Source organism: Centrocercus urophasianus, unplaced genomic scaffold (genome assembly GCF_019232065.1).
Source record: "Centrocercus urophasianus isolate 14NV4802_14NV808 unplaced genomic scaffold, USGS_Curo_1.0 seq_14, whole genome shotgun sequence".
NCBI classification, from domain to species: domain Eukaryota; kingdom Metazoa; phylum Chordata; class Aves; order Galliformes; family Phasianidae; genus Centrocercus; species Centrocercus urophasianus.
The window spans coordinates 29,251,000-29,311,947 of NW_024884586.1; the positions used below are offsets into that span (position 1 = coordinate 29,251,000).

A 60,948-nucleotide genomic window follows, 5' to 3' on the forward strand; every position below is an offset into this window, starting at 1 on the left:
GGTATTTAGGCTGCTAACCTTATACAAGTGAGGAGGAACTCTGACCTCATCTACTGTGCAGCAGTGACCATGTATCATTGGCCTCTGACTTGATTACAAAATGATAAAATCACATTGTGAAACCACTTTTCATTTCCTAATAGTGTCTCTGAAACCAGCTTAAATTCAGAAAGGATTGGTACTGCATTTTCTTAGTTACAGTTATAATGCACAGGATACAGAGTATTGATGCTACTGTAATTTCCTGACACTAATGCTGGATTTCTCATTGCCAACCAGTATTTAGAATGACCAATGACTGATTAGTGACTCTGAATAAAAGATGGGTGGACTTGCTACCTTCTTCTATATATGTATGTTCTCCCAGAGCGATGTACGGCACTTTAGAATAAACACTGTGCATCAAACTGTTTGAGACCCAGGTCCAAATCAACAAGATATTCTTCATGTGGTCAAATCTGAGAGTAAAAAATCTAGAACTGCACAATACTAACTTACCATTTACTAAACTTGCATTGACTTTATTGTAATTAATTATATTGAACAGCTCTCTGTCAGCTGATGAGTGGATCCTACAGTATGAAGGATGTCGCTATACTTTATGTCTTTTCTATATAACAGCTGCAACATTTTTTTTGCAGTAATACTAAGATTAACCAAATCTGTTTGCTTGTGGAAAGAGATCCATGCATTGTAGTTGCTGCTTAGTAGCACTTGAAGAAAGTTGGCCCAGTCCCTAGTCTGGGACATTTAGTCCAGGATAACAGGAATGAGTTCTGCCCAAATACACACCATGATGGGTCTTCATTGAGCTATTTGTTTGACAAATGTAATGACTCATGATCATCACTGATATTCTGACTTATCCATGTGATACAAGGCTGCTTTGGCACCCAACTTATTTTCCTGTCTTGCTGCTCATTTCTCACAGAGGGCTGCAGGAAGGCTGAAGCACAGAGATTAACCATTTAGGCACCATTCTGACCATAGATGCCAAGCAGAAGTGGTGTGAAAGAAGCCAGCAGATACTTGAGCCTCATCCTGCCTGGTAGTGCCCCAATGCCTCCCCACATGGCATCACACAGGCTGGTCCTGCCATGGAACGGCCCCAACACAGCACTTATGCACAGGAACTGCTTCAGCTCAGGTAGATGAGGGCAAACATAAAGCAGTGTCTTGTCCTGGGTGCACAACAGCCTGCAGTTTGATTTCAGCCTCTTAGTTTCCCCTGAAGGGCTTGTATTAGCAGGGTGCTGGCAGAAGCACCCAGACCTGATGCACTGAGTCCTAACACAGGAGGGGAGGTCACCATCACAAAATATTGTTTAGGGGAATGCTACATGCAAAGGGCATCCTCTGGAAAGGAGAGCTCCTTTGACACAGACCCACAGTGACCTTCCCTCCTCCCATAGCTCTGGGGACAGGCATGTGTTAGATGTACACCACTGTCACACTGCCCCTGCTGGGGCCTCACGCTCTAAGGAAATTGAGATACTGATGGGATTTTTACATTTCTTAAATCCAGGCACTTGAAAGTATGTTTATTTTATACAAAACATGCAGAGAAAACAACTTGAAAGTGATAAATCCAGTGCTTGCTTTGGTCTTGCTGGCTGTGGAAGGCTCAGGATTCACAGCAATTTAGTAAGACTGCTACTGTGCCATTATACTGATGAGCATAAACAACAAGAAAAAAAATACACATTTTCTTTTGTTGTTAGTACCAATTCAGCACAAGCACTGATAGAACGAAATTGCTAAAGATTCAGTAATCTGTGAGTTAGGAATTAAAAATTATTTCAGTCACAATTTTCAGTCATCCAGAAAGTTCCTATACAAAAAGCAAAGACGATTTCGTGATCCTAAACCACGTTCAGAGATGAAAGTTGTACTCATCTAGTACAACTCCACAGTGTGGACACAGGTATAATGTAATAATGATTCTATCTGAAAAGTTTATTTTCTGTAAGAACACCTTCTAGGGGTTCAACATATCTTTATGCATCTGTAGATGGACCCAAGTGTAAGGCCGAATTGAGGTAGTTGTGAGATGCTGTGAGTTGGTGCACTGCACATCTGTGACAAAACTAATGGCTCAGGGAGAGAACTTCCTGCTCTGGAGGTACAGTTATACAAATGCAAGGCATATGTATGACCTCAACTCTCAACGTCTTGCCTGTTATGCAACTGGGAATTTATCCAGTATGTGTGCACATCGCATGTATGCATGCTTGGGTAAAAACACCTCACAGCTGGCATAAGTTGAAATAAAACAATTTTTTTTTATTTTTCTATTTACCAGCGATACTTCACAGTATTAAGGAAGCTTCTGGCAGAAGGACAACTTGTAAAAATCAGGAAGATTGGAAAAGGTACACCAGGAAACAACGCTCCGTTTTATGTCAGTGGTGACGTTCTCAGTGAGATCTACAACCGCAGACCTCATAACCGATTTTTGTAGCCGAGAGATATGCAATATTTCTGTGCTCAAATAAAACGTCGTTATGAAAGTTGTAACTTTTTACAGAGTTTGCAAAAGCGAATAGGAACGGCGCTGTCCCAGCCCGCAGCACCGCCGAGCAGGGAACCGCATGGCAGCGCTGCCTCCGAGCGGCCCCCGCCCCGCGCTACCGGTCCCGCAGCTGCGGGATGGGGAAAGCAGCGACGCGCGAGAACTCCTCTACTTGCCTCCGCGGCCACGAGCAGCTCCGCATCGCTACTAACCAGCGGGACTTTAACACCCGAGGTGTCACCGCGGTGCCTACATTCCGGCGGCTCCCTCCCGGCGGGGCAGGGACGGACATTTTCTCGCCCCCGCTGCCGCCCTGCTCTGCCGGGGGAACGGACGTACATCCACCAGACCGAAAGAACTCCCCCGTCAGCCCCCGAGCCGCTAGCCCGACGCAGCGCCCGCCTTCACTCCGCAGCCCCCGGCGGCAATCCGGGTCCCGCGGGGTCAGTGCCCACTCCGGCCCGCCGGCTGCAGAGCTGCGCGGGGCAGGCGGGCGACCTGACTGTGGCGCCCCCTGGCGGCAGCGGCGGCATGGGAGCGCCGGGCGGACCCAGGCGAGGAGGGGATCGCGGCGTGCTGCTGCCGCGCACCCCAGTGCATCGCGGTCCCTCCGTGCGGGAACTAAAGGATTCGCAGCCAGCCTGAGGAGCGGCCCCCCCGCCGGCTGCGCGCTGCCTCCGCCTGGCAGCGTGCGTGGTCCGTATCGATAAGGCTTGGTTAAAGCTTAACCCGGGCAGGCCGAGGGGCGAGCGCCGGCGGCGGGCAGGAAGCGTTTCGCAGCAGTACCCCGCCGGGAGCTGCGCCCGGGGCAGAACCGCCTTCGCCTCGTCCTCGGGGTCCGCTTCGCTCCCCTCCAAATGGCGGCGTGGCGCTGCACGTTTGCCGTCCGACCCGGCTTTCTCTCGCGTTCTGCTGCACCCGCCTCGCAGCGGGCCTCCCGGCGCCCAGGCAGGGTGCACCGACCGCGTGGTGCTGCTGGGGGATTGGAGGTGGGGGTCTGCGTTACACCGGAGCTGAGCGTCTGTACACTACCCGACTGCCCTGTATCGCATAGGTACGCCTGTCCTGTCTTACTCTCGATTTTATGGTCCTTCACTTCTAAGCGTTCGGAGTAGGATACAAGCTCCTGCAAACTGTTTTGGTTTTGCAGCAGTAGGGAATGCAGAAGGGAAGTTTTCCAACTCCTCTTTAACATAACCTTCTCAGATCCCACTCTTGGTCTTGCTGTGAGCTCTGAAAACAGCCATCAGCCACACAGTTCAACACACGTATGTTTAACCCTTGCACAAGCATGTTCCAGAGCCTTTGCAAAAGCCCTTGTTGAAGAGAAACTCATTTTGAACTTTTAAAGAACACAAAGGTATAGCAAACAATAGGAAAAAAGTACAAGTAGGGAATATCACACTTGTAAGTTCAAGCCTATTAAATTACTTTTTGGTTCATGATGAAACCTGGGTGATTTTGTACTAAAAAAATATTATGGGCTAAGGTCAGAGGTTTTACATCGGGGTGAATATAATCTACAGTTTCTCGAAAGGAGAAGGTGAACATCACCCCAACCTCTGCAAGCAAGGCTCTGCAGACTGTAGAGGTCAGAATCCCAGCTGTAAGGCCAGGCCCAAAAGTCTACAGGTGAGGATGCAGATTTTAGGGAGGGCATTTAAGGTAAGGCGACAAATACCGACATGGGTCCTTGTAGCTGCTATATAGGTAATCCTATCTGAACTTAACAACTGTACTAAAAAAATAAGAATAATAATAATCGAGCCTTGCAGGTTACTTCTGCTTATGCAACTTGAAAACAAAATCTATCAGTTGAGCCAGATCCTTGGCACAGCTCCAGCAGCTCAAAACAGCTCCAGAGCCAGCAGCTTAACTGCCCCAGCCATAAACGTGTTCCCATCACCAGGAACAACTCAGCAGGGCACAGACCCACTGAAACAGCCCACACTTGTCCATTTCTCAGCTCTGATGCCCAGAACAAATGGCACGGGGTGTATGTACCCATTCTGCTGTGGGTCTGCCTCAGGAGCACCCCAGAGCTAAGGGTCATGAAGTAATTCTCCAAACTGCAGAATGACATAAAACATGCAACCCTTCAAACAAAAAAACAAAAACAACAACAACAACAACAACAACAACAAACAAAAACACAACTCTCTTTGATTTTAAAGCCATCTTTGGATGAGGAAGGATCAGCTCAGCAATAAGAAACTATTACTTTTCATGCCAACCAATAGGATTCAGTACTTTTACTTTTCTTTGGTCTCCAGTGAATCAGCCCAGGTACTGGTTTTTTTTGACTTCCTGTTGCTTACTTTATGCAATCTTGCTCTCAAGCTTCTGGTGAGAAAATGATGAAGTTTGACGCAGTAATAGAAAAGTCAACATTTTACAATGCTGAAAACTATTTATAGCAACATCAACAGGTTGTAATCCATTGACAGTCATACGTTTGATTTATTAGCTTGGGCTAAATGTGGGGTGCCCTGGGACACATGCATCTTTGGACAGCAATAGCTCTGGAAGCAGCAGCTATCCAAGGCAATGGGTTGAATATGAAGACCTGAGCAAGAAGTAACCCTATGTGATTTTCCCAGATAGATGAGAATGCATTAAGAGCAAAGGAACTACCTCCTTCGGGAAAAAAAGCCCAAACAAGACAGAACAAAAACCCAACCTTCTGTCTAGCAGTTGCCTGGAGCAAAGGCACAGAATTTTTTTTGTGTGTGTTCCTGTTGCCTAGAGTCACGTGGAACCTTTGCCCTTTTAGAATTAGCTACAAATCTTGGGCCTGACTGGATATTGCACTTTGTGAGAAACAACAAGAAAGAAAAGAGGGAAATAGTCATTGAATAGATCCGAGAGCCAAGCACAGGATTTAAGAAAAATGAATTGCTTACTGCCTACTTACGTGGACTACAGAGAAAGGGATGGAGTTGGTATTATCCCTTTGTCCTTCCAATAGATGTGCTAATTCAAAGACTCAAATAATTACTTCTTAAAAAAAAAAAAAAAGAAAAAACATTATTCGCAAATTTTACAACAATCAGATGTTTATTTGGAGCAACTCTCAGTGTACATCTAAGAGACAGGCAGTGCCAGTTACCAGGAAAAGGGAACACTGCGCCTCAAACTAAGCTAGCTAGCTTGCTGCTGCAATGAAGCGGCCTACAGAGTGCAGTTTATAATTACTTGAAGTGAACTAGGTAACACACCACAAAATCTAGAAATAGCATAAACTTACTGGGTTTCCTTGGGAAAATGAAATAGCAGCAAAGATTTTCCAAATGCAGGCTCTTCCATGTTTAACTGAGAAAAGAACAAACACACCTGAAAGAGATGCTGATTTTAAACGGTTTGCAGCTGCTTCACTGGTGTAAGTGATGATGATGACCCCTGTTCTTGCAGGTGCATGAAACCCTGTTTGCAAAGATTTTTGTTGGTACCATGTTTTGAATGGCAAGGCTGTAACAAAGATGAAAATATGACAGCCAAAAAATTAGAAGGCAGCAGAGATTCCTGACTGAAAGTACTCTTTTGATCATTTCAGAACTCACCTTCTGATTTGCTCTATCTCCTTATCTCTCTGTGTGAACTTTGTCTCATGGAAAGATAATAAAAACGTTGCGCAAATGGTTCAGTTGAGTCTCTCTTCTGACAGTCTGCAAGGAAAGTGAGTGGTATATAAATATTAACTATACAGGGAGAAATTCACCTTGTTTGTCAAAGCCCAACTTTAAAAACATAGAATAAAAAATATAGAATATTCTACAAGATACTCTATGCTAGATTTATAACATCTGTTAGCAATTTCCTTTACAGTTTTCTCTTCTTTTTAATATTTATTTACATCTTTGAACACATCAGTTTCTTAGAATTCCTAGTTCTGGAATAATTCAGAATTTAGATTATTACAAGAAAAAAAGAATTGCTGTATTACTTAAAGTGCATTCTTATCAGTCAGAAACACAACTGAGCACTGGACTGTCATATCCAGTTTTACAGCAGTAGCGTACATCAAAAGTTAGCTTGCTCTGATGTTATAAAAACTTTTCAAGAGAGACAGAAGTCAGAGTTCATTGCAATATTTATAGTATTTAAGAATGCTTTCAAGTATCTTGTAATGGCAGATGCCATCAAGTACTGTCATAAGTGGTTTTCTTATTCTAAACATTATGGTGCATTATGGTACGTTTCAAGCAAGGCACACATTATCATGTTGGGAAAAACAAAGATCATATCTGTATTACTTTGTGAATTCTGTTTGGATTCTGTTAATGACACATTGTATTTTGCTTTTTGTTTTGAATACAGCTCTCTTGTGTTTTTAGCCATCAATTTGGTAGTCTAAGGTATGATGGATTTAATAGCCCATGTCTAAGAAAATCCAACACAAGTATCGAAGGTACATAGAATGGTGTTACTTTGGGGTGGAAAGCAGATTTTTTTTACAATAGGACTAACCTTTGAAAGGCTTGGACAAGAAGTCCATGAAATGAGATTCCTGCTCTTGCAAAGGTTGGCCACTTTATCCTCCCACCTCTGTTATTCAGCCTGTCCCCAGGAGTGTTTTCTCCTCTCCCAGGGTGTGTTCTTGTGCCATTCTGCCTCAGCACATGGGGAGATGCTACAGGCTATCCTGCCTTGGGTTAGAGCATCAAGAGAGAACAGGAGGACTGCTAGGAGTGCTGGGAGACCAGCTGTAGGATCTAATCAAACTGTGCTGTGCAGTACCACGACTCCAGAAGGATCCCAGATGTAGAGCAAACATCTGGCATGACACGGTAAAGACATCGAAGAGTTACCAATCTTTAAGTGATAGGATCAAACGTAACACAGTGAGCCTTCCTAGAATGAGATCAAGACACAATCTAACAAAGAATTCCAAATATGACCAGACTTAAAGTTTCACTCCTGTTTCTCCAAGCTAGAAAGCTCCACTCCCTTGGGAATTATGGTGGATCAACACTATGTGCACAAGGCTCCCAGCACTCCAAGAAGCTTGTACCTTCTTTTAGACGAGACATTTCGGTATGCTTTTCGGTATGACGTTTCGGACCCACTCACTGTCTCTGGCCTTACCTTTGCTGCCAGACTTGATCCCTTCAAACGGCTGTTCTTAATCATCCAGTCATAAACATCCCTTTTAACACATAGTCACAGCTATCAACTTGTTTTTCTTCTTCCAGAGTGGCTGTGGTCACTGATTATCCAAAGTTAAACTGTAATTGGCAAGTAACAAGTGATTTCACAGCTGTTTAAAAATATCCAAGATAATAGTCAGAACTTAGGGGGCATGTAGAAGAAAATAGTTTAAATAGGTTAGAAAGTAGGTCATTCTTCTGTTATTATTATTATTTCTTCTTTTTCCTCTGCAATTTAATGTAACATGTAGGGATTTTCCTTTTGTGAGTCTTAACCTGCACTTCTCACCCTTGTCATAAAAACCAAAGAAACTGCACTGGGAACTTCTAACACGCTCTTAGTTCAAGCCTATGGTCCAAATTCCATCTGGAGCGCTGTCAGTATGAGTTCCACTGGAAAGATTTCCTTGTTTTTCTTTTTGTTTGAATGCTTTCATGTAGAACTATATATATTTTTTTAACTGGAAAACATCTATATAAACAAGCCAAGTACACTTAAAAATGTTATTTAAAATGAATAAATGAAAAGTAAGTCTCCATGTGGTGTGCCTTGATAGGCTGCTTGAGTCACTCTGCCTACGTGGAAGGTCTGAATTAACAGCACCCCGGCTCACTGTTCCCACCCCAGCTGCCCTAGCACAGTGCTCCCACAGCCTCTGAGCTCAGCAGTCTGCCCCTTTGCCTGTCAACAGCATTTCTGTAAAGAGTGCTGTTGAATAAATACGTACCTGTAGAGAGCATGAGACTACAATTCCATGTGAATCTTCTTAAAAAGTCAGTCATTATCTAAGGTATTGAGAATTTGAGGAATTCTGCATTATAAATACTCAGATGTTTACAGTACATATATGGCTGACCTGTAGACAAATCCAGCACCCAGAAGACTTCAACATATAGAGAGAAATATAAACAGGGAATGTTTAATTCTGTCTTAGTGAATTATGTACCAGGCACAGAGACTGTGGATTGTTAGGATTATATCTGAAAAGTCAAGTGTTCAAATCCCATAGCATTCTTGAATGTTCTAAGCAAAGGACGGGCTGAACAAAAGAAATGCCGGGTTCTGGAGGCAAACTAAATCTTTACATTGCTGGTAGTCTACAGTTTTTAGTTATTGTCTGTAGTTATTCCTGAATTGTATCATGCTAGGAATAGCTTCTTCAGGTGCTTCTCAAGGGCCGTGGGTGTTTGAGCAAAATTGTAAGGATTATTGAAAGAGTGGCTTCCAGGAAGTAATACTTCAGTACAGAAACATAGATTTCATTCAGAGGAAACTATTTTTTAGATGTGTCATCACAGACAAACCAGACTTTGGTTGGCATAAACTAGTTATTAATGGCTTTCTGATGTTAGGCATGGTATAGGTCTGAATGTGATTAAGTTAGCAGGAATTCTGCCACCCTTCAGTGACAGTGACGTTGAGCCCTGAATTGGAAAACAGGAACATCTTTAACAAGGGAGTAGCTGTTCTGGATAATTCAGCTAAAACATTAGAAAATTTCAGAGTAAATGGAAAGAGCTGACCTCAGCATTAGTGATTAAAAAGAACTATTGTTGTTAAAACCTAATTATTATGCAAAGAATGGGAAGCTCAAAAAATCCTTATATTGCATTTACCACTATCAGCTTTTTGAGTACCTTACTTCTAGATGGTGGCATGATTAACATCTAACTATGAAGGCAGATCTAATCCCTGGCAGTACTGCATTAGATGTTAGTAGCACTATCAGCCATAGTAGAATCCTAAACCTAGTTTTCAGCACATTAATACAGGAATAATTTGTTACTCAACGATTATTTTGAAACCTATTGATTTTTCAGCCTACACACGTTTTTACTTGTTTGTGATCTTATCTTACTCACATTTCAGAGCCACACAATTCACCGCGAAGACATAAAATGCAAAATTCTCCACCCAGCTTGGCTTCAAACAAACAAATGCAACTCCATACAAACAAAGAAAGCTGTATCTAAGCATTATTTGCCTGTGTTCTTAATATTTCAGTACTCTGTGAAAGAAATCAAGTTGGGTAACAAGCTGTTTTGACTTCATATCCAGTACACTTTCAGGTTTCCCTAGTCTGTAAGGCCAACAATCCAGTCTAAAGATGCCACAAAGCTCCAGCACACTTAAGGCAAGGCAGTGGGGCAGTGCCATGCTTTTTTTTTTTTTCAGTCTTTGTTGCCATACTTAGGAAAAATATAAAAGTTTTGCTACAGATAAAAACGAAGACAAGTCTGAGACATTACCTAAATCTTTTGTGCCTATTCTATATGACTTGGAGGAAGGAAGCTGGGGTTGTAGCTGGTTAGATTTTCATTTTCTGCTGAAACAAGCTCAGAGCTGGAAGCATTTCATTGGAAACACCCTGCTTTGATGAGCTTTTGGCAGTCAATGCTGAAGCAAGGCTCTGTGGAACAGGGCACCGCATTGATCTGGGCTCCCATCTCCAACCTGCAGGCAAATGGTTTGTGGGGACTCAGCCTCCAACTCATCCATCTCGATAGTGGCTGACATCACTTCCTCAAAGAACAACTGGTGACTTCCCCAGGAAAAGTTCAAGCCCTATGATCGTGGGCACTGCCATATTGCTATTGCTCTTGCTGTCATGTAGGAAAGGGGATCAGCTTTGTAGAGGGCTTTCCTGGGCTATTAAACTTGCAGCTTGAAAGCAAGCCTCCTCCAGACCCTGACATCTCCTCCTGAGAGTCAGCAAGCTTCAACCACTGCCCTGTCAATGACTGCACTTCCTAGGGAAGCAAAACTCTGCTCGATTCCTTGTGCAGCTTCAATTGGGAAGGACTTGTTTGCCCCTATCAGCACCAGGGAGGACAGGACCTGGCATTTCAAATAACTTTTGTTTATCCCCAGCAGGACTTGATGCTTCTTGCCCAAGTTATGCAAGGTTGTCGTACCCTATGTGTGACAGAACTACTTGGCAAGATCTACCATTGTCTTCCTTTACAGACTGGGCTACTCTTTTAGTCCCGACTGACTGGAAAGTGTTTGCCAGTTTGTATGTGCTTTATTTTACTTTCCTCTGCCCAGATCTGGAGAGTGGATGCCTATAAATATCTGCTTTAGCGGTACTTGGGGAACTACTCTTTTCTCCAGGGACTAGATTGTATTTTCAAGTCCTATCTTGCCATGGAAACAGACGGCTAATGAAGAATCTGAATTGGATTTTTCTGCATCCATACATCCATGTCTTCGTCATTCATTCAACCAGGTGACAAATCCTCACTACAAAAAAGAGGTTACAGTAAAAGTAGGACCCCAAAAGCAGAGGTCTCCCAGGTTAATAGAAATAAGCAATCTGTGAGATCTTTTCCAAATCAAAACAATATGAAAATAGTGCAGTGGTGCCTTCCAAATGTGATGAGGAAATTTTCAAGTCTTACCACAAGAAGCTTTACGATCAAATCTGAATGCATTTCAGACTTGCCTATGAATTAAAAATTGGATACTAAAACAGGGACCAGAATATACAACTAAATTCTGAATCAATCTTTGCAACTAAATTTCAGACATTATAGAATGATTTTGAAGATGTTATGCAAAGCAATGGAATGTGCATTTTAAAGTGAGCTTTTCCTTGTCCAAATTTTGCACAAATTTTTTGGAAATATACACTCCTGCAATTTTTTATTGCACCTTAACATGTTAAAGTACACAATAAAGCTGTTGGAAATTACAGGCTACGAACCTACAAAGAAACAGCATCATTAACTTTCACAGAACTACCAGCATGCTATTAGCTGCTGATAATTACCAAGGATTAATCAATGTAAGTTTTATTAATATTATATCAATAATAAATATAATAATAAACAATAAATAATTATATATTATATAAAGGCCATTGCTGAACGAAGACAAAGCTATGTTGACATTAACAATAAATGTTCAGATTTTTCAGGATGCTTTTGAAATTGTCATGAACTGCTGAACATACAAATCAATCAAAACAATCAGACAAAAAGTTGACAGTTTTGAGAAAGACCACACTGCAATGCATACAGCTCCCACAACGGATGTAAAAGATTTGCCATAGAGCATCTCTATAACTTATACTCTTGATCAGAACAAGAGACAGAGCATTCCCAAAAGATCCACGATGTGTTTAACAGCCTGCAGTGAAGACTGAAGAGAGATTTCAGAAACCTCATGTTGTCCAAGCAGAGCACGCAGTTTCTATCAGCTGCAGTAAACCTTGTACATCTTGTATACTTTAAAGATGACTTAAAGGAAGTTAATCTATAATAGTAGTTTACAACGCTGTCATTCCTGGATAATACTAATTGCTTGGTAATGCTAATATATGTCAGCTAGCTAGAGAATGTTGTGGGGACCAGAGAGAAAGCCAATAGAGAAAACAATTGTCTTATCTTTTGCTTTACTTACCTCTTTTCCCTCTTCTGTGTGAAAGAATAGTGGCAGAATGTCATTTCTTCTCCTCGTTACTCTGTAAAAATACTAATTTATGTCTGACTCTCATTGAGCACAGTTTGTACTTCTCTGATGATGCTGGCCCAGTAAAAGTGCGATGGGAGCATTGTGGCAGAAGGTGGGGGAAAATATCTGTAGGACTGTCTAAGTGAAAATGTTTGAAAGTTGAGGGCACACGTTGAGTTCACAAAAGGAAATGCTGGTTTCTGTTGCAATGTTGGTTACACAATCACGTAAGGTTTTATTTTTAAAAGCAAGTAAAAAATTACAGTGCATCAACTCCTCAACTGGTGTAAATCAGCGTGGTTTTATTGACTTTGATGGGGCTATGTCGATTTATACCAGATGAGGATTTGGCCCACTGTATGGAGATATTTTTATTTCTCTTCTCACCCTATCAGTTAAGGAAAGGGTAATAATCAGAAAGCTGGAAGCAATTACGTGTGTGTGAGGAGGGGGTAGTTTCGTAATAGCTAACTTGATATTATTTCCTGTAAAATGCATCAGGAGAATAGAGCCTGGAGCCTGCTGACCAGTTTGTTTTGTAAAGAAATATTTGTTCAAATCTGTTTATAATAATTTGTCAGCGATGGACAGGCTGAGCTCAAGCTCTTGCCTTCCACCAGCGGCAGTGGCGGCAGCACTGCAGCTTGTAGGGCAGTGAGGGGCAGCTGAGAACAGACCAGGCAAAATTTGGGTTTCATTCGCACCCGTGTAAATCCAGAGGGATCCTACGCAGATCGGTGGAAATACTCGCTATTTACAACAGCATGCCTAAAAACAAAATTTGGCAGAGATTTCAAGTAAGCATTTATAAGCTGTTTCTGGCAGCAAATAAGAATGGGGGAGGGGAAGATTATTCATTGCAGATGCTTTGCAAGATTAGCAGAGGCTTTCTGGTGACAATAATGTCTGCTAACATAGTTACTTGTGGAAAATGCTTTTTAAAATGCGATTCAAGTGAGTTTTCTGGTATGCCTTACTTTCTGAAGCATTTCATGGCAAAAAGCACTAACCAAGAGCTGGAGCTCAGTGACCTAAATCATCCCTCTTTATGCCGGCTGGGCAGATTGGCCCCCAGCTGCGGTACCAGGAGGGTAATATATTCTGTGGAGGAGAAAATTTCTAGGGAACCATTTTGGATAAATGCATTTTGTAAGGGTTAGTTTTAATTACGGTAAAGCAACCTCTCATGGACAGCAGAGATGAAGGGAAACTAAAGCACAACTGAAATGGAAAGCTGTATCAAAGTATTTTAAATAAAATATTTAGAATACATGTAAATACAGTGCAGATTATTCTGTAAAACAACCTGAATAATTTAGTACCTATGCCAATGCTGTTAACGCTAAGGAATTCCAACTAGCTGTTGGAATGGAGCTAATTCATCTGTTATCTTACCGCTCGGGAGGATTTGAACATTTTTTGCATATCTTTAACTTACAAACGTCATGAAACTACAGGCCCTACACCACATAGCCTGCAGCCTCCACCTAGGCAGCCACTGCCATGGTGCACTGGCCCTCCATGCCAACTGCTTCCCACAGCAGTGAAAAACAGCTCTATGGGGAAGGGCTGGTTTGGTTTATTTTGGGATCCCCTTTGTGGTAGCTTCAGTAAAACCTCCCTATATAGCCAATATACATAATGCACCGGTTCAGCTGGGGCAGATGACAGAGTGCTGTCACTACTCTTTCTGGTAGTAAATACCAGAACCCTTGGTATAAGCCACTAGCTTTTTCTTCCGTATGTTGTCCAAGTGCATCTTTCACTGGCTTCTTTAGTCAGCTCTCCAGTCACTCCTGGAAAGTTATGGGTTGTTCCTGCCCAGTATTTCATACCTGTGTGCTGTCCTGCACTGGGAGAGACAACAGCAGGGTCATTATCGTCTTTTCTGGTTAGCACGGAGAACTGAAAAGCAAGTGCAGTATTGTAACCTGGACTGCCTCCTGACAGCAGTGAATTTCTGCTGTTACGTAGATTACGTAACAAATTGTTCTGTTTTTGTTTTGTTTTGTTTTTAATTAATGCACCCAGATCCTTTTTGTTATTTAATATATTGCTCAGTTACAGACAGTTTTCCAAGAATCAATACCACAGAATCAATTCAGACTAAGAGTGTTTAGAAAGGATGAGAAAACTTAGAGCGTGACACAACAGTGAAATGAAGGTAGGCTTTTCTCATTGCTTTTCTGCTTAGCTTTCAGACCTTTACAGAGAAAAAAAAAGACAAAAAGATCATTTTCAATTCTGATGTTCTGAAGATGATGTCCCCGCTAATTGTGATGCAGTCAGAGATTATGATTGAACTCAGCAATCCACAGAAGATTAAATCCTAAACCATAACCCTGTTTTCATTTAAAAAAAAAAAGAAAGAAAGAAAGAAAAAAATATTAAGGGAACAAAATGGAATGACATACCTAAACCAGAGCAGTTCCAAATAAGGCACCTGTCAGATTTTTCCATGAGACGTAGGCAGTTTAAGATTTGCTATGACAGAATTTGAGACTGTTGCATTTCAGTTTTGTTCAGCTTCCAGGGTAAAGGTGGTCCAAAGCCTGAAGATGAATTTCAGGGATAAGCTAAGCAGTAGCCAGGAAAATGATTAATACTGCAGTAACTCCCAGTTCAGATGCGTCAGCTAATCTTCAACGTGAGAAAATGTGGCACAGGGTCATCGTTAATTTAAAGTGAAGCTTACGTGTATAAACGAATTTGAGCTTGGTGTCCAGCTACACACAGGATTAGATATTAATGTAATATCTGATCTGCACACACTACTGGATTTAGTGCTTAGCACAGCATGAACTTCAGGCTGCAAGCACAATTTCTCATAGGAAATATCTGTGGGTGTAGTGCATCATTGTTTGGTCTTGATCAGGGACTGAGATAATCCTATCACCAGACAGAGCTGAACTCGGCTCACAGATCACCAAGAGGAATCTCATGGGGCCCACTGGTCCCAGTGCTCATCATTCACTGCATTATTCACCTACTGTACGTGGGCATGGGAAGGAAGGGACCCAACTCTGCCCTGTACCAACTGCAGCTCCAGTCAGATAGATCTCGGGTAAAAACTGACAAATGGTGACAAGTTCCCTTCCACACACTCCAGCCTGATCTGAGAAGAAATATTAATCTTGGCTCTAGTATCTAAAGCAAAGCTCTGAGGTACATACTTGACAGTCCTCAGGCTTTTGTTTGTTTGTTTTTATTTGATATGTTTGCACATATAATTAATCAGTTTACCAACTGGAAATAAATCTGCATAAGCAGGAGTCAACCATCTCTTTTATGGTCACCGTGTTCCCATACATATTATAAAGACTGGAGAAAAAAGGGCTGGAAGGGCTCTCTGAAGGCCATCTAATCCATTTTTGTCCCAAGGCAGGTTGGAACAGCCCACATCAGATTGCTGGGGTATGTTCACTCATATATCTTCACAGTTCCCAGCACACAGCCTGTACCTAACCCTGCTGCAAGGTTTTACAAAAGACTGAGCATGGTACTCACAGGGAAGAAATATAAAGAGAAATGGAAGTAACAGAATGACTTTTAAAATGCTGCTGTTCAGCTCGGCCTTTGATTTAGTATCAGATTAGTGGATTAAAAATGAAACAAAAAAAAAAACACAAAAAAAACCCCCACAAAAAATAAACTTAATTTGGTTATTGTGAGTAGTCCTGAAATTTAAGAAGCTAGTGTGAGCCCATGGAGTCTGAGACAGGCTACAGTCTAATTACTTATTACAGGCTAGATTCTTTAATTACTGCAGATAAGAGCATTGGGTGAAAACTGTCACGATTCAGACTTCAGAAGCCACATCCTCCTTATTTTCTTGCCATCCCACTCAGCCATTGAGAGGGAGTGCTGAGAGTGCAGCAAGTGGAGGCAGATAACCACATCCCCAAACTGCTGTCATCCTCCAACAGCAGAATTTCCAGTGTGCCTTAACAAAGAGAAGCAGTGAAAATGAAGAGGATGTAAGTAACCTCACTGTTAACAGGTGCCTCCACAATCATTCGTCAGAGTTGTCGTGGGCTGACAGGCAAAATTTCCCTTGTTTTTTTAGCAAAATTTTGCCACATTGCCCCTTGAGAGATTTGAGATGAATCGCTCTGAAGGCATGAAGACAACACAACTTATAACATCTTGAGCCCTACGCAGGTGCTCTCACTAGGGAGCTGAGTGTCTGCAGAGCTTTGATGAAGCTCCTCTGCTGATGTCACCTTTGCTGAAAACAGTTATAGATATCTCAATCATAGAAAGTTGCTGTCTTTTGCCAGGTGGCTGAGCTGATTTCACGCATGTGAGGGCCATCTTCATTTACACCTGGGTGTCACTGCACAGGTCTGCCTTTATTACTTGCTTAAAGCACTGGGCTGTGATCTGAAGAATGGGAGGTGTGGTATCTAGAGTGGTCTGCTGCAGGGACCTCTGCAAAGGGGGAGGAGGTAAGAGTTGGGTAATGCAAAGCTATCAGCGCTGAATCCAACAGTTTGACAGTGGTATCTCATACCCAGTTCCTTTCCAGAGCCTTCATGCAGCAACTTCTTCTCATGCATAGCAGTATGACCACTGAGAAAGTTTTGCTTACAGCAAAGCAGTGCATGCAGCAAGCAGAATAGCTTTATAACTCCTTTCACAGCTTTGATCTGAGGCTGCCTCTGGATTGGTGTAACTCCATCTCCCTTGGCCATCAGCCTTGCTACTGAGAGATGAGCGTGGGCTCCATCTTCTCTCAGTTGCAGCACCCCCCTTCTGGGTCTCCCTGCCCAGTTTTGTGCACCTCTGTGTCTGGCACCTATGCAAATTAATAAATCTGTATCTTATTTACATGCATCCATAAATAAGACTTCTGAGAACACAGGCTGTAGGGGCGTGTTGAGTCCAGGGCTCTCCGAGAAAGCAGCTGTAAGTGCTGGGAGAGTGTATGACAGTGGGGAGGGGAAGGAGGACTTCTGGTCTGCCAGCCCAGAAAGAATGATTTTATGTGAAAAAACTCAAGTACCAAGTACTGGGCCATGAGTACAGCAGTGGAAGGGTGAAGTGGAAGGAGGGCTGTTCTTGGTGGCAGGACTGGCATTAGCAGTCATCCAATGCTGCTTCCACAGTGGTCGCTGACAGGCCCTGAAGTGCTCTTAGCAGAGCCCTTCTTCTGCCAACTATCTCCTGCTCATCCCTCATCCCTCTAACCCACCTCTCTTTCCCTGGGGGATTCCCAGAGCCTTTACACTGCACTGCGGAGGACATGCGGGCTGCCTGCCCACTGTGCATCACCCTGGTCCTCTGAACAGGAGCAGGAGCCACAACCCACACCAGCATGCCTGCCTGCAGCAATTTTTCCCCATTTTTTTTTTCAGAACAAGTCTTGCTGCTGTTGCTTTCTCCTGTTTTTAATTTTTACTTTGCCCCTCTCATAGTTCTGGGAGCTGGCTGGGAACCAGCAGCACAGTGGGAGCTGGCAGCCACATCCAGGTGAACCAGTCTGGCAGAAAATGGTACTAGGCTGTGACCTCTGTACTGCAGCTCCCCTTGCTGAGGTGAGGGGCAACGAGATGCACACGCTGTTCTGAAAACTCCACAGGAAGAGTTACAGTGAGAGCACAAATGGGAGAGATGTGAAGGTTCATCAAGATGAAAGGGAGAAAGCTGGCTAGGTCATGTGAGAAGCAAAGTAGAAACTTGCCTGTGTAGAGAAGACCTGGCTTAGTAAATCCAGGGGCTGCAGAACAAAGATGGGATGTTTAGGGATGAGCTAATCCTGTTTCAGGTCATTATTAGGTTTATAGAACTTATCTCTTCTTCCTGAGGCCTGAGCAGTGTCCTTTCTGTTTCCCTGCCAGAGATGAGCCTCATGGAATGGAGCTAGTCTAGGTTGTGAGCAGAGATTTCATGCACATACTCAAGGTGCTTTCCTGTTCTCCCCTATGCTAGCATCATTCCCTATGATTAAGGCCTGCAAAGGTGAGTAATTATCCTCCTACCAGCTGCATGCTCTCTCCCTCACACACCTGCAGCCACTTACAGGAAAGACAAAGAAATCAGCCAAAGGCTGGGTACCCTAAGACTGCAGTCACAGGACAAGAACCATCCACACACAACTGATGGCTGGTAGCCTTGGGTTGGTGTGCCTGTGAGTTTCACTGAAATGCCCCCATCCAGTTACTAAATAAAAACTCATCCCTGTTGTTAGAGCTGAACCATATGTACAGTCATGATGAAATGTGGGTGGTGCAGCTAACTTCTGTTAATTCAGAGCATGAATATCAATTCCAACCGATGAGTGGTAGGAGAAAAAAATAGGAAAACATGTAAGAACATCCCTCTGTTACCAGACGGCTTTCAGGATGGCATCAGTTGTTCCAGACACTCAAGTTGGGAAAAATAGTTGACTAGAAAAAAAACAAAAACAAACACAAAAACAAAGAACAAGAAAGGCAGACTGCAGTAGCTCAAGACAAAGAACAGTGTTGGATTGTGTCATGTATGTACTGTGAAAGGGGATCAATCTGAAAGGGACTGGAAAACTTCACGGAAACCATCCTGTCATCTATTTAACTAAATATTAAATCTCAGGGAATCCTCAATTGTGCTGTTCCTGAGTGCAAAGACCTTTCAGAATTAAACATATCATTTGAAGGTTCCTGTCACCTACAGGAAAGCCTGAGGAGGATGGGGAAGAAGGAAACAGCTTTAAAAGGTGTTTTTGGCTTTCTAGACCTCAACTGCTAGTAGAGAACCTGGAATAACTGCTAAGCAGTTGATGTTTAAAGTATTTTATACATCAGAGCAAGCAAAGTAATACAGATACAGAAGAACTTTCAAGGTAGCTTAATGCCATTTCTTTTACTTTCTCCTTCAGCCCATACCTTCAGCTGTAGCTCAGGATCTGACTACCTGTGCAAAAGCAGGCTTGAAGATCCATCTTTAGACATCTCAGTGCCTGAGTCAGAGGTGGGGAGCAAGATCCTCAGTTGATAAGAACTGAAGGAAATCCACAGGAGTTCTATACACAGTTACACCAACAGGATGCAGCGTCACACCAATGGAGAGAAGAGCCAGAACGCAAAAGCCAGGACAGTGCAGCAGCCTGAAAGCAGGAAATGGGAAGAGGAGATGACATACCCAGAACCTGCATGAACAGAAAGGAACCATCCCTTGACTGGGCATATGCGGGTAATGCAGCAAAAATAGTGCTGATGCCAGTGTGTGAGTCCAGCACAGCTGAATGTAGTATGTATGAATATAGTATGTATATATATATATAGTATATATATATATATATAGTATAGTATGAAGTATGAATGTAGTAGCTGAATGTAGTAGCCTAAAGAGGGAACTTTGCTTTGAAAGAATGTATAGCTGTGAAATCCACAGACAAAACTGATGTCTGCTTCGATTAGTACCAAAACAGCAGTTTGACCTAAATAACAATTTCTGTTTGGCACTGAAACACGAACAGAAATAAGGTCCAACTCATGAGTCATTAAAAAATGCAAAAAGCCCAACAACATGCAATACACTCCCCAATCAGCCTTTTCCTGAGGGAGGGCCAAAAGCTGTACGTACTTTGGAGTCTTCTCTTCCATAGAAGTCTTAGCGCAGCTTCAGAAATGTTGGCTGACACCTTTATGACACTGAAATGGAGGGAGTCAGTCTACGAAACACGGATTTTAAATAGGCAGTGAAGCTCCTCACTAATTCCAGTAAGTATCAGAATGACAGGCTTGCAGTGTTGTAGCACCACACGTACTTACATGTGCAGTATCTGTGGTTACAAAACCCCTGAAATTTTCCTACAACCCAGTCACTGTCTGGCACTTCTTTGGGTTATGGGTGACTTCGGAATTACCATGAAAATTTAGCAGTTCATGTACATCTTCTGCTTGCATATCTTAAGTGGGGTCAAAAGGAAAATACTCAGGCATCCGCCGTCAGGTATAGAATAGTGTTCCCTGACACCTAGGCCTTGTTAGTGGGCAAGTGCTTTTGCAACATCACACTAAGTTCACTCTTAAGACACTAAGATTCATGTTTTCAGCTTTCCATTTAACTCACTACTAACACAATTATTCTTCCTTTATTTCTTTCTTTGTTCAAGTGGTTGGAAGGGAAGCAGGCAGCTCCACCCAAATTCTTCCCTTCATTACACCATGTCCTTGCTAGGTTTATCCACATATCATCTCGGTGTCTGTTTTCCAGTGTCTTAAATGCTTTGCCAGGAAGCTGTCAGTGATGTGCCTCTCCCCTCCTCCCTCCATCATGGATTATTCATCTCCTTAATGTCATTTTAAATATAGAAACTGTTTCTTTTAACAGCAATGTGGATATTTTCATGCTTAAAATTGGAAGTCAGTTATTGACCACAAAAGTGCACTCACCAATACTACAGCAGACCACATGTGTGCAATTACATTTACACAATCACAGTGACTATCCTTAATTCACTGCCTTTCTGTAAGACAGGAAATGCTTCCTTTCTTCTACCTTTGCCCATGTACATAGCAGACTCTTGAAGATAAGCAGAATCTCAATTTGTACTTGGATATATATATATGCATATATATATATACACACACACACACACAATGCACATGCTCACACAGTGCTGCAAACAATCAGAGCCTGCTCTGTGTTGGGGCTGCTAGCAACTCTGGTGGAACATCTCGCTTCAAATTTTGGCATGAAATCTACCAACTCTCCTCCCTCCTGCTATTCCTAGCCCAGGCTGACAGTTTGGGTTAGCTGCCTTCGATGCTCCAGCAAACCTGGGAACGCAGCAAAGCAGAAATGCTGGAGGACAGAAGCAGCCCTTCCCTTCTGCCCAAGCATCCCCTTGGTTGGGTCTGGGGCAGGTAGTGGAGAGGCAGAACCCTCAGAATCTTTCTCACACAGGAGGGGACAGATGAGGCAGAGCTCAGGACTCTGCTGCACCCTGCTATAGCAAATGAAGACTGTTTTCCTCCTTTTTTTTTCTCCCTTAATGTAAGGGATCATCAGAGATGAATGAATCCAAAAGTCTCTGAGGTATGGTCTCCAGATAAAAGGCTACCACAGCTGCAAGAGGGGTTGGGATGTCATGCAGCCAGGAGTGGGGGAATTCCAAATGCAGTAGGAAAAACTTAGAGCAAGCAGGCAACTCCTGGTCTGAGCTTTTAAGATCTGTTTGTCAGCGTTCCTGAAAGAGGCACATGGGAAATGACTCCATCAAGTGGGGGGCTCCTACATTACAAGGCACAGTGGACTCCTGGGATGATAAGCTCCAAGCCTTCAGCACAGTGCCGCTTCACTCCTATCACAACAGACTCATCCCTGAGGCCACACAAGCATCATTTTTTTGACGGCTGCAAGCTGCACAGAGTTGCAGGAATTTAAAATACTTAAGCATGATGTCCCCTGTCTTCCTCCACCAAAACAGTGTGCCATGTTAATCTGTTCTTACATGATTAGTGGAAGTACAATATTTGTAGAGAGTAATTAACGTGCATTTGTTGGTCAAATAGCATTAACTCTCCTCCAATTCTGCAAATACACACGCCTGTACTGCAGAGGGTTTTTCATACCCCAAGGGTGAATTTTGGGAGGCCATTTGTTAAAACGCTGGCAAGGAGCTGTGGCATTGTCTGTGCCAAGCTCTGTTACGCTGAGGTGGGGGAACAAGAGCCAGGGTCTGATGCAGTGCCTGTAAGATGGGATGGAGCCAGCTCTGCACGTTTCTTTGGAGGTCCTGACAGAATTCCTGGAGGGTGTGAAGCAGCCCTTTATAAGTGCTTCCATCATTTTTCCAGTCAGCATTGACCCTGAGAAGCTGCTCAGCTAAAGTGGCTGGCTATATTTGCTGTCACTGTCTTTCAATGACCCACACTCCTGCAGAGCTCCTGTTTGCCACTGCTGCACTACTGCCTGGTCCTGGCTCTGGGAGTAGAGAGGGAGAATACAGTTTAAAAGAGACAGGAGATAAAAGAAACCTAAAGAGAAAAGCAGAAAATACAGATGATGAGAAATTGAGAAGGTGGATTTTTTTTTTCAAGCTTGTCTCACTGTCACGTTTTCCCAAGCATGTGTCATTATACTCTTCCAATACCACTTCATGGGAAAAAGCACACATGGAAAATGACTCACCTTTGACAACCAGGCTGCCCACAGCAGGCATTTGATGGCATGATCCTGAGTGAATATATCTGCAATGTTTTCAGTTTGTGAAGTTAATGGACTATTCTTAAAGCTTGACAGCTTTTGCCCTATTACCATGGGTCCCAAAACAACTTCTTTGGTTTACTGAAGTAATTCTCAATAGATCTGAACTTCAGATAGCTCATTCTGCAGAAGACAGAATACAGCATGGAGAGCTGTGCTGCAGGCAAGAGTGGAGTGGCTTTCTCTGTGTGCCAGAAATTCCTGATGATCCAACAAGCATCTTGCTTTGATTTTGGACTTCTTACTCCTATTTTCACCATAGACAGTAAGGCAGAGAAAGGTTGAATTGTCTGACATGGAGCATGCCGTACAGCAGCAGCGGAACCATGAATGGGGACTCAGCCCACTGGATAGACATGCAGATCTGAGGGCCAAACAAGCAAAACCAGAGCTGAGGCAATACACATACTCTCAGGTAAATTTCCGCTGACATCCCAGGCTGACCAAATGTACAAAAGGACAGATTTTCCAACTTATCATAAAGGGTTTTGCAAACCTTACATCTTACTTTTCTACTCCTGTGTAGGGGAATCTATAACAGGACTAACAGGAGACAGACAAGTTGGAAAAGGAACAAATTCAACTGACACCTTCTCTCACACACTAGTTATTTGAGCTTGCCTTCTTCATTTAACCTAACAACCTTAAGAATGGCCCTATGAGCTCAGGCCCTATGAAGTCAAGTTACGAAGAAATGTCTGAAGGGACTGAAAAGTTTTATTTTTTAGTATTTTTAACCAAAACTTCTCTGCATACACTTGGATGTCTGGGTTTAAATCAAGGACCTATTAAGGGCAGCAGAGGAAGACAGAAATTTGAGCAAGTTAAACTCACCTCTGACTTTCTCCTGATGTCTGAAAAAGACAAGAGGAGATCTTCCCTGTTGCACCCTTGTTACATATGAGCTCCAGATGCGTGCATGCTATTTCCAGAGTCAGAGGATACAGATGTCATTAAATATGCTAGTGATCTGCTCCAGTCTACTGCTTTTTTTTTTTTTTTTGCTTTTTTTTTTTAATCTGAGATCAACACCCAAAAAGTATTTGAAGACTCAGCATGAAGAGGGGAAATGACTGCAATGAAAGCTATCATTCCTATATTACCAAAGGTGCAGGGCACAGGTTATATTCAGTGTCATAAACCAGAAGTCCTGGCAGCTGATTAGGGCGCAGATCTTGATGGACCTCTGAAACAAGAAACATTCCTATACGGTCTCTTTCTCTCACATGACAGTGGGGCTATGCAGTAGCTCTTAAACACCCAGCCAGTTTTCCTTTTATAGTAGACTATTTACACACTCCAAATTCAGTCACAGCTTCCACTGTATTGTACTGATTACTACAATCTCATTTCCTCATTCTGAATTGCACATGCATTTCTTTTCCCATTTTTTATTCTTTCCTTGCTAGATCTATTAGCCATGCATTACTTCCCAGCTACTGCATAGCCTCTTCTAAGTTCCCTTTCTAGGGGTATTTGCCTCTTTGGCAATTAGGCAATCAGTTTACTTACTGTAATAAAATAAATATTTTAAGTAAAGCCTGTTTGTTCTTAAATGCATAAAGAACAGATTCACTCATGTTTTAGGGCTGTGATTCAGTATCACTCAAGTTTAAACATCCTCCACCATGACAAACAAACCTTTAAAAATACAGCTTCTTAGAACTTATTACTAGTTATCTAGTACCGTTTAACTTCTTTGTTACTGACTGCCTAATGGCCACTGTTCCCTTTTGTCTGTCAGATATATTATAAAGTTCACTGGTCAATAAATCGTTTCAAAACTGAAATCCAATTTAAAGTTTTCCCATCTGCGTTAGCCCTAAGTTGTGTAGTAAACTTTCAGACTCTAGCAATGTTTCTCACTTCACAACACACTTAGTCCAAACTCCCAAAGTTCATATTTTTGCACTTGATTGCCAACGCTTTGCAAAAACTGAAACATTCTTCAGCTGACTAAAAGCTTCACATCCTTAGAATGTAAAATCTAAATATAAATGTGGTGGGCGTATGTGGATCTTTTTTCTCTGAGGAGGCTCTGTTACGAATTTCCAATGTTTTACGCCACCACCAAGCCTCCGCTAAGCTGTGACACCTGTTCAGAGTTTTCAGCTTCTTAACCCCTTATTATACTTTCTATAATCCCCAGAAGTGCAGAGCATGAAACAGTGTTCTTCAGTTCCAGACTTGTGGTATTAATTCTCACTGCCTCCTAGGTAACTTTCAGTGTTTTACATTAACATCCTTACCTTAAGGATTAACTAAATGGATGGAGTAATTTCTCTTAACTAATGCCAGAAAATGCTCAGGTTATCTGGCAGACCATGGAAAGAAAATCTAAGAATTCCATAGGAGAAAGAGTTTTGGTTTGGTTTTTGACAAAACAAAGCAGAAACATCTTAATAGATGCAAATTTTAAGTAACTATGTTAAATGTATTGCTATCATCCATTAATAATGATTTGCCATTCTTAGGTTCTATATATTCAGCAAACTTTAGCAGTGCATAATGCTACGGAACAAAAATTATTTTGCCATCAGTCAATAGTCATTCTTTCTAACATTTCTACTAAAAATAAAATGTATCTTTTAGTTAAAAGTCAATATACTTTGGTCAGACAAAATGCTTCCACAAGGAATCTTGTTTCAAAAGAAAGACTCTTACATTAAAAACCGCAATAACAACCGTGACTCAATTTATTCATACATATAAACCAGAATTCATTTTAGACTCAAAATATACGATATTGCAAGGACATTAATAAGTTTTTCCAAGTACTACAGAATGCTGTATAAATGTATTTGTTCAAGTGCTTCTCTGTCAGCATCCTTTTCCACATATACGTCATAGTTTAGCTGCACCTCCTCTACCCATAGGCCAAGCTGTATATCCGTCTGAAACAATGAAAACAGATCATTAAATTAACACAATTCTGAGAAACACAACAGGAGTAAGGCCAGCACAACATTAGGAAAGCAAAGCATAATTAGACACATTAGTCACTGCAAATTATGCAGCACTGGATAAATTCATTTCTGGAAATGCCATTTAACTTAAATAAGAGTGTAATAAAGATAAATTTTAAAAGTTATCTCAGTTGGTAGTCTAGATATTTTGTTAGTAGGTTACAACTGCTTCTCTGACTGCATTTGTGTACAAGCCTCAAGCATCCTGACCTCAGGGCATCGTTTTGACAGGAAGCAGCGAGGGAACAGCTAACTGTACTGCACACTTACTTTCCTGTTTTATGTTTACGTTTAGAGAATATAGGATAAGACTACAAAGATCTTCTCAGCTGGTGTGTGACTACACTCTACATTAAGAAAATGTCAAGTGACATCACTTCATCTCCTCGGGCTGAGGATCTATTACATCCATCAACACATGGCAACAAGTGATTCAACTTCTCCAAAGCAGACTGTTGGCCAGCAAGCCACTTTGTAAGTAACTTTGTCATGTATTTTCAGCATTTTGTTTCCTAACTAAAGCTAGCCCATATAATTTGTATAGGCATCATACACATAACAACTGTAAGCTACCAGTGACCCATGGCGGAATGGATGCAGAACAGAAGCTGGTCTGTCAGAAGTGATAGTACTCAGAGAACAACAGAACAGCAGCAACAGAGGATATTCAATATCATTTAAAGTTGTACTGTCACACTTTTTGTTTTCAACTGCAATTTAAAGCTATGTTAGTGATCTGATGCACCTGATGGGAGTCACTTGCCTAGCTGGGATACCATCTCTCTCCTCATCTGTACTTCTAATAGCTCATAATGGCATATTATGAAACACTCTTCATGCTAACAGCAGAAAAGAAGATAGGATACCATCAAGGATAGTCCTTTCTTCAATATGTTCCTTTTTCCCACTGGTTTAGTGAAACAGTTTGTCATATTTTAAGGCAATGCACAAGTGTAAAGCTAAATAGAAGTAAAACTTTCAATTCTTTTCTCTAACTAGAAGTTTGTAAATATATACACCTATACCTGGATGTAGTCTTAAGGGGAGTGGGTACTGTCACAGTTCTGGCCTGAATCATGACTAAAATTATTATCACAGAAATCACATAATTATGCAGCTTATACAATATTATTTTTCATAACTTCATAGCTAGACTCTTGGTAATAATATGCATGATAATGCAATGATTCATGGAGCCTATTGATATAGACTGGGTTTTCCATTTTATGGGTAGGAACAATTCAACTACAGAAGATTGTTGGTGGTCAATCTGGAAAAGAATCTGGAGTCCTGCACATTTTAGTCTACACTCTGAATTACACACCCTTTCTGATAACAACACTGGCAAGCATCTGACCTACAGAACAGAACTGCCACTTCCACAGAAAGTGACAAAATGTGTTGGCTAAAACTGGCTGAAAGAACTTACCTGGAGCTTTGAAAGCGATTCTTTAAGGCTTGGAACTGTAACTAACAAGGACCCTCTTTTCTTTACGTTACGAGCAATAAACTCCCAAGCTCTGAAACACATTTAAAAGCAGATTATCAGGTTTTAGAGAAAGAAATATATTCTTTCTTTATATTAAAACCAATAAATTCCTAAGCTCTGAAACAGTTTTGAAAATACGTCATCAATTTTCAGGGATAGAAACACCTCTGAGATACAACAAATCTAACACTAAAAGTCAATGGAGGCAGACTAAGCTTGAAGACTTGCTATATTGCTTATCACTCACTGTTTGTATCTCAGCAAATAACTGTACAAACAAAATCAGACTTTATATTAACAACAGAGAGAATAGATAGTCTTAAAATGCTGGGGTTTTAAAAAAATTTTTCACTCTGATACATATATGCATGTCTTTCTGTACTGTCAATACCTTCATCCTGGACTAAGATTAAACATCAACATTTGGTCCCCTTAAACTTCTGAAGAAAATCCAGTCCCCAGGCACGCAGTTTTATGAAAGCAGCTCTATACATACTTATTTTGCAGTTGTTACAAAAGTCTCTTAAAACATTACCAATAGAAATATATAAATATAGCCCCCAGCATTTCTTTTTTTTCTCATTTTGCGAGTTGGTTCATTTCTAGCAGCACAGCAAATCATATTAAAAAGAATTTAATTTTCACCATTTTTCAAATGTAATTTGTCTTCATGGTACTAATGCAACATTAAGCCACTACAACTGATTTCTTGAAGAATTAAATGAATTCTCAGTCATGTACCTTGCAACAAATCTCCAGGCAATGTGCAACAGCAACTAATTCACCCATCCATTCTGTCTCTGTTTGAGATTATTGTTTGGTACCAAGAACATGCCTTAACTTAAAATGCTAGTAGAAACACAGGCACCCTTTTCTTTTAACTACCCATGGTAAAGGCACAGCAACTTTCGGCAGGTAAAGTTACTTAAGCTTTAAATGGATAATGATTAACAAATGCTCATCTGGAAGCATCCAGTACCCTAAAAAGAAGCAGCTTTATCATGCATTTATTTGTACCACGTCCTTATGAAAATACATTAGAAATATTAATATCCATGTTTTGCAGTGCATCTGTATCAATGCTGTGACATCCACAAGTCAGAGCAACCTGTCTTCTTTCTGAAAATCAAGCTTTATGCTGATAAAGTCAATTCAGACCCTTAACAGTGCAACCAGGAAAGATTTGGGTAAAAAAAGAACAGTATTCAGTGAGTTTAACAGCAGAAACTGCTGTAATATCTTAGCAGTTAAGAAAAACAATTAAATAAAGGCATTTTAAAACATTTCCTTACATAATTTATGTAAGTGACTTCAAAAAGCACAACCTTATGGTTTTCTACAAGGGTACACATACAGTGCCAAAGAAATAGATTACTTCTTTGAACATGTAGCTTACTTGGCCTGTTCCAGTCTGTCAAGAAAATATTCAAAGACATTATTCATTACAACAACATCAGCCTTCTGAAGAAGTGAAGCCTGAGTACAGATGTCTGCGTGAACCACCTGAAGGAGAAAAAAATTCACAAAGCATAAATTAATTTAAGAGAAAATACCTCCTTCAAATAAACATTAAAACCAACAGCATATTACAACACATGCTATGACCTTCTTGAACCCATCACAAAAAGGTGTATTTCACTGATCTCACTGTAGATGCTTACAGTTAAGTTAAACTAGATAAGCTTTTTTTTTTTTGAGAATATTTCAAGGCTCCTCACAAGCTCAGTGCCTTACTAAGGGATCGTAGCTAGAAAAAAACACTACAGACAAATTTGACAATTGAATTCTCATTACCTATATAGGGACTGGGAGTGCTGGAAAGGCAAAATGCTCGCTGGCACTGGAAGACAACAAGTGCTTTAACTTCCCAAGCAACTACTTCTCCAGTAAGCACAGGAGCTGGTTTGATTTCATTTACCTTCACCTATCAAAAAGGATATTAGTACGTCATGTCATTTTCAAACAGGTGAGATTATAGTGACAAGAGAATGTGAATGCTCATTAACACTCCAACAAGATGTGTCCAATTTCCTCTTCAACATGGAAAAGTGCATCACATCCTAAATCTGAGAAACAAACTAGGAAATCTTTTGAGGGGATAATGGAAAGAAACCCAATGTGAATATTCCTTGAATTCCACAAAATTTTTTTGAAAGTGCATCCACATATGTTAAAATCATACAGAAAACCTGATCGACGTCTGGTCTTTTCTGTATGAACTATTACTAGGTTGTGCAGGGAATACATTAATGCTATGGATTCAACATTTCACATTTTGTGGATTCCTTCCAATATTCAAAAGATGTAAAAAAGAATTCTTGATTTTGAGTGTTTGTACAGAAAATAAACATTTATCTGTTGAAAACCATTTTGCCCACTTCACATAACAGTACTTGTTGAGAGGGTAAGATACATACACATCTTCATAAAGAACATGTAAAGCATGCTGTTCTGATTGACAGAGGAAAAAGATACTACCACCCCTGCAAACTGTAGGAGTTCCAGTGGGGAAAGAGATGACAAATTGTCAGTTTATGATCCCAACTGATGCTATTAGGGTACATTATTGCAACTGAAATTGGAGCCAAACGTTTTAAGATCAGTAACAGCAGAAACAAAGGTCTACTGTATTAGGCATCAACAGCTTCATTTCCTTAAATTTAATGCTACCTATAATGAGTGGAAGGGAAGTAACTGTGTTCTTGTAGTTTACACAGAATTGGTAGGTTAGCGTTTGAAGGCTGTATTTCACTGAGAAATATGGACGCCTGAGTTATCAGTCAAATGACAGCTTTCATCTCCAATGTGTGCATATCTGAACTACTTATCTGTTCATAATATATGGAACATTTTAAGACAATCAATATTTGTGATAATTTATCTTAAAATAGTGTAATATAGACAACACCTGCAAAGGATCTGATCAAAAAGAAGTTCAAACATCCAGGCAGCAGAGAAACAAGACCATCAGCAGTCCTAAAGAAGGTAGGTCCTGGTTGCAAATCTATATCCTATATGCATGAAGCCACTGCTAACTATAAGTAAAAATAACAAGCTATTAATTGAGGTGGTAGAGGTATTATGGATACAGCCTTAACTGCTGCCTCAGTACATGGGCTACAGCTTCCTGCAGTGGGGCAGGACAAACAGCAAGGGACAAAACTTGCCTCAGCTAGATCTAGCCGGAACTCATGTATCAGCACTTGGATTCCTCCATAATTTATTAGTGCAACTATGCAGTAAGTGGGATTCAGGTCAAAATTTGAAGGCAAAAGAGACATTTTAATTTATTCTCTTATTTTCAAGGGGAGAAAGTAACAAAACCAGCACATTTCTGTACAAAATACCTGAGCAGCAGTGCTTAATTCAAACCCAAGTGACTGATGGGCTGTTCCCAAAGGGATTTTAAAAATGACAGCTTGAAGGAGGAAAAGATCACACACATAAGTGGCACAAGACACCACATTACTACTGAATTTTCTACATGTCCTGCTAATGGCAGTCCTAGTATTTTTAGCCTTGATTCAGAAAAATAAGCTACCAGGAAATTTCAAACATATGTTGTCCGATGCCTCATTTACTTCAAAAATGCTTAGACCTCAAATTAAAATTAGACTGCTTTTACAGAACAGGTGACTGTGCTGATTAAACTGACCTTTGCAGCCCATTCTCGTTAAACCCATCCTTGTTTCTATTGGGGAATGCAGGACCACAAGAGCATGTGGTTGCATCACAAGCAAGGCCCAGATACCACTCCAGCTGAAACAATGGGTTCTAAGTCAGCTGTACCTGCTTTCTGTTCAGCTTGGCTATACGTTGGCACAACAGAGGACAGCAACTGATTTTAAATCGAACTATTTTATTTTCCTTCCAGTATCTACACATTTGCTCAGACATCAAAAGACACTGAGCAACTTTCTATATACTTTAACAAATCAAATGTAGATCAGGATTCCACCCTTTGGGAAAACGTTCTAACAAAAATTCAGTATATCCTGAAAAGCAATTATTATTTAAGAAAGGTCTCTTCAAAATCTGTGTCATAAATTATTATCAGCGGCTGGATTCTGACTTTCTTTTTTTAAGCTAGTATGTATCTCTAGAGAGGTAAAATAAAAACCTAAGAATGAGATATTCAAAGCAGGGTGATAACAGAAGTCATGTGACTAAATTAGCATCTAATGAAATTCAAATACTAAAGTCCTCAGGCATTGCTTTGAAAACATACCATCTTCTTATCTTTATTCCCTGAAATGGATACATCAGCAGAATTAAAAGGTGTGAAGGAAAAACAAAGTCTTATAATATAGTACATAAAAGGCTGAAAAGCATATTTATGCATCTCCAGTTCCACTGAAGTAACTTGACAAAGTTCTAACTGAGACTTCAGTCTCATCAAAACAAGTACGAAGTACATGCAAAAATTGAAGGTTATGGATGAACTGTCAGCAGTTGGTATTGAACTGGGCAACCCAATGACACTGCTTACCTAGAGTTATATTTATGTACGCTTATTATTTCTTTACAGTTCAAAATCACTATTTTAATTTCCAAGAAATAACTGCGCCCAGTGGTTTTTGTGACTCCACTCAAGAGCATATGCATATAACACAGGATTAAAGCCAGTATTTCACACAGCATATTCTACTTACCAATTTTTGCTGGAAGCAAAACAACTGGTATTCCCCAAGAAGGGAAAAAAACCCAAATATTTTTCTCATTAAAATGATAGTACTAGTTATTTCCATAATAGGAGTTGAGAAACAATTCCCATAACAATATCACGTTGCTTGAAACTCATTTTGTTTGTGGAAAGTACACACGCACTGACATGTCAAGAAAACAAATTCCAATAGCCAAAAGTCCTTTAGGTGTTCTTAGATGCAAATTTACAAATCCTCCCTCTAGTGTTAATGAAATGCACAGACATTTGATTTTCTTATTCAAGACAGAAACTCTCATTCACTCAGTTTCAAGGAAGTTAGTGGCAACGCTGTTGTTCACTTCACTGGGAGAAACAACTAAGATGGATCTGTTTTGCATGAGCCAGCAGGTAAATCCATTTGGGAAAGAGGTTAAGACATACATCATGTTATCATAGTTTGGAAATTTTCCTTTTTCTTTCCACACTGAGATTTTTTTTCCAATATAAACCCTTTGCTTAATACCAAAGCAAGCAAAGGCAGAAACAATTTTTCAGAATGCCAATTTACCAGTTGCTCTTGCAAACAGAATACCTACTATACAGTGGTTAAAAATATACACACACAGCCATATACTTAGTTACCTTTATTCTGTCAATGAACTGGTATTTTGTAATTGTCATTTCTTGCAACTGGCAAAAGTCTGCATTCATTTCTACTCCATACAGTTGAGAAGCTGAGCTATAAAGATAACCCTACATTAGGAAAAGGAAGTTTAGTAACCGTGATGCCTTTAAAACAACTTCAATATTGAGTTGAAATGGAAAAAAAAACAAACCAAACAAAAACAAACAAAAACAAACAAGCCAACAAAAGTAAATATCAAGAAAGTATTTAATAAAAAAAGAAGCTAAGATGTGCCTTACAGTGGATGTGATATATTTTTCAAAGCTAGGCCTGTTTTGACAATTTCCACTTATGGCTCACACATTTTTTAATAAGAGATCCAAAACAACAGGTCAAAATAATAAAAAGAGTAGGAAATCTTCAACTTTACTTCAATTGCAAAGTAGATGGAAAAAGGCCTAGGATGGAAAAAAGCAGTAGAAACCAAATTATAAAAATAGCAAGAAGGAAAAAGACTGTACTTTTTTTTTTCTTGTGAGAATGGAAGAAGAAAATACAGCAAGAGAAGAAAAAACAACTAGGACAGTTAATGTGAGTGAAGACAGAGGATGATCTTTCTCGTAATATAATGGGATAATGGGATATTTTGGGACAGTCTTTGTCAGCACCTCTAAGTAGTGTATCACTGCCATTTTCAGGTGCTTTACAGAGATGCATATGAAAAAAAAAAATGAGAAATTATCTCTAAATGATAAGCCTAAAATACTTCAGCAATTCCGTTTTGGACTGAGATTTTAGAAATTTGTAAAAGATGTAAAAAACAAAAACAAAAACAAAAACAAAAACCACACACCTAGAACAAAAGCCCTCAAGCCTATAGTGCCCTAATGGAGATACTGCTTTAGCTTCTATTTGCCATTGTCTCCGTAGAACACTTGGCAAACAACGGGAAACACCAGCAAAAAGTGCTGAAGATAGAGAAAGTTCAAGATGGCTATATACTGCAATCTAATTATTAATGTTTTCTGAACTCATTAAACTCAGTGACAGCAACCTGTGAAGGCAAAGCTATCATTTCTAAACATGATAAAAAATAGAACAAAACATTCTTCCTGCTTTTTCTTGAGACTATCTTCTACTATAACAATACAATTTAAATACTTCATTTAAATACTTGAAAAGAAATTCAATAGCTAGCAAAAGTGTTATCATTAAAGGACCCAATACTGGAAATATTTACAAAAGGGTGTAACTTTTCTCATTTGAGCAGTCCCAAAATTAGATTATTCAGATGAGTAAAATTACATGCACAAGAGTTTCCAAGATTGAGCCCCAAACAGCCATTGACTTTTGTAAGAAAGTTGTAATGTGTGTTTTGCGTTGCTGTTGGCCATATGTTTCACCAGCCATGCCAAAAGCAATCAAAATTGCACTCAAGTTTCTCGAAGTATTTTATGTGCATTTTAAAACACAGAGCAGGACAATATGTTTTTGGAGACAAATTCATATCAAAGCCTTCCTTTGTATAATTCAACAGTTTGTCAGATTCATAAAGGAACTTAACATATCTGATCTATATATAGACATGGTCAAGACATATGGGACAAACTCACTTATGGAGGAGGAGAAGAGCAGGAATTAGCAAAAGAGCAGTATGTGTGACGGCAATATGCTGCTGTGTTGGACAACAGACTTTTCTGCTCCATAAGCAAGATCACTGGTATTCTCTTTCGTGAGGCAAGAGCAAAAACAAAAATCACTATGAAGCAGCACCATACTCTATTCAACCAGATCAGAGGTGCTGTTCAGAATGACCTGTCGAAGATTGAGTAGCGATAGTAGGAAGTCGGAGAAGAAGGAATATGTTTGTTACAGTAATAAAATATAAATTCCTGTGCTGGAAGTTACCGCAAATAGCACTGCACCAAGCCTGGAGCCAACGTCAACCACTACCTTTCCTGTCAGGTCAGGCAGTACATGTTGATAAAGAAACTTCAGTTCCATGAGGGAAAAGGAATGCGAAATAAATTCTGGGAAATAAGAACAGAACAAAGGTGTTGGGTGGGCAGTACTAACTAATGTGTTAGTAACCAATAAAATACTAATCTGAGGAGTTACCATCACTGAAAACCCATTTGCTTTCCTTCCTCAACTAGTGCAGGGGACCCAGGAAAACCAGAGATTACAGATCTGATCCAGCCTGTCAGCAGACTGCCCGAGTCCATGGATTTATTCCTTTACATGGAGAATTTTTAAATCCTTCTTCAATGCCTGATCTGTACCACACAAGCTTTAAGACAGATGGTGCTCTCCACAGTTTTCAGTGCACAAGAGAAGACTGAGGCTACTGCATGGGCTGCTACAGTATTATTTGCGTATACACCTTTTCAGTGGTACGTAGCCTGATCCGGTTTTTGTGGGCAACTAGGGTCACTGATTCACAGCAAATTACTTGGACTTTTACATACAGGAGACTCCTTATACTGGTTATGGGAAATAATACTGGCCTGTGTACTGCACCAGGCTTCCATCAGATGGATGTTGTGCTGCCCAGCTGAGTCACTGCACAAACTAGTACGTATAGTTGAACAGAATTCACTTCTCATGTTTCCAAAAGAGCACTTACCTAAAGATGCAGTCTTGTATGAGCCACACTCTGTGCAGTAGTTCCTACTCATTCTCCCCTCCTCACACATTGTATCAAGAAAGTCATCATCATAAAGGAATGCATCAACATGAACCATGGGCAGTGGATGCTGATGTATCTGAGAAAAGGAAGAAAACGTAAGAAAGGCATAACCTTTTATATTTCTTAACTTTACTGGTCTATCTTTACCAAAATCCCTGAGGCCAAGTGTTTCCCTATTGAGAAGTAACAAATCAAAATTAAACCACAGAAATCTCGCACGAAAAGTGGATCATCAAATTTCACTGAAATAACCAGTAGGCGGAAGCTGACAAAGAAATGAAAGCTGCAGGTTTTGACAGCTGAGTAGGAGAGCTGCTGTGAACTTTGTCTTCTTAGAAATTCTTGGCAATAGAGGAGGTACAAATTAACAGAAGTTTCTTCTCTTTCACAAGAGGAGAATATATTCTAAGAAGGGGCAATTTTGCTTCTCATTTAAACCATCCAGGAAGTCTCATCTTGATGCCTTGTGCCTGAATCTAGACACACCCGATTTACACGAGTGTAACTTCCAGTCAGAAGAATAGCAGTTGAGGTGCTTGCTTTCTCATCATTTCAAGGGGTATAATTTTTATCCTCTTGTTCCTTTCCTCCCTTTCATAGAGTGGACAATCTTTTTTTTTTTTTCCCCCATTTAAAAGCCACACAACATTTTCAGGAAACGTGTTCACTTTCCAGCTATTCTAACAACTCAAATAGAAGAGGTGCTCTCCCTTCCCACAGGGCTCACAGCCTGCCTCTTTCTGAGCCACCACAACCTGAAAACAACTGCAAACTGCTTCTGGGTTGCCCAGATTATGGCAAAAGCAGAACACTGGCCCTGTATTTCTATTGTCTTTCAGGGGGCTGTTAGAGTCTATTACGGAGCTAGTATTAAAGAATCACTGTGACAGGTAGCACACCACAAAGAATAAAAGCTGTGCCAAATAATTTATGATGAAAGTTTTAAGAAGTATGAAGCAAATTCCTTGGGGTCACGCAGTTACACAGAAACAGACCTGAGAACCAAACTGCAATTACCCATATCTCAATCCAATGCTCGTTCTCTGCTATAAGCAACTAGTAAAACTGCATAGCCCCAAATAAATGCATGGTTCAGCAAAAGGAGACCATAATGATTAGCTTACTTTCTGGATAGCTAGATGTTCTGAATTAAACATTGCCTCAATGGGTAAATGATTCCGCAAATCTTCAGCGATATTTTTGAGTACAACATCATTGTTCGTCATCACAAACTCATCAAAGTCACCTATAAATCAAAACAAACAAAAAACTCTGAACAATCATATGTAGATCATGTGGACTAAGTGATGACCAATACAGTATAGTTGCAAGACATAAACAATACCAGATGGATAAGGTTTTTATTTGAAATGCGTTTTTCAGCCTTTGTTAGTTTTTCCAGCCAATGACAGATTTAGGTTGTAATAACACTGAAAATAAACGTATCACTTTTTTGAAATCTCAAATTATTTTCATATTTATAAACTTATAACTCACATGTGATGGTCTGCACTGCCACTAAAGTGATACTGTTTCAGCTTAAGATATAAAAACATCAAAGATGTTTTTGAACTATTGGAGAAATTACAAAACTCACAGTTGCCTGAACGCACATAGTTTTGTTTTTTGATTTGTTTTTGTTTTTTTTATAAAAGTTTCTCTTTATACATTCCAATCTTTCTAATAAAGTGGTTACAAAAAAAAAAAAACAACCAGGGATAATGCACAGTTCAACAGTTCAACTTAGATTTTATGTGACTAAAACTATCAAAATATTTCAAATGTGAAAGAAAATAGGAGTAGATATAAACCAGTAAACTCTTGCAAAGCCACACTGTAAATTCTTGCTATTTTTCCAAGATATCCCTGCATTCTTTCAACACTTTTTTTTTTCTTTTTTAATTTAGGCAGTTAGAAAAAGGACCTGGAAGGAACCTTCGGAAGTTACCAACTCTTCAACCCTTCTTCCAAGACAGAATCAATTCTGAGCACCAATATTTCTCCCAAGCTATTATCTAAATAAATAAATAAATAATTCTTGGATGCTGGAGTACCTACAATCTCCCTTATCAATCTACAATCTTCCTTATCAACCCATTCCAGAGATTGACTACACTTATTACCATTAGAATTAAGTACTTTTCTTAGTAATTAATCTAAATTTCTCTGCCACAACTTAAACTTCTTTGTTTCATTTACAATGGAAATAGAGAAATCTATTTTTTCTTGCATATAGAAGCTTTTTATTTCTTCAAAGACTCATCACATCCCCTCAGCCTTCATTTTTCCAGAGGAAACAAGATCTACTTCTTCAACCCTTTCTTTCATTTTTCTTTGAGTACGATCATTCTCATCACTCCTCTTTGGAACCTCTGGACTCTTTCATCCTTTATGACCTGCAGTATTCAGAACTAAACCCATTTATCTAGCTAAATGTTTATTTGCATCAACCAGACTTTTCACGCCTTGCAGACAACATCCTGCTTACATACCTTAGTCTCATGTCAGCCCCCTATCTGACATTCAACTTGAGATCTGCTGTGCACCTGCATTGTTCCTTTTCTGTTATATTTTCCTCAAAAGAAGGACTATATGAAATTCCTTTTGCCTGGAAAGGTGTCTTCTGGTGCTCAGAAGACACCAAACTGGTGGTTCTAAACAAAGGCACGCATCAGGTCAATACTACGTATGTGTAAAAGAAACAAAAACCACAAAACAAAAACCAACCACAAACGTAACCCTAAAAAACACAGTCACTTCATCTTGATTTCTTAACACATTTGTCCTGTTCCCCCTCCCTTCCGGTTTGCCTCTTGCTCTATTTAGAATGCCACTAAGGGTACAGACTGCAATTTTCACATGTACATGTTTCACTCACCAATGCAGCTGGCAGCTTTTTTTAAGTGTTAACAAAAATGCTAATGTTTGTTAGCAGTGCTGTCTCAGGTGGAACATTTACACGAGCATGCTTAATGGCAAACAGGTTCAAAATAAATCTATGAAACACACAAATCTATGAAACACACAATAGTTTTGTGCTAGCACAAGCAGTCTCTCTTCCGAAGCACAAGCAACGCCAGAAACAGTGAGAAAATTTAAGGCTAGTATAGGTAGGATCCAGAGACCAGCTACACTTTTAAGTATTAAATGCTACTGAAATGCTTTTTGCTTAAGCCCTGTAGTCTGAACAACACTATTAAACCATCACTCATCAATGCAAAACACCCTCTTCTTTGAAGGTACAATTGTAAATGGTTCTTCCAGTACTGACACCAAGAGATAATCCTAAATTCCCCATTAGTATTAAAATCTATTTAGTTTACTATTGACAAATGTACAGGAGTAACATACCAAAGCCCTGATGGGCATGGTACACCTTAGAAGACAATCTGCCATTTGAAGCAGTTCACAGATTTGTCCTCCAAAACCTCAGCTCCCCAGAAGATGCAAACTTCGCAAAGAGGAACTGGGCAGGACAGAGGAGGCAGCTGCAAACGAAGCAGCACGAACAACACAACAGGTGCAAAGCAGCAGTTCTTGTCTGTCAGCGTTTTAACTTTGAAACCTCTAATAAGCACCCATCTCAGTGAATCCCAGAGTTCGCTCAGCATTTCCAGATTCTTTAGGATCATTCCAGAAGTAGTGAGTTTTCTGATCAGCTTAGAGAAGGCTTCTATGGATGCACAGAAGTAAACCCAGAGATTATGGAAAGGTGGACAAACTATTGCTTAAATCTTGTAATATTAAGCTGGGAGAAATCTTAATAAATAATGTAGGAATGGGTCCATTAGCACTAGGACAGACCTTTGGAAAGCTGAGTCTGCAGAGGTAGAAAACATTTGAAGAAGCAAGAGGAAAAGTAGTGACATAGACAGAAAGAGAGCAGAAAGCTGATATTAGCAGCTGTACAGACTGGTGTCTGGGGGCAATAAGCCCCTACATCTGGCAGATGCTTTACAACAATACTATTACTATGCAAGAGACCTCATCCAGCTGTTAAGAGTATCAAATTCATATACAGAGAGTTTAATGAAATGCAGGAAGAGTTTGTAGACCACCGTGCCAGCCATATCACATAGCAAGAGCACAACTTAGCCCCTCCATTCCTTTCAGAACTGATGAGCTAAGGCCTGCTCCCTCACACCCTGATGGACCTCTGATGGCCAAGGGCAGCTGGAACGGTCCTAGAGGCTGCATGTCATGTCCCATCTCTGCTGCAGTGAGATGGCACTGTCAGTGGAAGATGGGCAGCATGCTCCCCTTCCTCAAATCCTGACTGTCCTCCCTGCTGGCACTACCATCTGTACAACACTTGTCACAACACTGAACTTCTCATGCAGGGCCCTCTGAGCTCCTCGTAGGAAACATGATGATGTACAACAGTTCTTGTGGATGATCTGTATGAACCTACCAAAAAATCTTAAAACATCTGAGCAGCTAAAATGAAGAACATGAAACGTTAATACAGAAAACCAAATGGCCATTGGAAACCATTTACGTTAATACTGAAACATAAATGGCCATTGGAAGTACTCCTTACCAACTGTCAGTATTGCAAGAAGAGAAGGAGGTTAGAATATGTTCCTCCAAGGACAACAGAACAGCAGGAGCTGCACAAGGCATGCTCTGCACTTGCATGCTTACCCTGTGACTAAATGCAGGCTCCGAGTCACACCATTCCTGTCAAAGCAAGAACAGCAGCAGCTCTCACAATGCCTCATTTGCTTTGGCAGTGTGTAAACATTCAGATTGCCATCAAGTACAGAATGCAGGTGCCAAATATGAAAATATGTATTTCTGCCTCAGTCTGGTAATCAGCTCCACCCAGGTGTTTGACAAATCGTTCACTCGTGAGAAATTCCGTATCTACTTATGAGGATCTTCAAAGAAGAAACTAAAATAGAAAACTATTTTTGCTATCATTTTAGTGCCTGTTGAATATATGAAATGCAGTCTGCAAACCTGGTGTTCATAGAGCAGACAGCTAACCAGGAAAGAAGCACACAGTTCATGAAATGCTGCAAGATGAATCACAATCATTTGTTTATGGAGGAAGTCTGAATGCCAGTGTGTTTGTATTTTACTTCAAAAACCGGTTTCACTGGATCTACTCAACACATACTTCTAACATTTAATCAACACGTTGCAAAAACTCTAATTAGCACCCTGGTGCTGCTCAATCTTTCTACAGCAAATACAACACATGCTAAGAAAACATCACAAAACCTCACACAGTATAGAAAGGATTGCTACACTAACACCTTCAGATCCAGGTATCGTGTACTGATATCAGAAAATGACTTCATGTGGAAATATGAGGATTTAGCAAAAGCAACAGTAACAGCCAGCACCTTGTGGTTTCCTAGATATATATTCAGCCTCAGACACGTAAAAAGTGAATACAATCATCCACGTTACTTGATACAAAGCTAATTCAGTTGTGCAGTGTGCTTTTATGATACTGGACAAACAGGTCAAAGAGGAAGTCCCACATTTCTGAACATTACTAGCCCCTTTCTGGCTAACAATGTCAGAACCAGCCTCTGACCTCAATATATAAGATTGCTTCCTCAGGAACTCCAAATGCTTTTTGTATCCTTAAACATCACTAACTATTGGTAAAGAATATCTTGCTTTTTTTCCCCAGCAGAAATATAAATGGAGCTTATTTCATTAGTTCTTCTCATTCATAAACTGTAAGAAACTTCAAAGTTAAATTTCAAACTAGTCACTTCGCTTATCCATTTTCCAATCACAGGTTTTTCCCACCTTCGTTAAGTTTCAGTGACTAACAACTCAGAAGTACTTGGTATTCTTAGGATTTCTCTCCCGCAGCAGTATCATTTGTCTCAACCAAGAACAACAAAGAAAATTAATGCCAGTTCCTAAAATTGGTGACAAGAGGTTTACCAAACAAGAGAGCAGTGAAGAAGATTTTTGGGATGGTATCATTGTAAGAAATACATTGCTGTTAACGTGGCTCTGCAACACTACCTGATCTCTTTTGCAAGGGTATTCTACCCGGATAAATCACTTCTACGCATTTGGACACAAAACCTTGCACTAAATTGCTTTTTCACATGCACAGAAAACTACACTTACACTTGGTTACATCACAGAAACCCACGCTTTTTTCTTTTCAAAAACTCATTCCACTTGCACTGACAACAGTATCAAAAGGAAACACTAGACAACATTCCCTATGAGAGAGGTTTTTTCCTTATTTTATTCTATATCCTTGTTTTGTAGAAATCAGCATCTGCTAACTTTACCTAGGAATGCCTAGGAACACAATAACGCCTCGGTCATAATATAAAAGCTGGACAAATGTGGTCTGTTTCTGAGTGTATGATGAAAAGTTTTGTTATCTGTATGCAGATCACTATAACAAAGAAACATACCTACCATGGTTGGTTAAGTTAATTTTGTCAGGTACCCTTCCTTCATCACCTTCTAAAAGGCTGAGCTTACAGCACTGATGGACCTCAACCTCCAAGTTACAAAGCTAAATTCTACATCACCCGCTTACAAAGCTGATTTTCCCCCAGTACAAGTGAATCCAAAAGAAAAAAATAATAATCATACTTAATTATACGTCATTTATCCTTAACTTAGTGGATCTGTGATGGTTTATTATTCAGTTATTGTTTCAAACAATACAACACTGTATGAACAACTGGCAATTCAGCCTTCTAAATCACTTTGAAATCCTCAGCTTCAAATAATAAAAGCTTATAACAGAATGTATAAAATGGAAAAAGCTTGTAAGATTGTTTTACTTCACTGTTACATAACTGAAAAAAAAAAAAAAGCTAGTATCAGTCTGTTATGGCTCTGCTGAAATTTTTTTTTTCCTTTATCTCAGATCCCATGACAGTACATTGAAAACCACAAAAGGTCTTTTTTTAATCAGCTTATCTGTGCTTTACTGACATCTATCAAAAGACAACATTGGTAACCTGCAACATAGCTGCAAGTACAGCAAAGATTTGCCACAGACAGTTGCCACTAAGTAAAGTGATTAGGTGACTTCAATCTTGAAATTAGCATTCCTGGGACTACTTACTTTGATTTTTGCATCTCTGTTGAGATACAGAAGCCTGATCAATCTCTGCTTTCATTGCTTATCTTCTCCAGCACCCACTCATACCAAATGCAACCCTTCCTGCTATTGAACATTTTTATGAGTTTGGGCAGCAGCAGAACAATTGGGAATACGTGCATGCACACATTTATATAGAAGCTATACATCAAATGCTGGGACCAACTGAGTGGGATCTTCAGGGGGGCTTCCCCAAGTGGTTTGAATTAACTCTTGGGCTTCACCCAAGCTTTCTTAGCCAGAACTTCTGGAACGTGCTTATTGCAAAAGGATATTAAAGCATTAATCATCTTATGATAAAAAACAAAAACCAAAAAAAAATCAGTTAAGACACCAAAGGTTCCTGTTATACTTTTCAACTGCTATTGTTTCATTTTCTCTGTGATCTAAGACTAACTCAAAGGAAAAGTTGGAAAGCAAGTCACCATGAAATGACGTACATCCCACTGCAGTAAGTGGGAAGCAGTGCCCAACTGCGAAACAGCAAAGCAGTGTTGCTAAGCAGCTGCCTTAAAACTGTAACGTCTTCTTCCGTCACACGTAAAGATTTGGAACTTCTAAAATTTGCAAGACTAAAAATAGCATGACTGGTTATTTTGTTCTCCACTGGGACAAAGAAAACGAATAGCATCTTACACACTCTCATACCCATAATTACTAAGAAAGATTAATCAGAAATCATTAAACTGAGAACCTAAGCAGTGTTCTCTTAGCTCCACCTACATAAGGGTCTTTATATTATTTGTTTCACTAAAACATAATTTGGCTCTTTCCTGGAAAAGTTTTTTTTGTTTTGTTTTGTTTTGTTTGTTTGTTTTTGTTTGTTTGTTTGTTTTGGTTTTTTGTTTGTTTGTTTGTTTTTAATACTAATCCACATGGAAATCAGAAAATATCAATTAAGTTAAATAAATAAACATGGCTAAAAGGCAACCACTTACATATAGCTTTCTGTAAGGCTACATGCACACTCTGTTTGGGAGAGAAGAAGAAAGCCTGACCACAGCTAGCACTGCAACTGTGCCCCATCTTCCTCAGCTGGAAGTAAAACTGTAAGCACAACACCTTGTTGGGAACAGGAATAAGCTGGCAGCAGAAGGTGGGGGGAAAATATTCACCACAGCAAAACAACTTATCAGTGAGGATACCATCTGTGTTTCCTTTTATCCTAGCCTTCCTAACTTTTACTATTTTTTTTTTTTCATACAGAACGCTATCACTACATCCTCACTTTTTTTCTTCACCTGTATTGCTGCGTGGTACAGAAATACAATACCTTTTCATCTTATCTCACAGTACTGTTTTCTCTTGGCATACAGGAATTCCAAATTCCTGAGTTGTGTTCAGTGTGCAACAGCAGAAACCTTAGTCCCAGTTCCTCACAATCCCCTGACCAACCAGCACTAATTGTCATTGCTCTCCCTGCATGTTACCATCAGGACAAATGAGGACAGTGATCACTCAAACGCAACATTTAGGCTGCTGGGAGGGGAGCAGGGGACGGGACCACAGTGAAGGTAACTGTCAGCATGCAGACACAGCTGTTCAGAGAAACAGAGGCAGCATATAGAGAGGAATCATCAAAGTGTTTTGTTGGGAACATCACCCCAAACATTTGTGATTTTGGCAAAACTACAGAAAGAGAACAGAAATTGGATAAATGCCTCTGCTTACTTACTACTCAGTGACAAAGGAACATAAACCAGCAATAGAAAGAGAGCTCTTTGCTCGAGTCTGAGCTCACTCGAGAAAGAAAAAAAGAAAGAGATGAACCAGAAGTACACAGCTATTCTGGAAAAGTGAAGAGTGGAAAAATACAAACAGGTTAACGGCCTAACAAATCAATGAAACCATCTGGACAATAATTGTCTTAACAATGACAAATTCTTAGAGGTTTGCACAAAGCATTCTAATCCCCTCTCCTCTACTGTAGAGGCACATGTACATGCACGTACATTTTAGTGCAGAGTCTATAAAACCTCAAAATTACATCCAAGAAATGAGCAAATGATAGTAATTTCGCCAAAAAATGACCAGTAGATGCACAGACTGGTAGTTTCTACAAGCAATGGTCAGGTACCACATTTCACAGGCTCTAAATTTCTCCACAAGTCTGTCAACCTGGGAAATCAAATTAGCCTAAATTTCACCAGTTGTTACTGACACGCTATGCCCTGATGTTACCTATACATGCAGATACATGTAGACATATGTATTTGTGTATGCATATGTGTAAATAAACACACAAGAAGAACGTCTGGTTACAGTTAACTCTAATCATATCCATCAAACGCCAGCCTTCATCAAGCCCGGGGACTCCCCATCTCTCCTCTAAGCGTGACTTGTGCGTGCCCTGAAGCATCTGGCAATAACTTTCCTACCAGCCGACGGGCCGGGCTAGGAGAGCAACGGGGTCTCACACGGTATGCGCTGCGTTTCCCGACGCAGCAGCCCCTCCTGCCCCTCTCCATATTGGAGGCCGTGGCAACGAGCAGCACACGGTGCCCGCGGCTCCAATACCCGCAGGGCCGCCGGCAGCGGCACGCCTTCCGCCTCAGCCCTTCGGCTGTCCGTCCCAGCACCGCCGGGGTCGCGCCCGGCCTCCAACTCTCCCCACACGTTTACAAAACCGTCTCCAGGCTCAACGTGAGGCGCCGGGACATCACACCCGGGACAAGAACGACGCCAGCGCAGCAAAGCGCGGGCGTTCGGCGGACCCCGTCCCGACAGGCCCCGCCGAGCCCCCCGCGCAGGCTCGGCGTGGCCCCTCGGCGCCGGTGCTCGGCTCCCCTCGGCCTCCCGCCGCCCGGCCGCTTACTGCTGTGACGCATCCAATGCAGCAGGCGGGGCAGGTCGGCGGCGCACGTGCCCCGCACGGCGGCCAACACCGCACGCCGCGCCGCCGCCAGCTCCATCGCCGCGCGCCCAGCCGACGCCAGGGGGCGCCCTGCGTCGCTCCCGGCCACTCTGTGACCGTTGTCGCGCAGGCTCAAAAGGCGGCCCAGAGGAGCCCTCTCTCTGCGCACGCTTGAAGCAGAAATCCCGCCCACTGCGCACGCTCCAGGGCCGTTCCGCTTCAGCCCCGCCCGCCAGCCACTCTTAAGGTGGTACAGCGGTACTCGGAGAGTTTTTATGCCGAGCGCGGGTACGCCATCGAGTCGCGGCGGCCTTAGCGGGCCAGCCGGCGCCTGCCCCGGCGGCGGAAGTGCGCCGAGAGCGTAGGCGAGTGGTGACGTCTCCCCGGTCGGTAGGAGCGGGTCGCCGCTGCCGGTGGCAGAGCGCGGAGGCAGCGCAGTGCCGCCCGGCCCCGCCAGCAGCAGGCCCCGCGCCGCCCCAACGGTGAGCGCCCGCGCCGGACAGCCTCGCCCGGTGTCGGGTAAAGCTGCGTGTTAGCGGCACGCCGCCGCTGTCTGTCCAGACAGATTGCGGTGGGCTCGTGCTGGCTGGGCGGGCAATGCGTTTCATCAGGCTGCGGCTCAAATCCCACCCCGGCTTCTGCCGCCTGGCTCCCGAATGCCCGTCCTCTAGCGGCCGCCGAGCCTTGGGTTCCGCCGCCAGGCCTCTGTCCGTGCCGGGCGGTACGCGGCGCTGCGTCAGAGCTTGCTGCTGCGGATGCCGCCGGCGCAGCTACGTGCTGCAGGGCGGTTGGTTGCGGTGCCCGCTGGCTGGGTGCTCTGGCACAGTAGGTTTTTGCGTCTGTAGGACGGTTCGGCTGCGAAAATATTTGTTTGTTAGGAAATATTTAATCTTCTGTACTTAGTTATCTGTAGAATTCTGGAATATGGGGGGGAAAAACTGTCAGCTGCGTTGATTACACATGGTTTCATATTGGGAAGTTTGCTTTCAGGTCTGAAAGGAAGAACGCAGGTGTGAGGTTTGAATTCAGCATTGAGCTGGGGGGGGAATTTCAGCTGAGTGGTTTGAAAGCAGCTGCCAAATCAGGAGGTGAACAAGAGAAGCCCGAAGCAGTACTTTCTGCAGTGACTGTGGTGCTGCAGCTTTGTTATGAGACAAGTTTGTGTTTGTCCTTTTCCAAAGATTTAGAGGCAGGGTGAGTTAAGATGTTGTCTTTGCATGTGCAGCTTTTAGGAGTTATTTTTAAACTCCTTTTTCAAACTGTCAAATTACCGTAGGCTTGCGTGTAAGATTTGTTTATAAGGAACAGAAAATGGTCTGGTTTCCCAATAGAAAAGTTTAAAAACACAGCATGAATTCTGTTAGTTAAGATACATGTATGTTTATGGGACTGTTGACATGGGAAATCTGGTTTGATTTAGAATAGGGTAGATATAATAGTACTGATCAACAGTGTTACCTCCTGCTTGCAAAATGTACTGCTTCTGATTGTGTTGTCTCTGCATAACGCGTAGCTTCTAGGCTCTTTGGCTTGGCTTTAAGTCTGTGATGTAACATCATCCTGGTAAGAAAATAAGGAGGCATGTTCTATTTGGAATTCTGTCTAGACTATTTTTTCACAATGAATTTTAGGCATAAGCATAGCAGACAGTGAAATGATTTTTTGTTGCAGGATGGTATTTCTATTTTCAAGTAGGCCATCAGGATTTCCTAAAATTAATTTCAGGCCAGTGTTTGCTAAAAATAATACTTAAAGAGTTCAAACTTGTGCTTTCTGGAGAGCAAAGCAGGTTACTTAACCCAGAATGTACTGGAATAATTCCTCTGTGAAGGCATAGCTTCAACTAGTTTTAGAACTATTTTTTAAATTGTTTTCCAGATTCTTCTGAGGTCACTTTGAAGCCGCCAAAATGGTTCTAGCAGATCTTGGAAGAAAAATTACTTCAGCGTTGCGTTCACTGAGCAATGCTACAATTATCAACGAAGAGGTATGTAAAACAATTGCATGATGGCACTGTAACGTTTGGAAAGCAAAGTTCTGGTAGATTAGGCTGATGAGAACCAAAAAGTGAGTTGATATTATTCCCAAACTCTTTTCATCATTCAAGTAAAACTTCTAGCTAGAGCTTTATAGCCCCTGATAGCCAAAACTCAGTGCTAGGTTTAGGCATATAGAGTCACCTCAGAGATAGTGGGCCCCATGTTCGCAGGGTCATCATGACTGGTGGCTGTACTCCTGGAAAGTAGCATTCAGAAGTGGTGAATGCTGAAGAAGGCATTTTATGCCTGTGTTCTGGTGGAGACTACTCTGAGACCTTGCAGAATGTGCCAGCATTTCTGTTCAGCTGTGTTATGGATGTGTACTAGATTGCTAGAAGCTGGACTGTGGAAGAAGAAATGATTTTCAGTATAGGTTTTGCACCCTAAAATGAGAGGAGTGCTAACTTTGCTGCCTTTCTGTTCTAGCCAGCATGTGACTCTGGAAGCTATTTGACTTGATAGTCTGTATTTTTTAATTAAGATTTTGATATGGTAAATGTGTTGTAAAGACTGAATGGCAAGATTAAAAAGTAAAGGATACGATGATTTGAAATTGCTTTTGAGTAAATGGCTAGAAAGTTCAGGTAGACAAATGTGTTTTGTTGCCTGAAGTAACTAAAAAATAGGCTTACCAATAGGCACAATTTTAGAACTTGTGCAAGGCGAACATCTTAAGCTAGAAAACAACAAACAGCCTAATACAACCCAATGCCTTTTTTTTTTTTTTTTTTTTTTTGCTAATAAAAGCTTTTCTCCTGTGAGAGGTCAAGCTGTGCAAATGAGGTTGCTTATTCAGATGTTACTTAATTTAAAAAAAAAAAGTAAAAATGTTTTTGTTCAAGACTTTTCAAAGTGAAACATTTTATGGCTACTGATCTGGGTTCCACCTTTGCTTGAAAAACCAGAGCAGCTGCAGAGCAGCAGTGCAGTTTATGCTGAAAATGCAGGTGACAAATTGAGGTGCTTCCTTTTCCCTTTCAGATTTAAACTTGATTTGCATATGAGCAAACGCATAGACTTTGTGGCAGTCAATATAACAATAAGACCACGTGCATTTAACTCATAAAAGCCTTTAGTGTATCATAAATACACTTTCTCATTGTTATTGGAAACTAATACTGAGTTAGTCAACGTTGTGTGTTGTAAAACCATTTTTCCTTTATACTCCAAAGGTTTTAAATGCTATGTTAAAAGAAGTATGCACAGCATTACTGGAAGCTGATGTTAATATTAAACTTGTGAAGCAACTAAGAGAAAATGTCAAGTAAGTAATCAACATCAATTTTAATTTTAATGTTTGTAAAAATCGTAGTTTGATGTTATGGAAGAATAACTTCTAATTTGTGTATGACTTTCTTAAGCATGTTCAGTCTACCTTCAAACCCTAGTTTTCACTTTAACAGAAAAAATCAGTTTCAAACAGCATCTAGCCAGCTGTGTCAAAATAGTCTTCCTTGGGTTTAGCCAATTGCTGGGGTCTTTCTTTAAAAAAAAAAGTGTCAGTTGAGTGGAATAGTAAATAAGCTCTTAGAGCCTGGGCACCTCATCTTCCAACGTTCTGTGCTGCCTATAGATAGATCTGTGCGCATGCTCAGTACTGTTACCTTGTTATTTTGAGATGTGTAAGTCAAGTAGATACAAGTACACTGGAAACCTGGTTTTGTGCTACATACTAAGATGTTGTCTCTAGTGTATGTCACTTCTTGAATACATTGTACCTAAAAACTGGAGGCAAATCAGGTTGCTGTTCCACTTGCAGAGACTTTGTTTACTAATAGGTTAACGTGATACTGTAAGTTATAGCAGTGCTTCATGGCTTCAGTTTTACTAAAGGTGTTTTCTTTAATTCAGGTCTGCAATTGATCTTGAAGAAATGGCATCTGGCCTTAACAAGAGAAAAATGATTCAGCATGCTGTCTTTAAAGAACTTGTTAAAGTAGGACTTTCAGAATTCTATTATGTCACTTCTCTTGTACAGCTTGTGTTGTGTGAGCAGTACAGTAGCAAGCAAAGTTTTAAGGTTCTTGTACAGTACCAACAGGTGTTCTGTCTGTTTGGGTTGTCAGGTTTTCTGTTCTAAGGCTACTTCCTATGCAAATGATAGTACTTTTTCTGATTGGGACTTTGCTTTCTGAGTGTATCTTCTAGACTAACTTTCAAGTTCAGCTATTCTTTTCAAATAAATTTAAAGGCAAAATAAGGATAAGGGACTGTGAGCTCCTGAACTGCTGTCTTTGGTTGTCCTAGCAGTATACCTTTGCTACTCTAGGGAAGATTTGTTCAAACTACTTACAAAACATTGAAAAAGTACAACTAACAACCTGGCAGTTTCTATGGCAACTTTTCATCTGCTTGTTTGGTCAAGTCCCTACCTGGTATCAGTTTTTTGTCCTTTCTCCTATTAAATGTTGTCTTCTGTTCATCTGTAGTTTGTGATCGTGCATATTGGCTCTGTGGAATGCATGCTCCTATTCATTCCAGAAGAGACTAAGCCTGAAAAGTCTTCTATGTTGTAGGATTCTCTCCAGAAGAGATCCATCTTGTGCAGTGATGCTGGGGTGGAGGTTATGTTTATGTTCATTTTTATATTCAATATATATAGGCTCACTTGGCTTTGGTGCTTAGTTTTATGGGGAGAAAAAAAAACCACCTGTGATACAATGATTATGTATACTATATACTAAAGATCTGTGTGTTCATTGTGAATTTAAAGCATCTAAAAAAATTGAGACCCAAATATACAAAAAATTTGCTTTCTTTGCTGAATGTGAAACCAGGCACTGATCAGGGCCAAGTATGACAATAAGTGTTATAAGTCTCTGAAATTCAATTTTGCAACACAAACCCCTTTGTTCTGTAGCTTGTAGATCCTGGAGTTAAAGCATGGACACCTACCAAAGGAAAACAGAACATTATAATGTTTGTTGGTTTGCAAGGAAGTGGTAAAACGACAACCTGTTCAAAGGTAACTTGCACTGAATGTGTTTGGATTTTCTGTTGGGTTTTTTTTTCTGGTGAAGGAGAGTGTTGTTGAACACTTAATGTACAATGTACTTGTGACTTGCTGTTTTTATTACTGATTACATTATAGAAATACTTTTGTAGAGGAGGTTCTTAGATGATATGAATGTCCAAAGTAATATTCTTTTGGAGCTTATTTATAGTTGCAGGGCTTCCTTCAAGATTTTTTAAGTTGCACATTTAATGAAACAATATTATATATGGATAATAGTTTCTTTCCACTCCATACTTCATGGGTTTAAGATGCACTGAGTGGAACTTTTCTCATTCTGTTGCCTGTTTAGGGGAGCTAGTATAAGTTGACTTCTGTGTTAAGTATCCCAGGTAAGCATGAGTGGATGGTATGAAACCTGTTCTAGCTGCAAGTTTATTTAGGGACTTTAGATTTATATTTTCAAGACTAAAAAGGGATGCTCAATTCAGAGCAGTTGTAACTTAACTTATTGATTATTTTTGAAGAGGAAAAAATTGTCCTATGGGAAAAGACCAATGTGTACTTCTTGCCTTTTTTTTGTCACTTGCTCTCAGAGAGATTTATATGTAGACCTTGCTGAATATATCACTGCTCTGATTTTGTAAGACATTCCTAGTTCTTCTGTAGGAAAATATATTTTGGAAGTCTTTATTTGGGTGAATCAATTGAATCAACTGTTCTGTGAATCTGTTGTACTAGTGAGGCTTGCAAGTGTTCCATAATAGTAAGGATTCTATTCATTGCTTTGAAACATATGCTTGTGATTGGAATATCTTTGTTCCTCTGGAAGTAAAAAAGCAAAGAAATGCTCAAGTTTAGCCATTGCTGTAGTTAATAACTTACTACTTTGGCTAGTATTCAAAAGCTAATTCTATTTGCATTATTAAGAACTAATAAAATAGAAACAGAGGCTATTCTTAGCTCAGGAAACTGAAATCAGAAGCAGAGTCAAGCCACTGTTTTTGTCTAATTGAACAGTTACTTGTATATCATGCTTTTCCAATATGCTAACACTTGATGGTTGTATGATGTTACTAAGTGATCACAGGTATACCAAGGCTAGCTTGACTTTGTCCTCAGTTTGTACTTTAAGCCATTACATGGTGTTATACTTTGTTGTGGGATTTTGGTGTAACCACTTGTTTTGGGTTTTTTTTTTTAACAGTTAGCATACTTCTATCAAAGGAAAGGTTGGAAGACGTGTTTAATATGTGCAGACACATACAGAGCAGGTAATACAAACAGCTACTAATGATATAGTTCTCTCTCTAACGCTTATTTTTGTGTGGTTTTTTTTTTTAATATTTCCATGACCATACCTGTCTTACAGGTGCTTTTGACCAGTTAAAGCAGAATGCAACAAAAGCAAGAATTCCTTTTTATGGGAGGTAAGCATCTCTCAGAATCAGTTTGGAGAACAATGGAGTTTTAATGCTATATTGTTACTTATTGAATATCTTACAAAATCCTGTTCACTGTTGCTTAACTATTTATATATATATTTATTATATACATACATATGTGTATATATAATATATTAACATTTGTTCTGAGTGGTTGAGGTCGGAAAGGACTTCTGAAGATCTAGTCGCCCCCAGCTTGCTTGAGCAGGTTGCACAAGATCAGTTCTAGATGGATTTTCAACATCTCTTGAGAAGGAGATCCACAACTTCTGCAAGCAACCAATGCCAGTGCTCTGTCATCCTCAGTAAATTGTTTTCCTCATGTTCCTCTGGAAGTTCTGTGTTGCAGTTGGCACCTTTGCAAACTGTCTCTCTTGTTCTGGGTTCCCAATACTAAACACAGTACTCCAGCTGTGGCCCTACTAGAGCTGAGTAGAGGGGTAGAAAAACCTTGTGACCTGCTCACAATATTCTTCTCAGTGCAGCAAAGGAGACCATTGGCCTTCTTGCCTCAGAGGTGCACTGCCATCTCATGGAGATGAACTAGGGCTTCAGAGAAGGGCTAGCAGGGCCTAGTGCAGTCTTCAGTAGATGCGACAGTCCTTTGTACTTCAGTTCACTGAACAGTAAGGGTAAATGATTTAGAAAGGTGTAACCTTAATCAGTTTTGGCTTGACATGAGAGGAAGTCAATCTTGAAATCCAAGCAGATTTATGGTTAGTAAGTTTACAGTCAAGCAATAAAAGGTTTAATTTGGGAATAAAGAATTGCATATGTAATGATATTTCTCTTTGATCAGTTATACAGAAATGGATCCTGTAATTATTGCATCAGAAGGTGTTGAGAAATTTAAGAATGAAAACTTTGAAATTATCATCGTTGATACAAGTGGACGTCACAAACAGGAAGACTCGTTGTTTGAAGAGATGCTACAAGTTGCTAATGCCATAGTGAGTAGCTTCAAGAAATACATTCACTACTGTTACAGTAATGCAACTGCAATTAATTGCTTACTTCCTAGTGTTCTATGTGGTTTTCAGTTTATGGGAAGCACTTCTAACATCTAGAATAAGCTAAAAATTATAAGCTGATATGAATAAATGAGAGAGATGATCAGTGCTTAATAGCACTGAGTCAGTTTTAGTTGTTGGATCTGTAATTTAAGGATGCTTGCATTTAACTAGACTACAATTCCTGCTTGAACTTTGCCTTTCGGAATTTTTGCAATGTGAAACTAGATTTAAAAAAAAGTAAGTTAAGTTTCTGTAGCTTTGTGTACAACCTTTTCTGTGATTGTTACAAATAGTTGCCTTGAAACAGAATGTTCAGCGAGTTGGATATGTAAATGAAGTTGGTGTTTCTTGTGTGAATTCTAAATATCTAATTTTGGATTCTGTAGTCTTGCAGAACAATATGGCAGCTCCCACACAAGTCATGCTGTTGGGTAACTTGTTTTCAAAGGAGTGGACATATTAAAGTTTTTAATGAGAAAAACAAATGGAAGATGTTAATTGCTTGTAGGTGCTGATCAGCTTGCTGGCTCGCATACTATCTGAAATCATTCAAAACATAAGAACTGCAAAATTTTAATACCGTGTATTGAATGTTTTTAATACTCTGTGTATATGAACATTTTTTTGCAGATCATAACATAGCATTTTCAAGCGGTCCTTAGGTAATACTGCTCATAGAAATGTATTGCAAGAACTTCTGTTACTGAATGTAATACATCAGCAAACATTAAGAATGCAGAAAAAAAATCCTTCTTTTTTCTTCCTAGCAACCAGATAATATTGTGTATGTGATGGATGCTTCCATTGGCCAAGCTTGTGAAGCTCAAGCTAAAGCTTTCAAAGATAAAGTAGATGTAGCTTCTGTCATTGTGACTAAGCTTGATGGACACGCAAAAGGAGGTGGCGCCCTTAGTGCGTAAGTACTGTGATACAATAGGGGTGTCTGGCCACGGATGGACAAACGTGTTAGTGCTTCACAGAAACCTGTCAAGTGAAAGCATCTCTGTCGAGTTACAGGGCATCTGGAGATTTAAGTAGCTATTTCTATCTTATTTATTTTTTTTTTATCTTATTTATTAACACTAATTTCAGTGTTGATATTCAGTATCAATTATTAGAATGTACTTCCAATGCAGTAGTATTGTTGCATCAGACTTCTGTCTTCTCAGAACAGAATACAATTATTGTTGCATCTTGTTTAGCAGACCTAACTAAAAATATAAATATAAAATTGGATGTAATAATCTTTTCACATTATGTTTATTTTCCTTTCATTTATGTCCAAATTTTTTACTGAAATGCTAGAAATTCTAGCTAATCAAATGTAATGGCTCTAGATCTGTGATGCACATTAAATTTCTAAATTCAGTGTCAAGCATCTTGATGAAAGGTAAATCAGCAGTTATGCTCTTCTGAAGTCCATTCTTGTTGGGCTTCTCATACACTGTATGTTGACAACCTTTGTTCACTAGAACATGTGATATTATCTTCTGCTTCTATGTTAGACTCACCTCCAGATGCTTTTGGATGATACAGCTTGCATGGAGCAAGATTATATGTCAAAACAGTTATCTGACACCTACTTGCTAAATCACTGTTTGATTTGGATGTTAAGTGTTAAAATTCTTCATCTGCCATATGTATTTTGCTGTTATTTATAGTGCAGTGATGGAAAACTGAACTTAAAAGCAAAGTGAAAATACCAGAAATAAGTTCTTGCTGTCATGTGCTGTCATATATGCTGTCTGCTGTGTCTGTTCTCTACTTTCTGCAGATGGGAAACAGAATTCATTTAAAGTTATTGCTACTGATTGATTCTTTTAAAGGTTTTGATATTTTTCCATATCTTTTCCTGTTTTTTTTTCCTGCATTGAAAGTGAGAATATTTTTAGGGTTCCTCCCACAACAGACAACAAAGTTAGCCAACATCTGACCTCCCAGTATTATAGATAGAATGGATGTGACTTATTTTTCTTTCTATCCTTTGAATGTTCTGGAACTTGGCAGTGAAAAAGTATTGCCAGCTACTCCCCGCTTTCCATTGCAAATGCTGGATGTTTTTTTTTTTTTTTGCATTAATAACTTGGTGTATGAAAGATACTTAAGAGATTGTGCTGATGTTGTGTTTGTGTTGTGTTGATGATCTCTAGCTGAGAAGTCATCTCATAATATACATATTTCACTGCAGAGTTGCTGCTACAAAGTCTCCTATTATTTTTATTGGAACTGGTGAGCACATAGATGACTTCGAACCCTTCAAAACACAGCCTTTCATCAGCAAACTTCTTGGTATGTACTACATGCAGCTGTGCACAAGATACTTTGAGTTGGATGATTGAAAGTTAAGTGTGATTTCTTCAATGCCAACTTCAGATTTGGTTTTGTTTTCCAGGCATGGGTGATATTGAAGGATTGATAGATAAGGTAAATGAATTAAAGTTGGATGATAACGAGGCACTCATAGAAAAGCTCAAACATGGTAAGTTGTTTCCAAAGCTTGTGTGCATAGACAAGTAACTTGTTCCAGGTGTGTGCTGAAGAATGGTCATTCTCTAGTAAATGTTTTGGGCAAGAAATAGCTATGTTTTTCATCAAGTGACAAGTAGAACTGTAATTGCAGATGAACTAGCATAATACTCTTAAGTGTGTGCCGTCAGAAATGGCTTAGCCATATTAATAGTTGAGGTTTACTTATCTGCTTGTTTATCCAGTATAGTACTTACCCTGTAAATATAAAGAGTAATTGAGGAAGGGTAGTAACAGCAAAATGTTAGCGTAACCTTTGCTAATCTTCTTTTTGTTGTACTTCAGGTCAGTTTACACTAAGAGATATGTATGAACAATTCCAAAACATCATGAAAATGGGACCATTCAGTCAGATCCTGGTTAGTTATCCTAAAATTTGTTTTATCGGTTTCTGCTTTATAGCTGACAAAATTCTGCTGTAAACTTAAAATCCTTTACTGAAACTGATACTTCAATCTGTACTTTATGTTTTTCAAAAAAAGTAAAATTATTTGTCTACCGGAATACATACCTGCTGAACTAAAACGTCTTGTCTGTATTTCTTAAAGTTAGCTTTGCCTGTTCTGACACAGCTTTTGTGTTGCATTTTAAAACAGGGTATGATTCCTGGTTTTGGGACTGACTTTATGAGTAAAGGCAATGAACAAGAATCAATGGCAAGGCTAAAGAAATTGATGACTATAATGGACAGTATGAATGATCAAGGTAAAAACAAATTTCAATCACTATTTTTCTTTCTTGAACAAGACTAAAGATTGTTTTGGGCAACAAGGTAGACGTAAGGGTGTGTCTGAGATGATGGAAGAGTGGGAGGAACATTTCATTCTTAGAAATAGTGAAGAGTACATATGTATCCCTGTGCTGTATGAAGTTTCTGTCCATTCTTAAAGATATACTGGTTATGTGGATACTTACTGCTGCTTTCTTGTGGAGGCTAGATAAAATTTGAAAGCATTCTGTTGATAATTCATTTTTGTTTTCCATAGTGTAGCTATGCTTTTAAAATTATTAATGCTGTCCTTTCAAATGAAAATGTTTCATTCATCTTCACAGAGTCACTGTCTTTCTTTGTATCTTTCTCCCACTCAAATATGCTTGGTGATACAGCCTGGTCTCTGGAAGGTGTGCTGTTTCTAATCCATCCATAACTTTTACAGGAGAGGTGTACTCTTACCTTTGAGCTAAACCTATAAATATGGTTTTGACTGGTTATGCTAAAAGAATAAATTGTTTCTAGGAACTTTTTCTTCCACTCTGATTTGACATACGAAGGACAATCATTTAGTGCTATTCCCTAGAATACTCTCAATTATATTTGTACAATTCTGTATCATCTCTTCTAAAACTAGTGTTTTGTTCTCTGGCTCAGCTAAATTCTCAGCACAGTTGTTTTCATTTCTGCTACCAGCTGTAATCAGTAACAAAACTTAATTTTTCCTTTCCTGTAATTGCAGAACTTGACAGTACAGATGGTGCCAAAGTATTCAGTAAGCAGCCAGGAAGAATCCAAAGAGTAGCAAGAGGTTCAGGTGTTTCTACTAGAGATGTCCAGGAGCTTTTGACCCAATACACTAAATTTGCACAGATGGTGAAAAAGATGGGAGGTATCAAAGGACTTTTCAAAGGTAAAAGAAAGTAAAACAGTGTGGAGGCCACTTGATATGTGAACACAGGAAATTCAACATATATTAGGTGTATTATGAGAGGAGGACTGAGTTGTAGTTCACTAATTCTCATGTTTGTAAGCTCTTGTGTAAGAGCTGTTTTCTTCTTCATGATGCTGATGTATAATGTGGCAGTCAAAACTACTGTATTTTTTGGCTTAACCAATGTAGAGTCCATTTCTACTAATACTGATATTGAGTCTGCTGGGGGGGAGAGGAGAACAGAGACTGCTCATCCTTGAGTACTTTGACTGATGTAGTAGCTTTTGATCGTTAAGTGGATTTTAGAAGGAGGAGATAAAACAAAAACATAATGCAGAATTTTGGGGTTTTTTTTTTTAGCCTTGTACATTAATATACTTTGCTTCTTCCATTTTCTTTAAGGTGGTGATATGTCCAAGAATGTAAACCCATCACAGCTGGCCAAGCTGAACCAACAGATGGCGAAGATGATGGATCCAAGAGTCCTTCATCATATGGGTATGCATTGCCTTTTTATGGCTTCAGCAAGGGTCTGTTACACTTCATCCATTTGAGATATTATGGAATTGAGGGTGATGTAAAAACGTGTTCATTATCTATCAGTATTAAGTGTCTCCATGCCTTCTAACAAGAATCAGAAAGCTTAGTTGATGTGTTATGAATACTTTGCACTTAGAAATGCTTTTTCTAGACTCTTCATTTGGATTCAGTTCTCAAAATGAGCAGTTGGAGTAGTGTCTGACAAAATAATGAATCACTTCAAGCATGTCTATTTTAAAGTGCATTTCTGAACCTCTCTCCTCTTCCAGGGTTTGCCTCAGATAAGTAATGTTCACATTAACATCTTTCAGTAAAAACTTCCATATTCAAGTCTTGCATGCTGATAATGGTAATTCCTTCAAGATTTTTTAGTTTGTCAAGATTTTAATGAAGAGGTCATCTTAAAAATCTACTAAGCCTTGTTTGTAGATCCTCCTGTAATTTCTTTGTCAGATGCCCATATTTTGATAGTTACTTAAGCCTGGTTGAGTCTTGGTTTTTCATTCGTATATTACCAAAATGGCCTCTTTACAGCACACGGGCTTTTTTGAAGCAAGATAGCTGTGCTTCAAAACTAATTAACACATACGTATTCTCGCTTATTTTCTGTAGGTGGCATGGCAGGATTGCAGTCAATGATGAGACAGTTCCAACAGGGTGCTGCTGGGAATATGAAAGGCATGATGGGATTCAATAATATGTAAAGAAGCCTTAATAAAAATGGACTGGTTTGACTATTAGTTGCAACTTCAGTGAAAGGATTTGCTTTATTCCTTTTTACAGTGATGGGCAGAGTGATCTTTTAAAATGCTATTCAAGCTTCTCGGTTTCTACATCTAATTTCTGAAAACTATTTTTGCTTAAATTAGTTCCTCTCCTCTAATACCTGATGGCACAAAGAGTAAGTGAATTTAATGATGTAAAATTTTAATATTTAGAGACACTTTTTAATTGTTTACATTAAATGGCAGCCATTATATTTGTAAACAACCCTGATCTTTGGTTATAGTACATAAAATGTCACAAATATACTGTAAAATAAAATCAAGTAATTATTAACACAGGAATGGATTATTTTTTTCAATTCTTTCATATTGATCATTTATTAATATGTAACGAGACTTCCTTAATTTTATATATTTCTAATTGCTGCTGTAACTCTTCGGCATTGTATGGGAACTGCTGAATCATGGCCTGAACCTCTGATTAATCACCTGAAGTGAGCAATGAGTCAGCCACAGGAGCACAGGTGAAGGCAATTCACCTGTGCTGCCGGAAGAGGTGGAGCCTGGCTGCACCTCTCCTAGACCCATTTAAGAGCTGACTGCCAGCAGGAAAGATCTCTGCTGGAGTTTCCCAAGTGAGACCAGGATATGGGTAAGCATCCCATCTTTTTTGCTTTGGTGTAATAACTACGTAGCCAAGCTCTCTGGTATACCATAACATCTGTACATTCATTGGTTGTACAGGCATATACAATGTAACTAGTTCAACATCCGGAATATGCTGCTGCTGCTCAGATTTTTGAAGGTAGTGTGTTAGTTTTGCATAGGATTTTGTTCTTCAGAATTCTATAGTTCTCTCCATATACATAAAGAATGAAGCAACTAACAGTGTGTGCATACAGATATCTTCAGTATATTTGACAGCTTGATAATCTTCATACCACACTACCAATTAAACTGTTCTTCTTTGGTGAGGGTAGTTAATAATATATAGTAGATAGAACTTTGTGCTGGTATTCAACTTGAAATAAAAGCAGCTGTATTTGGCAGACCATATTGCCCCAACTCAGCTACATTCTGTTCTTAATTTCCTATGTCATCCACTGTGTTGGTCTGATATGGTTAGAATCTACAGGCACTTGAGAAGCTATGCAAGCTGGTTAAAATTTGATATCTTAACAAATATGGTAAACTTTTTAACCCTTATTTTAAGGAAGGAGATTGTTATGGACTTATATACTGCAGTGTGCTTGGGTTGTAAATGCACCCATTTCTATTTCTTAGTTTAGTGATAAAAATTAAATGCAGTAATTAAAATATGTCCACCTGTTAATGTTGTTTGAAAAGGTGACAGCTAACATAGCTGATAGGATTTCTGTAGGAAAATATACTCTTCTGCTAATAAAATGTGCTGTAACTTAATTTATAATGTGGAACTATCTTCTGCACTGCTAATGGTACATATATTCTTACCTATAGAGGATGCTAAAAAATCTGTAGATACACCATTCACTACAACACTGCATTTTAGCCACATAAGTAGTCTGAAAGGACTGTTCAAGTTCAATACCAATATATTAAATGTAAAAAAACAATGAATACTTTTGTATCACAGGCTTGTGTGGGTGCTGCCCTCAACTATTTAAAAGGTATGTATTTATACAAACTTTGTTTTTATAGTATTTTTCAGTTCTTGAGCAATAAAAACTAATACAATATACAAAACCATGTAGCAGTGACTGGAAAACAAATCTTGGTGTGCAACACAGTTGGGGATAGTGGATAGTTAATTTGAATGCTGTTGATAGAAATCATACATGAATAGGCATATTGAGGATGGAACAGTGAAGCTCTGTGCTCTTGTACGGACTCAGCTGGACTGTCAACTTATTAGCAGTTTACTCTTCCTATTTTCAATTCATTGCACATGTTTAGTTTTAGTCTTTAGAGTTTTCATATTATCACTGCTGCTACTGTACAGGAATAGAGTTCTGCTGGCTCACCCAGCTAGCAAGAAGCAAGGGCAAGTTTGGGAAACAGTTCTGTTAGTGTAGGATGTGTGATTTGTTATTTCTGAGGTATATGTTGGTATAAACAAACAGCAGTACATTACTCAGCAATTACATATAGGTGTGCACTCTTAACGTGCCAAATAGGACAGTCTTCAGACCCTGTTAGGAACAACTGCCTAAAGATTTGAATTATGGTTGTTTGTTTGTTTTTTAAAGTTTGACTTTAAAGAATGGTCTATAAAACCCTCTTATTGCACTATAGGAGAACAAAATGTTAAGAGTGGGGGAAATAAAATGTGAGTTCTGCAGAGCACAGTGGAATGTACTCTGTGTTCTTCCGGTTTGGTATTCTTAATTGCACTAAGACAAGACAGGCTTTGTACAATGTTTGAAAGTGCAAGTATTACATCATTTTATTGTTAGGCTTCTTGTGTGTGTCTCCTGTTTTACTGTCTGGACACATCGCTGAATCTAAATTCAGGCCATCAGGTAATTGTAGTGCCTGGAGAACGCCACTAGGAGGAACCGATGGCTAAGAGAGCAACATACGAAATAAGCTTACATCCTTATACTTATGTTCTAGATGCACGTCCTTACTTTAAAATCAGTGGCATCCTGCAGTTTGTAACCCTCTCCACAGTGCGTTAACAAGTTCAGATATATACATAATAGGGCACATTAACGTAGAAACAGTTTTCTAATGTGTGTTTATTGCTTTTGGAAGGTGGTGGATGTCAAAGTGTGTGCAAACCCTGATTGTGCTGTTCTGCATAAAAAAAAAAAAGACTCACCAGCTGTGGAACAGTCATTCATGTATGCTTGTTTGGTTGCTGTTCTTTAATGAGAAGTCTTCCCTACAGGGCTAGAGCAACAGTTTTTATGTAATTTTTCACCTTTGCAAAGAACAAGGATGACTCTGGCAGCTGAAATATTTATATTCTTTCATTGCAGCTATTGAAAAGGATGCATTTTTTTGCTCATGACTGCTCTCCTCTGAGAGACTGCAATACTAAGACATGTTCCAAGAGCCTATCTGTGCTACAGAGCATAGTTCCTTAGAAGTCATACTCAGTTGTCCTTCAATCCTGTGTCATCCTTGTCATCATGTAAATAATGGCAGTGCTCATTACAGCCACTGACTCCTACCTTGGAAAAAGTGATTCATTCACTCCTTGGTTCTGTAAGCAGGACCTTGAAAATGCTGCTTCTTCTGCCTGTGTTCTCTAGCTGTTGGCAGTGGCTGATGTGCTTTCTCCTAGGTGAGTTCTGGCCCTTTGTTAAGGTGTTAGCAGTAACAAAAGCCTTCAGTGTGCAGTTTGGAGAAAGAGCACTTTGCTTGCTGCTGGTGCTCCATAAAGCAAACCAATTAA

At 39.9% G+C, this 60,948-nt stretch overlaps 2 protein-coding genes and 2 long non-coding RNA genes across 10 annotated transcripts; 2 read left to right on the forward strand and 2 right to left on the reverse strand.

Moving 5' to 3' along the window:
• The first annotated feature begins 3,340 nt into the window (after positions 1–3,340).
• LOC122157558 lies at positions 3,341–36,829 on the forward strand. 6 transcript variants are annotated; one of them, XR_006167952.1, is made up of 4 exons: positions 3,341–3,566; positions 18,975–19,288; positions 25,571–34,427; positions 36,631–36,829. It is a non-coding gene; the product is annotated as an uncharacterized LOC122157558 (long non-coding RNA). The 6 variants fall into 6 exon arrangements; XR_006167949.1 differs by lacking the exon at positions 36,631–36,829 and having other exon boundaries at positions 25,571–29,749; positions 34,191–34,435; XR_006167951.1 differs by lacking the exon at positions 36,631–36,829 and having other exon boundaries at positions 25,571–28,730; positions 29,656–34,435.
• Positions 4,425–7,935, reverse strand: LOC122157559. Of its 2 annotated transcripts, none has more exons than XR_006167954.1 (3): positions 7,598–7,935; positions 5,760–6,177; positions 4,425–5,512 (listed from the first exon to the last, which is right to left on the reverse strand). It is a non-coding gene; the product is annotated as an uncharacterized LOC122157559 (long non-coding RNA). The 2 variants fall into 2 exon arrangements; XR_006167953.1 differs by having other exon boundaries at positions 4,425–4,855; positions 5,427–6,177.
• LOC122157557 lies at positions 24,901–44,737 on the reverse strand. Its single transcript, XM_042813326.1, has 8 exons — positions 44,641–44,737; positions 35,848–35,969; positions 34,661–34,799; positions 33,943–34,064; positions 32,052–32,162; positions 28,161–28,267; positions 26,705–26,795; positions 24,901–25,203 (listed from the first exon to the last, which is right to left on the reverse strand). The coding sequence occupies exons 1-8, from the start codon at positions 44,735–44,737 to the stop codon at positions 25,087–25,089; spliced, it is 906 nt and encodes a 301-aa protein (XP_042669260.1). The 3' UTR covers positions 24,901–25,086.
• A 346-nt stretch (positions 44,738–45,083) lies between these two features.
• Positions 45,084–57,900, forward strand: SRP54 (signal recognition particle 54). The gene is made up of 16 exons (XM_042814718.1): positions 45,084–45,161; positions 46,558–46,666; positions 47,891–47,982; positions 48,570–48,654; positions 49,579–49,683; positions 50,879–50,945; positions 51,044–51,101; positions 51,916–52,066; positions 52,897–53,045; positions 54,318–54,418; positions 54,522–54,608; positions 54,941–55,014; positions 55,252–55,360; positions 56,110–56,280; positions 56,704–56,799; positions 57,454–57,900. The coding sequence occupies exons 2-16, from the start codon at positions 46,589–46,591 to the stop codon at positions 57,543–57,545; spliced, it is 1,515 nt and encodes a 504-aa protein (XP_042670652.1). The 5' UTR covers positions 45,084–45,161; positions 46,558–46,588; the 3' UTR covers positions 57,546–57,900.
• Positions 57,901–60,948: the final 3,048 nt, after the last annotated feature.

Excerpts from the sequence above, each read along its gene's own strand:
- SRP54 (XM_042814718.1), top strand. The coding sequence starts at position 46,589 with ATGGTTCTAGCAGATCTTGGAAGAAAAATTACTTCAGCGTTGCGTTCA. Across the intron at positions 47,983-48,569 it reads CAACTAAGAGAAAATGTCAA|GTCTGCAATTGATCTTGAAG; the intron begins GTAAGTAATCAA and ends TCTTTAATTCAG. Across the intron at positions 54,419-54,521 it reads TTTCATCAGCAAACTTCTTG|GCATGGGTGATATTGAAGGA; the intron begins GTATGTACTACA and ends TTTGTTTTCCAG.
- LOC122157557 (XM_042813326.1), bottom strand. The coding sequence starts at position 44,737 with ATGGAGCTGGCGGCGGCGCGGCGTGCGGTGTTGGCCGCCGTGCGGGGC. Across the intron at positions 35,970-44,640 it reads GCATTGGATGCGTCACAGCA|GTGACTTTGATGAGTTTGTG; the intron begins GTAAGCGGCCGG and ends TTTGATTTATAG. Across the intron at positions 32,163-33,942 it reads TTGGTGCAGTGCTATTTGCG|GGTTATCTTTATAGCTCAGC; the intron begins GTAACTTCCAGC and ends TTCCTAATGTAG.